At 34.7% G+C, this 72,089-nt stretch overlaps 3 protein-coding genes and 2 long non-coding RNA genes across 6 annotated transcripts; 1 reads left to right on the top strand and 4 right to left on the bottom strand.

Moving 5' to 3' along the window:
* Positions 1-2,606: 2,606 nt before the first annotated feature.
* On the bottom strand, positions 2,607-7,359 carry LOC149792324 (uncharacterized). The gene is made up of 3 exons (XM_089970899.1): positions 7,336-7,359; positions 4,099-4,381; positions 2,607-3,563 (listed from the first exon to the last, which is right to left on the bottom strand). The coding sequence occupies exons 2-3, from the start codon at positions 4,379-4,381 to the stop codon at positions 2,908-2,910; spliced, it is 939 nt and encodes a 312-aa protein (XP_089827025.1). The 5' UTR covers positions 7,336-7,359; the 3' UTR covers positions 2,607-2,907.
* A 7,909-nt stretch (positions 7,360-15,268) lies between these two features.
* Positions 15,269-21,202, bottom strand: LOC149792323 (uncharacterized). Its single transcript, XM_089970898.1, has 3 exons — positions 21,068-21,202; positions 17,462-17,744; positions 15,269-16,926 (listed from the first exon to the last, which is right to left on the bottom strand). The coding sequence occupies exons 2-3, from the start codon at positions 17,742-17,744 to the stop codon at positions 16,271-16,273; spliced, it is 939 nt and encodes a 312-aa protein (XP_089827024.1). The 5' UTR covers positions 21,068-21,202; the 3' UTR covers positions 15,269-16,270.
* Positions 21,203-28,926: 7,724 nt separating this feature from the next.
* LOC149792322 (uncharacterized) lies at positions 28,927-31,966 on the bottom strand. The gene is made up of 3 exons (XR_016423544.1): positions 31,835-31,966; positions 30,677-30,910; positions 28,927-30,060 (listed from the first exon to the last, which is right to left on the bottom strand). It is a non-coding gene; the product is annotated as an uncharacterized LOC149792322 (long non-coding RNA).
* An 890-nt stretch (positions 31,967-32,856) lies between these two features.
* Positions 32,857-45,167, bottom strand: LOC149792321 (uncharacterized). The gene is made up of 2 exons (XR_016423545.1): positions 44,998-45,167; positions 32,857-35,937 (listed from the first exon to the last, which is right to left on the bottom strand). It is a non-coding gene; the product is annotated as an uncharacterized LOC149792321 (long non-coding RNA).
* A 163-nt stretch (positions 45,168-45,330) lies between these two features.
* LOC149792320 (uncharacterized) lies at positions 45,331-70,350 on the top strand. 2 transcript variants are annotated; one of them, XR_016423543.1, is made up of 7 exons: positions 45,331-45,541; positions 50,921-51,319; positions 51,779-52,192; positions 52,993-53,373; positions 56,835-56,931; positions 58,132-58,464; positions 67,563-70,350. XR_016423543.1 is itself a non-coding variant. In XM_089970897.1 (6 exons), exons 1-6 carry the CDS (start codon positions 45,475-45,477, stop codon positions 58,250-58,252), a joined length of 1,479 nt encoding a protein of 492 aa, XP_089827023.1. In that variant the 5' UTR covers positions 45,331-45,474; the 3' UTR covers positions 58,253-63,405. The 2 variants fall into 2 exon arrangements, 1 of the variants encoding a protein (XP_089827023.1); XM_089970897.1 differs by lacking the exon at positions 67,563-70,350 and having other exon boundaries at positions 58,132-63,405.
* Positions 70,351-72,089: the final 1,739 nt, after the last annotated feature.

The following is a 72,089-nucleotide window of genomic DNA, read 5'->3' as shown; positions in this document are numbered from 1 at the left end:
GAGATGACTTTCCGTTGAGGAATAGCAATACAAATATTTTCAAGATGACTGCCGTGTGGAGCATATTGACTCTCAGATTCACATCATTTTCATAAAGGTCCACCTAGATAAAATAATTAGCAAGTATCGTACAACATCCAACAGGACCTCCAGAGCAGCCATATTCAGAATATTTGTATCGCTCGGCCTAAACATAAAGCCATATTAACATGTGTTTTCCACCAGAATACATCTTATAGTGTCCAGTTGGTCCTAAATGAAAATTGTGCCGATCGACATTGTCATTTAAGTACCGTCTGTGATTATATGTATTATATTTTTTGCCATCTTTGGTATTTGGTCATATGCACATGGGGTATCACCAGAAGATTATTTTTATGTCTTGCTGTCAGAAATAAAAATGCTGGAGAGATGTCATCTAATATGGCTGCTCTGTTATATTGTTGAAAATATTGTTATCGCTGCTCCTCCTGGATGGTCATATAAACTTACATTCTTAAAAATGACTACGGTAGCTGGCGATTTGAACCTTTCATTACTATATATATTTAAAAGAACTTAAATGATGTCTATTCGTCCTAAATTGCTTTCATCTAGACATATTGTGTTATCGCTACTCTTCTTGGATGGTTAGTTCTTTCCTGTATAGCCTGCTTCTATCTTCATTCATCCGTTTGGTATTCTTTGCTTCTTGGTACCTCTCGTTCTTTGTTAGTTTTCCGTGTCTTTGTTTGTTTGCCAATACTCTTTTCTTGTTTGTCTCTCGCAATCTCTTCAATATTTTTCTGTTTGCTAAAGCCATCAATTGTCTCCAATGCATGATATCATATATGTTTTCAACTCCGTTAGAAATTTATGGTCCATATTATCATGATTGTATCGATTTCAGTTGTTATCGCGTTCTTGACCACTTTATCCTGGATGCTTATCAAAACACATTGAGTTATTTGCCTTGAGTTATTTTGTAAGAGCATAATAAACTGCATTGATATTATCCACCAGATAAATACCTACCATGATTATAAATTGAAACAGCAATTTTATTTACGGTTATACTACAGCCTCTGTGTTTATATGACCAAAACATTTCATCGCTTTGTAATCAATTTTATATGCACATATACAGTCTTCACACATAATTTAAGTTCTAGTAAACTTTATTTGTTTATATAGTTCTACACACGCTTATTTATTTTTGTCTATTTTGAATGGGTATTTGTGGCCTTTACTCACAAAATTCTTGAATTGAAACACCACATAATTCATCAAGAAATAGCCTAGGAAATTTGTTTTATTAATATGAGGAATAAAAGATATTTTACAGTTTCAATAGTTACTTGTATCATATAAGTGAGTATTATTTTCCGAAGTTGTCTTTATATCGGTCTTTCATCGTTTTGCATTTGTATTTGCATTGCATCGGTTTCTTTTTTTTGCATTTCTCTTACGTACCTTTCTTTTAACATTTGCTTTGTGTGGGTTTGTTTTTGCATTTGCAACTCTCACGTTTTCTTCTCATTTTGCATTTGCATTTGCACAACCTATTGCTGAAGGTTTCTTATCTCAACTTCCGTGAGTCCGTTTTAACTGCAATTTCTTTAAATGTCCCTTCAGAACCAGACGGAGACTTTCTAATCTTACCCAAAACACTTTTGTCAGGAATACCCTTTCATGAAATAACTTATCAACATGTTCTTGATCGCTCGCTTCGTTAAAGAAGCCTTCACTTCAGAAATATCATAATGCTAAGCAAAATGTAGTAACTCTTCCTTTTTAAAGGACTCTAACCCCTACTGTGTAGGACCTACAACAAAGATCTTTACTTTAGGTGTCATGGTGAAAGCTTAATGATCTCACTATAAAGTTACCAAATATGTGAAATTAAAATACCAGAGACTAAGAAAATTTCAAAGACGGTGATATTTATATTTCAAAACCTATTATAATATCAATGAACTATTAAAAACTCGAAAATATTCAAATGAAATTAAATGTCTGCAGGATCTGAAAGAAATTACAGTCTCCAAAATATTCAAAAGCAAATATATCTGAAACTTCACACGAAATTCTAATCTCTGAAATATTCGAAAGAATAAAAATCCCGCAACGTGTCACCCAATTTCTCAAGTGACGAATATCCAACTAACAAAAAAGAGCAAAATCAATAGATTTTGTATAATATCACAAAACTTTTTTCACCTAAAATACCAAGTGACAAAAATAAAAAATAGCTTACAATATGCCTAAGGAATTGCTAAAATCCTAAACGTCCAATAGTTCCTAATAGTCCGAATGATGTTACAAAGGTACGGATGTGTCAATAGTACGGGCAAGATATGACTGATATAATCACACGTCTTTAAAATTAATTCAAGGTATTTCCACTACAGCTATTAATTCAAATGTCTTCGAATGAATTCACAGTGATTCAGTACAACTATATCCAAACAGTCTTTAAACGAATGTCAAAGCACTGCAGCTCTGCCTAATGGATATATTAAATAAATGTATCAATCTTCTCAGTAACACTTCCGTGACCAATATCACTGCTAAGAAAGACTATATGGTAAGATAGTACACAGTATAAAAAATTACAATACAAGAGATTTAATGAATTACCAGTTTAATAACAACTAACATTTAGGTTAACAATCATTGCACAGACTGATATCATCTCAAATAAACCTCGGCATAACAAACATTTAAAAAAAGATAAATAAAGAAATATTTAACTTAAAGACAAAAGAGTTTGATGATACATATGAATGCTGGTATCATGTAAGAGATTGCAACTTGACGTCACTAGTATAATTTTTAACCGCATGTAACACTCATAGGCTGAATGACCATGCACAAGTAAATAATTGTATTTTCTCTACATCTGAAAATGATGTGCATGCTGATTGATTAGCCGCCATGGTGCTTTGGGGGTCTGGGTGGAACGTAGCTATCTATCTTGGTGGGACGAAATTGTGTCGGCCTCTCTTGGTGGCAATGACCATTCGTGTTTGTTTGATTAGGAGCCTTTCCTGGCCCACCTCCCTGACACTCTTTTTCTCCATACATATAGATCGCAGTACTCCATAACTCTTCAATGTTGATAAAACTTGGATCACGTAACCTCATTTCTTGGGAGGCAACAAAGCAATCGTTTCTGGATATGGTACCTTGCACCTCGTGCACTTTCATGGTTAGAAGTCGCTTCTGACGACCTAGTTGGTAGTCAACTTGGGACGCAAGCCCGATGCCAACTTCCTCAAACAAAGGTTGTGTTATTTCGCGCAGATCAGAAAAGACAGTCTTATTACGGGAGTTCACCAGTTTCTTTAGCTCTTGAATTGGAAACTTAAAGTCGCCTCCCATCAAGACTGGGAGATTTCTTGTCAAAGCAATATTCTGAGAGTATGAAATTAATTCCTCCATCCACGCGTTCCGTCGGTTTTCCTCCTCATATATGGTTTCCTCGGACCAGGTGACGCAAGCAAAGCGGTTTAGTACCGTCTGCATCGGTTGCGGAGACAGAACCTCAACGACAGGAATGACTATGTTATCAGGATTCAAATCTAAAATGATAAGAAATGTAATAAATATAAATAGCTGATATGTTTGTTTGTCATGAATTTTAATGTAAGTTTTTTTCAGTATCATCGGTATAATATGTAGTACCGGCTCATCTATTGTTAAGCTATTTCCAGAATTTCCCTCTATTCAGCCGTTTGATATTGATGCGAACACAACAGCTCACCATTTTAAGATTTGAAATAGTGACAAGTTAGTCATCCATATTTTAATCTTCTCACTTTAATCCATTTTATTTTGTCAAAGACGCTGCTATTAAAACAACAACAACTGGATCTTATCTAGTAAGAAGAAAATTATAACCTTCTCCTGGAAGCTTTGACAGCAGTTTAACATAACAAATCACGGTTTTTGTGTACTGTATTGTTACAATTAAAAACTAACCTTACCCAATAACTTGTATCTAATAGAAGTTATTTTAATTTGGTTACTTTTATGTAAATTTAAAGCATTGGTTATTGAGCATTTTGAGGATTTTTCCTTGTGTAAAGTTGCTTTCTTCCATGGCATAATACTTACATTGAAAGGTAGGTTTTAAGTCCCTTTGTTTTTGGACACTGACTCTATCTTGGTCGTACAGCATGACGATATTCTCATTCATGTTCGACTGTACCTTCTCATACTTCCGGAAGAAGGCAGACTTAAAAGAATCACCGTCATACGGATCATCTAGAAGCAATACAGTTGGCTGATGATGGTTAACAAGCCTTTCTAAAAAGCTGAAGCGACTGTCTCTATCATACCGAGTGTAGTTTTTACCAGCACCCTGAATGTTAATGATTCTAATGTTGTCCAAGGCCATCTGAAAGATAAAGAAAGTTTGTTTATATCAAAATATTGAGGTTGTTTTGAATTTTAGTACCATCTTTATTTTACAGCCAAAGGAACTGGAAAAAGGATCTGAGAGTTTGAGGGATTTAAATGTAATTGGGTCAAAGACTGTTGTGAACGTTTGGAGTCCAAGACTGCTGTGAACGTTTGGAGTCAAAAACTGTTGTGAACGTTTGGAGTCAAAGACTGCTATGAACTGTTAGAATCAATGACTGTAGTATAAACATGTTAAAAACGTTTTAAGAGTGTAATTCAGTTTGCAAATGTACTAAACGCGATGCAACCTAAATCCACTCAAGAATGTACTATTTGAAGTCATTCTTTCTATGGGTGAGTGCTAGAAATCAATGTAGCGTCTACTCAGAAAACTAAATGTATATGAGCCAAACGTTTAGCCGATAAGTTATTGAATGCATAGGTCTGTTCACATATCATTGTTAAATACGGAACAAAAATGTAATATAGCTATGATTTGTATGGAGAGCTGCGGAAGGTCGCGGGTTCGAACCCAGGCCGAGTCATATCAATGTCATATAAAGCGGTACTAACAGCTACCTCGCTAGGCGCTAAGCATTAAGAGGTTAGTGCTAGGACTGGTCGGCTTGGTGTCACGTTCATGTGACTGGGTGTGATCTTATGCTACTTGTCTGCGGCACGATGATCCATTTCTAGTTATCACTATTGTTACGAATAATTTATAACAGTTCCAGAATAATGTTAGTGTCCAAATAATGTGCACTTTCTATCACCACTGAACAGTGCAAACAAATGTTTTCCTCTCGAAAAATATTTAAGTACAACATAAAATACCACTGCAGACTTACAAGAAGAACGTAAAAGGTGTGAATTACTCCAAAAATCGGAATGCTTATATTTCTCCTTATATACAGCGTATATTCCAGTTGTAGTTCGCAATAGACCGCATGTGACAGCATACACTATTGATTTTCGATAAATTAACTATATTCACCAGAACTCAAGCAACCAATGCGAATCCACAGAATCATTCTGGAAGCATCAATATCCCGTTAGTCATTGAGAAAATACGCCATAGACGCCATTTTAAGTATTATAATTATTATTATTTTTTCTAATCGTCAACACGACGTAAACATTTATTTATTGATCCTACTTGATTTATGTTTTAAATAGAAACAACTTATAGCAATAAATATCCTATGCAGTTGACGACCTTCAATAAAAATTACGAAAATTAATTAAACTCGTACACCAGAAATTACAGAAAATATAGATATACATAACACTATAAACTGCCACACTGCAGACATCGTAGCGATATGGCTGAACATTGTTTACAGTTACGTTAAAGAACCAAATTACAAGCATAGACACACACATAATGATGAATTTCACTAACTGCTTACTAAGTGTTGACTTTGGTCGGTGGTCAAATGGTCAATATTTTAGTGGTGTTTGACGGCACACCAACATCTGCAAGCTTATATCTTGATGAGTACTGTTCCTTGCCCAGGAACACAATGACACAGCTTAGTCTGCACAGAATTAAAACTATCGCTCATTTAGTTGTGCAGGATTCGAATCCTAGCCCTCACACTGAGAAGTAAGTTTCAAAGTGAATACAAGTGTAATTTATCATGATTACCCTATACAATATTTACATGAATTGCATTTTTTCCCGCTCATATTGGAGATAAACTGAATCAAAATAGCAAATTAACCTTAACATATAGGTGGCTGTAATTTTTTTAAAGTGGAACTCAAGCGTAAAACATATACTTACGTGTTATTTATAATGTATTTTTCTAAGAATTTAGAATTATCGCTTATTCTAATAGTATTTCGTTAATATTGTTGCAGCACTCTCAAGAATGCGCTAACGCGTGAACAAATCTCTTCTTATCACTGCTTTGACATCATCAACCTATTTTTATTTGCATGGAAATCCCATTATATTTCACAATAAAAAGTCCAAACACCTGAGCTATTGTTATCGAAGTATGGAAATCCCCTATGAACTGAGTCATAGCTAGGTGAATTTATTATATATTTATGAGAAGAAAACAAACACGTAGACCGTATTGCTATGGAAATTTGTTCTGTGTAGATATATCGCATTTAAATCACAAATAGCATATTTATACAAATAGCGTTGACATTCGTTCAATTCAAGCCACAAATCGCACGGTGTTGACTACGTTTTCTTTATTAGGGCGATAATACTATTGTAATCAGGTATGTATGTATGTATGTATGTATGTATGTATGTATGTAAGATACTGCCATTCAGTTTGTGTCAGCGCAGGTGGGTGGATGGATGGACGACAGAAAGGATGAACGGATTGACCAATAACGTAGCTATTAACTGGATTGGTATTTACAGGAGAATAATATGAAACAACTTCAGTAAATTTTCCTTGATGCAGTCACAAGGAAAAATACACCTAAAAATTCATGTTATTTTAATAGGTTACAATTCCGATAAACAAACTTCAGTAAAATAACAGTTGAAATCATATGTTATAAATTTCTACATTAACGATATTAAATAATACACATCACTAGAAGAGAGATCTCTCTTTATTGAAGCAATTAATGTGCACTCTTAGGAAACACATATAAAGAGAGGAAGGCAATATATTCAAATACTTCAATTGGAGAAATTGTCAAGCAGCGTTTGAAAGTATCATTTATTTTCCAAATGTTCTAAATATTTAGCATACCAAATCCACTAACGCATTTAATATTCTGAACGTCATCCTTCTAAGAATAAATACGAAAAACGAAAATAGCGTACCCGGAAAACTAAATCGGCTGTGAGCCAAACGTTTTTGCCGATAAGTAATCGACTATGTTGGTCTGTGCACATGCACACGTTAAATACAGAGCACGTACCTAGATATGACATAGAAAAATACTGAAAAATCAATGTTTGATTTCACTTACTATTAAACTACGTATCCGTATTTGTCAGAAGTGATTGACTGTTTCATTGATTGGGTTATGAAGGCAGGTCAACACACGAAAGGTTATATCGTGCCGAGTAAAGTGCCTTGCCCAGAAGCACACCACAGCGGGCGAACTCCGCCCTTTTCGTCACATGTCTGGCTCGTAAAGCACTGAGAAATAAACTCCAGACCGTATCAGTTGTAACATATCATGATTAACCTATACATTATTTACATGTATGACATTTTTCTCGATTGTATTGGAGATAAACTGAATCAAAGTAAGTTATTAATGTGGACAGATCGGTGGTTGCGAATTTGTAAAAAAGTAGATTAATATAAAACTTTCACTTGCCTTCTTTATAATGTCTTCTTCGTAGCTTTTAACACTTTGCTCCTTATTCTAGTAGTGTTTTGTGAATATTGTCACAAGTCTAGTCAGGAAGCGTTAATGTCTGAACAAAGACCTTGCTATCACTGCGCTTTTGTCATGGACTGGGTTTATTTATACGTGGGAATTCCATAGAATTGCACAACAAAAATTCCGAACACCTGGGTTATTTTTATCGGAGTCTGGAAATCCCCTCTGCACTGAGTCATGTTATATCAGTTAATAATACACAGTACTTAGATAATCTTGTTTTACAAATCTGCTGTATATTGAAATACACTGCTAAGCGGAGAGTAAGCATACAAATAACACTGACATTCCTTCGACATAAAACCATAAATCACACACTGATGACTACATTTTGAATCTTGGTCAATACTATTCAACAGTTTTTAACATCAAATTAATTTGTGCGAGATACTGATTTTACTGCACTAGATTTGAGTACAGAATATATAAGATTATTCAAATGAATAATCGGACATATATCATTATAGTCTAAGTATACGTTGAGCACAGTTTCAAATTCCGCAGACCCAGATAACGTGCTGGCAGATCAGGATCTATAATGTTTGTAGTTGGACTCGACTAACAAGTGAGTACACACCGTATATAATATAGTTTACTCAACAGAGAAGCACACGTCAAGGATAGTTTCTTTACTCTCAGATATAGGTTTGATTGGGAGAATTGTTTTAGTCAATTTGTTTTTAATATTTTAGTGCTTTTTTGTACTTATGAAAGGAATTAAGTATCGTGTGCTCTCGAAGCAGGTGATAATAAATTGTTATAACAGATATAAGATAACGATGCTAAACAAATGCAATGTGTCGATTACGGAAGGAGTAATAATATCGTTCAACGACTAGAAAAGGTGAGAATCATGCATTAATGCATTTTAAAAAAATGACATTTCCATTGACTTTGTTTAAAATGCTGATTATCAGATATAACAAAATCAAACAAACATAATAACTATTTGTTCTATATCAGCTATAATATCGTCTGTACAGTTTATCTCATCACTATGGTTACTAGTCTCGTGTGTACATAACTCATTGATGATTTAGACATTTTACAGATGGAATTAAACTATAAGTACATGACAACCGACTTAACAAGGTATTTTACTAGGTTTCTCTCATTCACGTTACGGTTATCTTTATCTGTATTGTCTGCTAAAAACATTAAAGTGTAACAATTTCCAATAAAGAAAAGAAGGTCCAGTAGAAAATGTGTTTACTATATATTTTGTGGCCTATGTTTTCTATTATGGATACAACACTACTATCATTGCTGGCATAACATCGTATCACGTAATTAAAACATATTCAGAATCTTCTAAATAATAACATTATCGGTTTTGAAACATTATACCTTTTATGTGGTCTCACATGTCTTCTTAAGGATAAATTGTATCATATTTAGACATGTTTTAACGGAATTCCATGTCTATTGTATCTAACTAAAAACACCTCTATGCCAAAGGATGCACGTGGCATGTCATGATCTAAGTATAGTTCATCTTCACTCATATCTTCTTGCCAGACAAAGTAAAGCCATCTACGGTCAAAGTCCATAGAGTATAATCAGCTTTGTATCGGTTTCAGTTTAAATAAAATTTCTAACTCGCGTCAAGTGAATCAAACTTTCGTCATGATACGTTTATTTTATGTATTTAGTTTCCTGTGACCTTTTATTTTTGACATCTCGTTACCGTTTTTATGCAGTTGTCTTCCAAGGATTCTCTTTGTCAAGATTTTGCATTAGCTGACTGTATATTGAAATATTATTTACTATTTTTTGCAACGTTACAATTTGGACACTTCTTTCATTCCATTTATTTGTGCATCTTTTGCCTTGAATGAACTTTGTACGACATCAATTGTTGATACTGTCACAGTAAGATATACCTCAAATTTTAAAATTAGGTTAAACTTCGTTCAAATTGAAAAGGTTATTTATTTCAAACAGTGGCGTCGCTAGGGGGGTGCGGGGGTGCGGATCGCACCGGGTGACACCATCTCGGAGGTGTGACACCAAAATAAAAAATTGCAAATTTTACAGAGCACACACTGCTCGGTCTAGTCTGATTTCATAAGCGTATAACCGATCATAGTTAAAGACATGACTAGCAGGCACAGCAGTGACGTCGCTAGGGGGATGCGGGGGGTGCGGACTGCACCGGGTGACACCATCAGAGGGGGTGACACCAAAATGACATTACTAAGGATTCTGTATGGCCTGTTACGGAAGGAGGACCATGGGGGTGACACCATGAGCTACCGCACTGGTTGACACCAACCCGAGTGACGCCACTGATTTCAAATATTGTGTTCAGTAATTGTTAAGGAGATGAAAACTATGTTATGTCAAGCATTAATTTTGTTGCAGAATAAACGGAATGATGGTGAAAATAAAAATGAAAAAATTTGTAGGGTTGATATACATCAGAGTAACTTCAGAAAAGAAGAAAGATCAATCAAGAGCTGAACATCGAAAAAAAAAAGGAAAAAAACTTTTGAAAGGTTCACAAAGCCTAATGATTAATATACAAAAAAACTAAATCGTTCTTTCTACTCCTGCCACGCTGACCGAAATAAGATCCATTGCGAATTAGTTAATTAGGCGGAGGGACAATTGTTTTTTTAAAAACAATTGATGATGTTTTAGTGACTAGTAAATATGGTTTTATTATACTAATAGTCAGATTGAATGAACATGGTTTTAAACTAGAACCCAGTAGATTGTAAACTAAATCCAGTTCCAGTAATGATCAAACATTTCACTGTAATTGTCTGTGGTAATAAATGAATACAAGAACTAAGATAACTACCATTTAGTTAACCATTTAATTTAGCTGTTACATTCAGTTACAGCTTGTTTTTAAAGAGACTGGCAAAGGTAAATTGGTTTCTGAGAAATCGAAAAGCTGAGCAATCATATGCCATCAAGCGAGTTACAAGTGATCACCTTTTAGCACAAAACTCCTACAAGATAAAATAAGTAAAACGTTGAAAGTAAATAACCAAAGATAAAATAATGAGTGCAAAGTTATAATCCAAGCCCAAAACGTTCCCAGCAGTGGTTAATCTAGAGATGTCTTTGCGAGTGGGGGTTGCGGTGGCGTATTGGCTGATAAAGGAGTATAGGAGTTGTAGGAATGCCTACAAGCTTTATAATTCCTTCAGCTCCAAGGAGTATGAAAACGTTCTGAATGTTGCTGTACAACAAACATATTTATCAGTGAACAGTACGCAATTATATCATCTCAAACTACCTCCCTTGCACATTTACACAGTTTCCCAATCAGGTCTATATTGAGGATGTGGCAAAGTTTGAATACTGTGCTCTTTCATGAAATGCGCGTTTATGCGTAGATTCGCCACTGCGCAGATTCACCACTCATTAGAGTCATTGGATACCTTTGGTACGTAACTGTGATTGACCAATTTTACTTCACACACACACACACACACACACACACACACACGTGCGGCGCCAGATCCTTTCATAGATATTTTGTTTTGATCTGTCGATTGGCAATACATTTGTTGGCAGGTTGAAACAAACAAAAACGTTATAAAAATATTCAGAACTTTAAAAACCAATACCCCCTATTACTTATATTGTTTTATTTTGTTGTAGAATATTAGGATTTTAGCTAAAGATTTCAGATATGAAACGGTTAGACATGGAATATTAAAGATGAGATTATAAGGTAAGTAACGCAATAACCAGTAATGTTATTACTGCTATGAATCCATTGTAATAATTAACGAAAATAATACATACACGGAAATTTCATATAGAGAATCGAATTTGGTTTCGTTTCTTACAATATTTAATGTTACCTAAATGATATTTCTACTACATTAATGATAAAGAAGCTAAAATCGCATTAATACCAGATGGGTGCTATAAGATTTAAAGAAGGGATGACATACACTGCAGAAAATATTGATATCGATTGGAAAGAAAATACATCGAAAGAAGTACTTGTTGCTCTCAGTAATAATTACACTTTTCCTGCAGCTAATTACAACACATATATGTTGAGGTTTACTAGTCTAATACATCATGTGGGTTTCCTTAACCTAAGAATCGGTACGTATTTATAAAAAAGTTAAATTCACATTAACACTTATTCTACTGGATAATATACAACTTTACTTGAGTCCTTGCCTCTCAAGAATGCTTTCCGTGGCGGCTTTATTTCGTAGCTGGTTAGTTATTACTGCAAGCAAACGATGTACGATGCATATATTAAATATGTTCATTAAAGAAGAAGAAGAAGGAAAATATCGATTTACACCGTATGCTTTATAAGGTACGTTTTTCATGTTGAGTTAATGCTATTGACATATCACTATGAGGTCCTATTGAAATCAATCAGACATTTCTTATGGACAGTAGTGTGTAGGTTGCTCGTGCACCAACTCAATCACTAGACAATGACTTAAACTTAAGTTACCAATATTGCACATTATATATACGTATTATTGAGTCTTTTCGTGAATATATCATGTCGACATGATCACTTATCCAGAGGAACAACGCTAATACGATTCTCAACATGACATCGAAACAATTTTAGTACGGAAAAACTCTTTATTTGAAAACTCCGTGTCTATGAGGACATCCATTCGTAAGAAGAAGCGGTAACTAGAATTTCAAAATGTCCACCATAGCAGATATATTGAAGGTCACATCAGTACCATTGTCATTATTACCAACTAGACGTCATAAGAAGCCTTGTTGTGAAAACTCCATGTTGATATGAGTTTCGGTTTTAGTGACTTTCATCTTAGGCGCATTATCGATATGAATATGTTCATTCTGGGTGCCTTGTCTGTCACACTGGATGTTATATAGGCACCATTTTCATTCTGTATCAATAAGATATCATAATATTTCTTCTGGCCAAAACAGCAGGTCGATATGACGTTCCGTTTAGTAGATTTAGGAGGTTTGGATTGGAGTTGGTGTTTGACGCCACAAAAACTGAAATGAAGTACTTTTCGCAAAGACACACTTCACGGTAGCTGACCCAGGTTATCCGATGGCAGAATTCGAACTTGAATCACGCTGATCACTGTGATACATCGGGTCATAACATAGCTGCAATGGAGGCTTGATTGGATGTCAGATCGCGACCATTTTCATTTAGGACATAATGATTAGTCTTTTGGTGATATTCCTATGTTGACATAACCATCTTTCGTGATGAATTAACGATCAAACGATTTTCAAGATAGTTGCCATGAAAACCATATTGGATGTCCGATCGGCACCGTTTCATATAAGACCAGCAGAACATCATGAGAAATGTTTTAGTAAGTCTCCTTGTCTATGTAACTATCCATTCAGGTGGTGTAGCGATAAAAAGTATTGCCATCATGACCACTATAGCAGCCGAACTGGATGTAAGATTGATACCATTTTAATTTAGGAGCAACTAGACATCATATGTGTCCAGGTTAAAACCCGATGTCCGTATTACTTTCTGCTTAAGATTTATAGTGAAGAGATGTCAAAACGATTGCCGCACAGCTATATTGGATATCAGACGGGTAACAGTTTCATTTTGGACCAACTCATCATCGTAAAAGATCTTCCCGTGAAAATCTCGTGCTGAGATGACTTTCCGTTGAGGAATAGCAATACAAATATTTTCAAGATGACTGCCGTGTGGAGCATATTGACTCTCAGATTCACATCATTTTCATAAAGGTCCACCTAGATAAAATAATTAGCAAGTATCGTACAACATCCAACAGGACCTCCAGAGCAGCCATATTCAGAATATTTGTATCGCTCGGCCTAAACATAAAGCCATATTAACATGTGTTTTCCACCAGAATACATCTTATAGTGTCCAGTTGGTCCTAAATGAAAATTGTGCCGATCGACATTGTCATTTAAGTACCGTCTGTGATTATATGTATTATATTTTTTGCCATCTTTGGTATTTGGTCATATGCACATGGGGTATCACCAGAAGATTATTTTTATGTCTTGCTGTCAGAAATAAAAATGCTGGAGAGATGTCATCTAATATCGCTGCTCTGTTATATTGTTGAAAATATTGTTATCGCTGCTCCTCCTGGATGGTCATATAAACTTACATTCTTAAAAATGACTACGGTAGCTGGCGATTTGAACCTTTCATTACTATATATATTTAAAAGAACTTAAATGATGTCTATTCGTCCTAAATTGCTTTCATCTAGACATATTGTGTTATCGCTACTCTTCTTGGATGGTTAGTTCTTTCCTGTATAGCCTGCTTCTATCTTCATTCATCCGTTTGGTATTCTTTGCTTCTTGGTACCTCTCGTTCTTTGTTAGTTTTCCGTGTCTTTGTTTGTTTGCCAATACTCTTTTCTTGTTTGTCTCTCGCAATCTCTTCAATATTTTTCTGTTTGCTAAAGCCATCAATTGTCTCCAATGCATGATATCATATATGTTTTCAACTCCGTTAGAAATTTATGGTCCATATTATCATGATTGTATCGATTTCAGTTGTTATCGCGTTCTTGACCACTTTATCCTGGATGCTTATCAAAACACATTGAGTTATTTGCCTTGAGTTATTTTGTAAGAGCATAATAAACTGCATTGATATTATCCACCAGATAAATACCTACCATGATTATAAATTGAAACAGCAATTTTATTTACGGTTATACTACAGCCTCTGTGTTTATATGACCAAAACATTTCATCGCTTTGTAATCAATTTTATATGCACATATACAGTCTTCACACATAATTTAAGTTCTAGTAAACTTTATTTGTTTATATAGTTCTGCACACGCTTATTTATTTTTGTCTATTTTGAATGGGTATTTGTGGCCTTTACTCACAAAATTCTTGAATTGAAACACCACATAATTCATCAAGAAATAGCCTAGGAAATTTGTTTTATTAATATGAGGAATAAAAGATATTTTACAGTTTCAATAGTTACTTGTATCATATAAGTGAGTATTATTTTCCGAAGTTGTCTTTATATCGGTCTTTCATCGTTTTGCATTTGTATTTGCATTGCATCGGTTTCTTTTTTTGCATTTCTCTTACGTACCTTTCTTTTAACATTTGCTTTGTGTGGGTTTGTTTTTGCATTTGCAACACTCACGTTTTCTTCTCATTTTGCATTTGCATTTGCACAACCTATTGCTGAAGGTTTCTTATCTCAACTTCCGTGAGTCCGTTTTAACTGCAATTTCTTTAAATGTCCCTTCAGAACCAGACGGAGACTTTCTAATCTTACCCAAAACACTTTTGTCAGGAATACCCTTTCATGAAATAACTTATCAACATGTTCTTGATCGCTCGCTTCGTTAAAGAAGCCTTCACTTCAGAAATATCATAATGCTAAGCAAAATGTAGTAACTCTTCCTTTTTAAAGGACTCTAACCCCTACTGTGTAGGACCTACAACAAAGATCTTTACTTTAGGTGTCATGGTGAAAGCTTAATGATCTCACTATAAAGTTACCAAATATGTGAAATTAAAATACCAGAGACTAAGAAAATTTCAAAGACGGTGATATTTATATTTCAAAACCTATTATAATATCAATGAACTATTAAAAACTCGAAAATATTCAAATGAAATTAAATGTCTGCAGGATCTGAAAGAAATTACAGTCTCCAAAATATTCAAAAGCAAATATATCTGAAACTTCACACGAAATTCTAATCTCTGAAATATTCGAAAGAATAAAAATCCCGCAACGTGTCACCCAATTTCTCAAGTGACGAATATCCAACTAACAAAAAAGAGCAAAATCAATAGATTTTGTATAATATCACAAAACTTTTTTCACCTAAAATACCAAGTGACAAAAATAAAAAATAGCTTACAATATGCCTAAGGAATTGCTAAAATCCTAAACGTCCAATAGTTCCTAATAGTCCGAATGATGTTACAAAGGTACGGATGTGTCAATAGTACGGGCAAGATATGACTGATATAATCACACGTCTTTAAAATTAATTCAAGGTATTTCCACTACAGCTATTAATTCAAATGTCTTCGAATGAATTCACAGTGATTCAGTACAACTATATCCAAACAGTCTTTAAACGAATGTCAAAGCACTGCAGCTCTGCCTAATGGTTATATTAAATAAATGTATCAATCTTCTCAGTAACACTTCCGTGACCAATATCACTGCTAAGAAAGACTATATGGTAAGATAGTACACAGTATAAAAAATTACAATACAAGAGATTTAATGAATTACCAGTTTAATAACAACTAACATTTAGGTTAACAATCATTGCACAGACTGATATCATCTCAAATAAACCTCGGTATAACAAACATTTAAAAAAAGATAAATAAAGAAATATTTAACTTAAAGACAAAAGAGTTTGATGATACATATGAATGCTGGTATCATGTAAGAGATTGCAACTTGACGTCACTAGTATAATTTTTAACCGCATGTAACACTCATAGGCTGAATGACCATGCACAAGTAAATAATTGTATTTTCTCTACATCTGAAAATGATGTGCATGCTGATTGATTAGCCGCCATGGTGCTTTGGGGGTCTGGGTGGAACGTAGCTATCTATCTTGGTGGGACGAAATTGTGTCGGCCTCTCTTGGTGGCAATGACCATTCGTGTTTGTTTGATTAGGAGCCTTTCCTGGCCCACCTCCCTGACACTCTTTTTCTCCATACATATAGATCGTAGTACTCCATAACTCTTCAATGTTGATAAAACTTGGATCACGTAACCTCATTTCTTGGGAGGCAACAAAGCAATCGTTTCTGGATATGGTACCTTGCACCTCGTGCACTTTCATGGTTAGAAGTCGCTTCTGACGACCTAGTTGGTAGTCAACTTGGGACGCAAGCCCGATGCCAACTTCCTCAAACAAAGGTTGTGTTATTTCGCGCAAATCAGAAAAGACAGTCTTATTACGGGAGTTCACCAGTTTCTTTAGCTCTTGAATTGGAAACTTAAAGTCGCCTCCCATCAAGACTGGGAGATTTCTTGTCAAAGCAATATTCTGAGAGTATGAAATTAATTCCTCCATCCACGCGTTCCGTCGGTTTTCCTCCTCATATATGGTTTCCTCGGACCAGGTGACGCAAGCAAAGCGGTTTAGTACCGTCTGCATCGGTTGCGGAGACAGAACCTCAACGACAGGAATGACTATGTTATCAGGATTCAAATCTAAAATGATAAGAAATGTAATAAATATAAATAGCTGATATGTTTGTTTGTCATGAATTTTAATGTAAGTTTTTTTCAGTATCATCGGTATAATATGTAGTACCGGCTCATCTATTGTTAAGCTATTTCCAGAATTTCCCTCTATTCAGCCGTTTGATATTGATGCGAACACAACAGCTCACCATTTTAAGATTTGAAATAGTGACAAGTTAGTCATCCATATTTTAATCTTCTCACTTTAATCCATTTTATTTTGTCAAAGACGCTGCTATTAAAACAACAACAACTGGATCTTATCTAGTAAGAAGAAAATTATAACCATCTCCTGGAAGCTTTGACAGCAGTTTAACATAACAAATCACGGTTTTTGTGTACTGTATTGTTACAATTAAAAACTAACCTTACCCAATAACTTGTATCTAATAGAAGTTATTTTAATTTGGTTACTTTTATGTAAATTTAAAGCATTGGTTATTGAGCATTTTGAGGATTTTTCCTTGTGTAAAGTTGCTTTCTTCCATGGCATAATACTTACATTGAAAGGTAGGTTTTAAGTCCCTTTGTTTTTGGACACTGACTCTATCTTGGTCGTACAGCATGACGATATTCTCATTCATGTTCGACTGTACCTTCTCATACTTCCGGAAGAAGGCAGACTTAAAAGAATCACCGTCATACGGATCATCTAGAAGCAATACAGTTGGCTGATGATGGTTAACAAGCCTTTCTAAAAAGCTGAAGCGACTGTCTCTATCATACCGAGTGTAGTTTTTACCAGCACCCTGAATGTTAATGATTCTAATGTTGTCCAAGGCCATCTGAAAGATAAAGAAAGTTTGTTTATATCAAAATATTAAGGTTCTTTTGAATTTTAGTACCATCTTTATTTTACAGCCAAAGGAACTGGAAAAAGGATCTGAGAGTTTGAGGGATTTAAATGTAATTGGGTCAAAGACTGTTGTGAACGTTTGGAGTCCAAGACTGCAGTGAACGTTTGGAGTCAAAGACTGTTGTGAACGTTTGGAGTCAAAGACTGCTATGAACTGTTAGAATCAATGACTGTAGTATAAACATGTTAAAAACGTTTTAAGAGTGTAATTCAGTTTGCAAATGTACTAAACGCGATGCAACCTAAATCCACTCAAGAATGTACTATTTGAAGTCATTCTTTCTATGGGTGAGTGCTAGAAATCAATGTAGCGTCTACTCAGAAAACTAAATGTATATGAGCCAAACGTTTAGCCGATAAGTTATTGAATGCATAGGTCTGTTCACATATCATTGTTAAATACGGAACAAAAATGTAATATAGCTATGATTTGTATGGAGAGCTGCGGAAGGTCGCGGGTTCGAACCCAGGCCGAGTCATATCAATGTCATATAAAGCGGTACTAACAGCTACCTCGCTAGGCGCTAAGCATTAAGAGGTTAGTGCTAGGACTGGTCGGCTTGGTGTCACGTTCATGTGACTGGGTGTGATCTTATGCTACTTGTCTGCGGCACGATGATCCATTTCTAGTTATCACTATTGTTACGAATAATTTATAACAGTTCCAGAATAATGTTAGTGTCCAAATAATGTGCACTTTCTATCACCACTGAACAGTGCAAACAAATGTTTTCCTCTCGAAAAATATTTAAGTACAACATAAAATACCACTGCAGACTTACAAGAAGAACGTAAAAGGTGTGAATTACTCCAAAAATCGGAATGCTTATATTTCTCCTTATATACAGCGTATATTCCAGTTGTAGTTCGCAATAGACCGCATGTGACAGCATACACTATTGATTTTCGATAAATTAACTATATTCACCAGAACTCAAGCAACCAATGCGAATCCACAGAATCATTCTGGAAGCATCAATATCCCGTTAGTCATTGAGAAAATACGCCATAGACGCCATTTTAAGTATTATAATTATTATTATTTTTTCTAATCGTCAACACGACGTAAACATTTATTTATTGATCCTACTTGATTTATGTTTTAAATAGAAACAACTTATAGCAATAAATATCCTATGCAGTTGACGACCTTCAATAAAAATTACGAAAATTAATTAAACTCGTACACCAGATATTACAGAAAATATAGATATACATAACACTATAAACTGCCACACTGCAGACATCGTAGCGATATGGCTGAACATTGTTTACAGTTACGTTAAAGAACCAAATTACAAGCATAGACACACACATAATGATGAATTTCACTAACTGCTTACTAAGTGTTGACTTTGGTCGGTGGTCAAATGGTCAATATTTTAGTGGTGTTTGACGGCACACCAACATCTGCAAGCTTATATCTTGATGAGTACTGTTCCTTGCCCAGGAACACAATGACACAGCTTAGTCTGCACAGAATTAAAACTATCGCTCATTTAGTTGTGCAGGATTCGAATCCTAGCCCTCACACTGAGAAGTAAGTTTCAAAGTGAATACAAGTGTAATTTATCATGATTACCCTATACAATATTTACATGAATTGCATTTTTTCCCGCTCATATTGGAGATAAACTGAATCAAAATAGCAAATTAACCTTAACATATAGGTGGCTGTAATTTTTTTAAAGTGGAACTCAAGCGTAAAACATATACTTACGTGTTATTTATAATGTATTTTTCTAAGAATTTAGAATTATCGCTTATTCTAATAGTATTTCGTTAATATTGTTGCAGCACTCTCAAGAATGCGCTAACGCGTGAACAAATCTCTTCTTATCACTGCTTTGACATCATCAACCTATTTTTATTTGCATGGAAATCCCATTATATTTCACAATAAAAAGTCCAAACACCTGAGCTATTGTTATCGAAGTATGGAAATCCCCTATGAACTGAGTCATAGCTAGGTGAATTTATTATATATTTATGAGAAGAAAACAAACACGTAGACCGTATTGCTATGGAAATTTGTTCTGTGTAGATATATCGCATTTAAATCACAAATAGCATATTTATACAAATAGCGTTGACATTCCTTCTATTCAAGCCACAAATCGCACGGTGTTGACTACGTTTTCTTTATTAGGGCGATAATACTATTGTAATCAGGTATGTATGTATGTATGTATGTATGTATGTATGTATGTATGTATGTATGTAAGATACTGCCATTCAGTTTGTGTCAGCGCAGGTGGGTGGATGGATGGACGACAGAAAGGATGAACGGATTGACCAATAACGTAGCTATTAACTGGATTGGTATTTACAGGAGAATAATATGAAACAACTTCAGTAAATTTTCCTTGATGCAGTCACAAGGAAAAATACACCTAAAAATTCATGTTATTTTAATAGGTTACAATTCCGATAAACAAACTTCAGTAAAATAACAGTTGAAATCATATGTTATAAATTTCTACATTAACGATATTAAATAATACACATCACTAGAAGAGAGATCTCTCTTTATTGAAGCAATTAATGTGCACTCTTAGGAAACACATATAAAGAGAGGAAGGCAATATATTCAAATACTTCAATTGGAGAAATTGTCAAGCAGCGTTTGAAAGTATCATTTATTTTCCAAATGTTCTAAATATTTAGCATACCAAATCCACTAACGCATTTAATATTCTGAACGTCATCCTTCTAAGAATAAATACGAAAAACGAAAATAGCGTACCCGGAAAACTAAATCGGCTGTGAGCCAAACGTTTTTGCCGATAAGTAATCGACTATGTTGGTCTGTGCACATGCCAACGTTAAATACAGAGCACGTACCTAGATATGACATAGAAAAATACTGAAAAATCAATGTTTGATTTCACTTACTATTAAACTACGTATCCGTATTTGTCAGAAGTGATTGACTGTTTCATTGATTGGGTTATGAAGGCAGGTCAACACACGAAAGGTTATATCGTGCCGAGTAAAGTGCCTTGCCCAGAAGCACACCACAGCGGGTGAACTCCGCCCTTTTCGTCACATGTCTGGCTCGTAAAGCACTGAGAAATAAACTCCAGACCGTATCAGTTGTAACATATCATGATTAACCTATACATTATTTACATGTATGACATTTTTCTCGATTGTATTGGAGATAAACTGAATCAAATTAAGTTATTAATGCGGACAGATCGGTGGTTGCGAATTTGTAAAAAAGTAGATTATTATAAAAGTTTCACTTACCTTCTTTATAATGTCTTCTTCGTAGCTTTTAACACTTTGCTCCTTATTTTAGTAGTGTTTTGTGAATATTGTCACAAGTCTAGTCAGGAAGTGTTAATGTCTGAACAAAGACCTTGCTATCACTGCGCTTTTGTCATGGACTGGGTCTATTTATACATGGGAATTCCATAGAATTGCACAACAAAAATTCCGAACACCTGGGTTATTTTTATCGGAGTCTGGAAATCCCGTCTGCACTGAGTCATGCTATATCAGTTAATAATACACAGTACGTAGATAGTCTTGTTTTACAAATCTGCTCTATATAGAAATACACTGCTAAGCGGAGAGTAATCACAGAAATAAAACTGACATTCCTTCGACATAAAACCATTAATCACACACTGATGACTACATTTTGAATCTTGGTCAATACTATTCAACAGTTTTTTACAGCAAATTAATTTGTGCGAGATACTGATTTTACTGCACTAGATTTGTGTACATAATATATAAGATTCTTTAAGTGAAATAATCGACCATATATCATTATAGTCTAAGAATACGTCGAGCACAGTTTCAAATTCCACAGACCCAGATAACGAGCTGGCAGATCATGATCTATTATGTTTGTAGTTGGACTCGACTAACAAGTGAGTAGATTCCGTCTATATAGTTTACTCAACAGAGAAGCACGCGCCAAGGATAGTTTCTTTACTCTCAGATATAGGTTTGATTGGGAGAATTGTTTTAGTCAATTTATTTTTAATATTTTAGTGCTTTCTTGTACTTATGAAAGGAATTAAGTATCGTGTGCTCTCGAAGCAGGTGATAATAAATTGTTATAACAGACATAAGATAACGATGCTAAACAAATGCAATGTGTCGATTACGGAAGGAGTAATAATATCGTTCAACGACTAGAAAAGGTAAGAATCATGCATTAATGCATTTAAAAAAACGACATTTCCATTGACTTTGCTTAAAATGCTGATTATCAGATATAACAAAATCAAACAAACATAATAATTATTTGTTCTATATCAGCTATAATATCTTCTATACAGCTTTTCTCAAGAGTTCTCATCGATATGGTTACTAGTCTCGTGTGTACATAACCCATTGATGATTTAGACATTTTACAGATGGAATTAAACTATATGTACATGACAACCGACTTAACAAGGTATTTTACTAGGTTTCTCTCATTCACGTTACGGTTATCTTTATCTGTATTGTCTGTTATAAACATTAAAGTGCAACAATTTCCAATAAAGAAAAGAAGGTCCAGCAGAAAATGTGTTTACTACATATTTTGTGGCCTATGTTTTCTATTCTGGATACAACACTACTATCATTGCTGGTATAACATTGTATCACGTAATTAAAACATATTCAAAATCTTCTAAATAATAACATCATCGGTTTTGAAACATTATACCTTTTATGTAGTCTCACATGTCTTCTTAAGGATAAATTGTATCATATTTAGCCATGTTTTAACGGAATTCCATGTCTATTTTATCTAACTAACAACACCTCCATGTCAAAGGATGCACTTGGCATGTCATGATCTAAGTATAGTTCATCTTCACTCATATCTTCTTGCCAGACAAAGTAAAGCCATCTACGGTCCAAGTCCATAGAGTATAATCAGCTTTGTATCGGTTTCAGTTTAGATAAAATTTCTAACTCGCGTCAAGTGAATCAATATGAAACTTTCGTCATGATACGTTTGTTTTATGTATTTAGTTTCCTGTGACCTTTTATTTTTGTCATCTCGTTACCGTTTTTATGCAATTGTCTTCCAAGGGTTCTCTTTGTCAAGATTTTGCATTAGCTGACTGTATATTGAAATATCATTTACTATTTTTGCAACGTTACAATTTGGACACTTCTTTCATTCCATTTATTTGTGCATCTTTTGCCTTGAATGAACTTTGTACGACATCATTTGTTGATACTGTCACAGTAAGATATACCTCAAATTTTAAAATTAGGTTAAACTTCGTTCAAATTGAAAAAGTTATTTATTTCAAACAGTGGCGTCGCTAGTGGGGTGCGGGGGTGCAGACCGCACCGGGTGACACCATCTCAGAGGGGTGACACCAAAATGAAAAATTGCAAATTTTACAGAGCACTCACTGCTCGGTCTAGTCGGATTTCATAAGCGGATAACCGATCATAGTTAAACACATGACTAGCAGGCACAGCAGTGACGTCGCTAGGGGGATGCGGGAGGTGCGGACTGCACCGGGTGACACCATCAGAGGGGGTGACACCAAAATGACATTACTAAGGATTCTGTATGGTCTGTTACGGAAGGTGGACCATGGGGGTGACACCATGAGCTACCGCACTGGGTGACACCAACCCGAGTGACGCAACTGATTTCAAATATTGTGTTCAGTAATTGTTAAGGAGATGAAAACTATGTTATGTCAAGCATTAATTTTGTTGCAGAATAAACGGAATGATGGTGAAAATAAAAATGAAGAAATTTGTAGGGTTGATATACATCAGAGTAACTTCAGAAAAGAAGAAAGATCAATCAAGATCTGAACATCGAGAAAAAGAAAAGAAAAAAACTTTTGAAAGGTTCACAAAGCCGAATGATTAATATAGAAAAAAACTAAATCGTTCTTTCTACTCCTGCCACGCTGACCGAAATAAGATCCATTGCGAATTAGTTAATTAGGCGGAGTGACAATTGTCTTTTTTAAAAACAATTGATGATGTTTTAGTGACTAGTAAATATGGTTTTGTTATACTAATAGTCAGATTGAATGAACATGGTTTTAAACTAGAACCCAGTAGATTGTAAACTAAATCCAGTTCCAGTAATGATTAAACATTTCACTGTAATTGTCCGTGGTAATAAATGAATACAAGAACTAAGATAATTACCATTTAGTTAACCATTTAATTTAGCTGTTGCATTCAGTTACAGCATGTTTTTAAAGAGACTGGCAAAGGTAAATTGGTTTCTGAGAAATCAAAATGCTGAGCAATCAAGTGCCATCAAGCGAGTTACAAGTGATCACCTTTTAGCACAAAACTCCTACAAGATAAAATAAGTATAACGTTGAAAGTAAAATAATGAGTGCAAAGTTATAATCCAAACCCAAAACGTTCCCAGCAGTGGTTAATCTAGAGATGTCTTTGCGAGCGGGGGTTGTGGTGGCGTATTGGCTGATAAAGGAGTATAGGAGTTGTAGGAATGCCTACAAGCTTTATAATTCCTTCAGATCCAAGGAGTATTAAAACGTTCTGAATGTTGCTGTACAACAAACATATTTATCAGTGAACAGTACGCAGTTATATCATCTCAAACTACCTCCCTTGCACATTTACAGTTTCCCAATCAGGTCTATATTGAGGATGTCGCAAAGTTTGAATACTGTGCTCTTTCATGAAATCTCGCACGCAAGTATGCGCGTTTATGCGTAGATTCGCCACTGCGCAGATTCACCACTCATTAGAGTCATTGGATACCTTTGGTACGTAACTGTGATTGACCAATTTTACTTCAGACACACACACACACACACACACACACACACACACGTGCGGCGCCAGATCCTTTCACAGATATTTTGTTTTGATCTGTCCATCGGCAATACATTTGTTGGCAGGTTGAAACAAACAGAAACGTTACAAAAATATTCAGAACTTTAAAAAACAATACCCTCTATTACTTATATTGTTTTATTTTGTTGTAGAATATTAGGATTTTAGCTAAAGATTTCAGATATGAAACGGTTGGACATGGAATGTTAAAGATGAGATTATAAGGTAAGTAACGCAATAACCGGTAATGTTATTACTGCTATGAATCCATTGTAATAATTAACGAAAATAATATATACACGGAAATTTCATATAGAGAATCGAATTTGGTTTCGTTTCTTACAATATTTAATGTTACCTAAATGATATTTCTACTACATTAATGATAAAGAAGCTAAAATCGCATTAATACCAGATGGGTGCTATAAGATTTAAAGAAGGGATGACATACACTGCAAAAAATATTGATATCGATTGGAAAGAAAATACATCAAAAGAAGTACTTGTTGCTCTCAGTAATAATTACACTTTTCCTGCAGCTAATTACAACACATATATGTTGAGGTTTACTAGTCGAATACATTATGTGGGTTTCCTTAACCTAAGAATCGGTACGTATTTATAAAAAAGTTACATTCACATTAACACTTATTCTACTGGATAATATACAACTTTACTTGAGTCCTTGCCTCTCAAGAATGCTTTCCGTGGCGGCTTTATTTCGTAGCTGGTTAGTTATTACTGCAAGCAAACGATGTACGATGCATATATTAAATATGCTCATTAAAGAAGAAGAAGAAGGAAAATATCGATTTGCACCGTATGCTTTGTAAGATACGTTTTTCATGTTGAGTTAATGCTATTGAAATATCTCTATGAGGTCCTATTGAAATCAATCAGACATTTCTTATGGACAGTAGTGTGTAGGTTGCTCGTGCACCAACTCAATCATTAGACAATGACTTAAACTTAAATTACCAATATTGCACATTATATATACGTATTATTGAGTCTTTTCGTGAATATATCATGTCGACATGATCACTTATCCAGAGGAACAACGCTAATACGATTCTCAACATGACATCGAAACAATTTTAGTACGGAAAAACTCTTTATTTGAAAACTCCGTGTCTATGAGGACATCCATTCGTAAGAAGAAGCGGTAACTAGAATTTCAAAATGCCCACTATAGCAGACATACTGAAGGTCACATCAGTACCATTGTCATTATTACCAACTAGACGTCATAAGAAGCCTTGTTGTGAAAACCCCATGTTGATATGAGTTTCGGTTTTAGTGACTTTCACCTTAGGCGCATTATCGATATAAATATGTTCATTCTGGATGCCTTGTCTGTCACACTGGATGTTATATAAGCACCATTTTCATTCTGTATCAATAAGATATCATAATATTTCTTCTGGCCAAAACAGCAGGTCGATATGACGTTCCGTTTAGTAGATTTAGGAGGTTTGGATTCGAGTTGGTGTTTGACGCCGCAAGAACTGAAATAAAGTACTTTTCTCAAAGATACACTCCACGGTAGCTGACCCGGGTTATCCGATGGCAGAATTCGAACTCGAATCATTTTGTTATCGAGTCTAGCACGCTGATCACTGTGATACATCGGGTCTTAATTTGAGGAGAAGTATCCATAATTTTTTTTTCAACATTGCTGCAGTGGAGGCTAGATTAGGACGTACTGATTAGTCCTTTGGTGATATCCCTATGTTGATATAACTATGTATCATGAGGAATTAACGATAAAACGATTTTCAAGATAGTTGCCATGAAAACCATATTGGCTGTCCGATCGGCACCGTTTCATATAAGACCAGCACGACATCATGAGAAATGTTTTATTAAGTCTCATTTTCTATGTAACTATTCATTCGGGTGGTGTAGCGATAAAAGATTGTTATCATGACCACTACAGCAGCCGAACTAGATGTAAGATTGATAACATTTTAATTTAGGAGCAACTAGACATCATAAGTGTTCATGTTAAAGCCCAATGTCCCTATTACTTTCTGCTTAAGATGTATAGCGAAAAGATTTTAAAACGACTGCCGCGCAACCATATTGGATATCAGATGGGTACCATTTTCATTTTGTACTAACTCGTCATCGTAAAAAGTCTTCCGGTGAAAATCTCGTGTCGACATGACTTTCCGCTGAGGAATAGCAATACAAATATTTTCAAGATGACTGCCGTGTGGAGCATATTGACTCTCAGATCCGCATCATTTTCATAAAGGTCCATCTAGATAAAATAATTTGCAAATATCCCACGACATCCAATAGGACCGCTAGAGCAGTCATGTTGATAATATTTGAATCGCTCCGCCTAAACAGAAAGTCATATTAACACGTGTTTACCACCAGAATTCATATTATAGTATCTAGTTGGTTCTAAATGAAAATTGTGCCGATCGACATTGTCATTTATGTGCCGTCTGTGATTCTATGTATTATATTTTTGGCAGTCTTTGGTATTTGGTCATATGGACATGGGGTATCACCAGAAGATTATTATTATGTCTTGCTGTCAGAACTAAAAATGCCGGAGAGCTGACATCTAATATGGCTGCTTTGTTAATCATTTTGAAAATATTGTTATCACTGCTCCTCCTCCTGGATGGTCATATAAACCTACAGACTTTCATTGCTACATATATTTAAAAGAACGTAAATGATGTCTATTTGTTCTAAATTGCTTTCATCTAGACAAGTGTGTTATCGCTACTCTTCTTGGTTGGTTAGTTATATTGACATATTCCTTCCTGTATGGCATGCGCTTATCTTCTTTGATCCGTTTGGTATTCTTTGGTTCTTGGTATATCTCGTTCTTTGTTAGTTTTTCGTGTCATTGTTTGTTTCCCAATACTCTTTCCTTGTTTGTTTCTGGCAACGTCTTCAGTATTGTCCTGTTTGCTAAAGTCATCAATTGACTCCAATGCATAATCTCATCTATGTTTTCAACTCCGTTAGAAATGTATGGTTCATATGATCATGATATATGATGGTCATCAAAACACATTGAGTTATTTGTCTTTCCTTGCCGTAAGAAACTGCATTGATATTATCCACCAGATAAACACCATCGTTATAAATTGAAACAGCAATTTTATTTACGGTTATACTATATGCTCTAGGTTTATATGACCTAAACATTTCATCGCTTTGTAATCAATTTTATATGCACAGTCTTCACACATAATTTTAAGTTCTTGTAAACTATATTCGTTTGTATACTTCTACACACGCCTTTTAATCTTTGTCTATTTTGAGTGACCATTTGTGGCCTTAACTCACAAAATTCGTGAATTGAAATATCACATAATTCATCATGAAATAGCATAGGAACTATGTTTTATTTATAGGAGGAATAAAATATATTTTACAGTTTTAGTAGTTGCTTGTATCCTATAAATGAGTAGTATTTTTGCTGTCTTCGTAAAAGTTACAGCAGTTCATATTATTACATAATGAATCTATCTCTGTAATTAATGGTTTAATTTTATCATGTTTCAGTACTGTAGTTTGATGTGGTAGAAACGATACATGAGCGTTTACTTAGTATTAACACTGTAAACGTTCCGTAAATAGGGTTGAATGACGTAGTTTTGTTGTTCTTTAACCTGGTCACAATTTGTTTTGTGTAAGATTGTTCTACTTGAAAATTACAGACCTTTCTGGTATTGCTGAATTTCATGAACTTACTTATAGGCTTGTTCTCTTGCGAAGATATTAAACTGATTTTCCAAGCACTCTATCATGCACCAGCAGGAAAAACCTTTCTTGAAGTTATTTTATGAAAATTATTTTTGTCTTAAAGATGTAAGATTTGAACTATTGCTGTTAGTCAAACAATATAACCCTATGTATTACCTTCAATTTGAAAACACTTTTAATTATGGTGGTCTAAATAAACCTCTATATATTAAATCAATAAGCTCTCTTTGGAATAAGCAATTGGCTTAGACAGAGCTGGAATTGTCATTGGTCTTTACAGTACGTCAGCTAAACGGGAAATGATAACAATTGACCATAAAACGCTTTTCAGTGCCTTAGAATCGATGAAAATAAACTGAGGAGGGATAAGAGGACAGCAATAAGAATATCAACTTGTTTTATTTTAGTAATCAGTTTGTATTCAGACATGATTTATGAGAGAGAGAGAGAGAGAGAGAGAGAGAATGAGAGGGGTGGGGGAAGAGAGCACGAATGTCTTCTGTTAGGATGAGTTTAATATATAAGGTGCAAGGAAAGAGCAACATTGACTTTATTGTTTTATTTTATTGAAAAACAAGAGAGAATAAACAATAAAGCAAATACTGTGCCTACTGAACGTCAAAAATGATAAACTTTCATACATATACACTAATATACAAGAATAGCCTGCCACTGAAAATATACAAAGACATCATGAAATATATATGATAAATGAATTAATTAAATAATAAAATAGTAAAACTATGTTTACATAGGTGAATGTTCAACACTAGTTTTTACATGACTGAAATGAGAATTATGGGCATAACAAATTGACTTTTAAGCTTACCATTTATTGTAGAACTTTTGTTTCAAGAAATATTCATTACCATCTAACAACAAACAAGAGAAACAGAAAAAAACCAAAAACCCAAAACAAAACAAAAGCGAAAACAAACATTTAACTTGAAACCCAAATATTTTTATGATATATACAATATTTGAACGACGAATCACTGGTAGCACTCGATTCTATTGCAACAGTGAAGTGCTGTCTCCTTTTCTCTAGATTTGCAAATGATGCGCATGCAATTTAATTAGCCGCCATGACACCTTGGGGTTCTGGGTGGAACGAAGATATCCGTCTTGGTGGGAAAATATTGTGCTTCCCTCGGTCGGTCGCAGTGACCATTCATAGTTGTTTGACTGGACACCAATCCTCCACCATTGCTCTCCTTTTCTCCATGCAAATAGATCGCCGTGCTCCACAATTCATCAACATTGATGAAACTTGGATTGCGGAGCCTCAGTTCTTCTGAAGCCACAAATCAATCGTTTCTGAAGATGCTACAGTTGTACGGTTGTACTTCGTGGACTTTCATGGTCAGGAGTCGCTTTGGACGACCTAGTTGGTAGTCGACTTGTGACGCAAGGTTGAGTATCTTCGCGAAGACCAGAAAAGGCACTCTTATTTCGGGAGTCTACCAGTTTCTTTAGTTCCGGAACTGGAAACCTGAAGTCGCCGCCCTTGAGGACTGGGAGACTTCTTGTTACAGCTATATGCTGTGAATAAGAAATCTGTTCTTCTAGCCACCTTTTCCATTTGTTTTCCTCATATATGTTCACCTCTGCCCAAGTGACGCATGCAAAGCGGGCTATTACTGCCTGCATGGGTTTTGGCGACAGAACCTCGATGTTGGGAATTACGATATTATCAGGATTCAAGTCTGAAATGAGAGAAAATAGAACTTAGTATAAATTTCCCGGTGTAAGATATAATTGAAGTTTATTGTAAGGAAATGGAAGCTTGAAGATATACTTGTCGGCTTATATGTTTCACTCTTTTTCCTAAATTCATCTATACTCATTCTACACCCAGCAATGCTAGTGCTGCATCAAAGCTATTAGATTAAGAAGGTAAACAGCTAAAAGTTCATGACTGAGATATTTTGTGCAAATATGAATTTATTATTGAACGCGACGTTGGTGTTCATTCAAGAACAGCAATAAAAGACAACTCATCATTATTTTCTGAATAATGTTACGTTACGAAACAATTCTTCCGCTCAGCATGCGTGTTCTATCAACCATTTACTTTAAATACATCGGATACAATTTTTAGTCGCAACCAAAATACGATACTACTATAGAATTGAATGTATGATGTATGTTGATCTCGTGAAATTAATATTCTTGCAGCCATTATTAGGTTTTGGGGCATGGAGGAGTAGCTATTATATTCACTTTAGAGGTTTCTTGCTTTAAAAACTCAATAAAGTACATACGTTTAAAGTCAAATCCTGGATCTCTATGATCCCTTCGCTTCTCGACATTCACTCTTACCTCGTCACAGAGCATTACAATATTCTCATTCATATCCGACTTCACCATCGCATACTTCCGGAAAAAAGCAGACTTGAAAGAGTCTCCTTCATAGGGATCATCTAGGAGCAACACAGTCGGCTGATGTCTGGAAACAAGCCTCTCTATGAAGCTGAAACGGTTGTCATGCTCATACTTGCTGCAGTTATCATCAGAGCCTTGAATGGGGATAATTTTATCTGTGTCTATAGACATCTGAAAGAAAAAGAAAGGTAAATATATATACCTAGCAGTTATCGTTTTTTGTTTCACATCCAAATATGCTTGGAATGGAGCAGGAGAGAATAAAGAAATATACACGAAAGGTTAGACTAAGCAAGTGTTGAAAAGTAATTGAACCATTAATTTTTATAAACTTTATTCCTTATTTACCAAACGTAAACTTACTAATAGAGTTATGCCTTATGGGATACCTGTTTATAGACCAAGTTCAGAAAATGAAAGTAGCGTACTGGGAAAACTAAGTTGACTGTCATCCATCCTATAGAGCCGACACGCCGTATGAAATATTCATTTCAGGAAATAAGTTCAAAAATGAAAATAGCCTACCCTGAACGTCTTAAGAGATATTTGCTTCAAGGAATGAATTCAAAAAATGAAAGTAGACTACTCGGAAAATTAAGTTATGTGTCAAACTTGCAATTTAGCTGATATTTTTTACAATGAATGTGCCTGAATATTACCATTAAATATTCAGCAGAAAATTAAAATAGATAGGATTTTAATGAAGTGGGAAGTCAATATTGTTAATAATTATTATCTGTGATGAGATTCCCCATCCATTTGCTCCAGATACATAAATTCAATTTCATTAGTGTCATAGTATAAAAAGAAATCAGTTCCTCAAAAACTAGGTTACAATTAAGACATACTGACTTCGTCTCACGGTATGGTATTGTTGAATTTAACACCATAACACTTGTTAACAAATGATTTTGCAGTACAACTGAGGCTTCGACGGAGTGTATTGAAAGACCACACATAATCTTACCGTAAGATCTGTACTCATTCCGATACCGTTACAGAGGATTGATCACATTTTTTAATTGTTATCTGAGATATTTGATTAGTATAGTGCATTGATCTTATAATATTCGTGGTGTGAATATGTAAACTTACAACAAAATACCTTCGTCTTACATTTCCTTTGAATCCTTTCCAATCGAGTTCTTATCTGAAGTTCCTCAAAGAAGCGTAGAAATGCATAAAAGACCCCTCAGAAAGGAGTTTTGTATCATTACCCGAGCTATTTTTAAATGCAGATGACAACATGCCCAAAAATCAGTACATTTGGAAATACCTGTACTTTGAGTCATAGTCAAATTTGGTTATCTGGTCAATCCAATGTATACTATAGTTGTATAAACAAACATTACGGAGAGTGAATTTTTAAATATGTTTACTCAGTACAAAAATATTGCTTTTGTGTTTCCATAAGAAAGCACACGAATGACATGGATATTCCTATTGGGTAAACCCTTTTCATGCATTGATGAACATTCGTGTGCTTACAATGATTTTTATATTTATATTTTCTGAAGATGTAAATCCTAACTGACAAGCCGAAGACACAATCTCGTTCCCTGTTTCAATTTGACTAGCCGTCCATCTGTTTTCGTGTATCGTATGAATGTATCATTTTAGTTTAATCATGTTTGTATTTCACTTTATAAAGCAAAAGGATCAGGCATACTTTTTTAATAACTTTATTTGTCTTTGTCTAACAAGCCACGGTATACTACAAAATAAATTACATGGATCGTTTGCAAAGCAGATAAATAAATAAATAAATAAATAAATAAATAAATATAATAATAATAATAATAATAATAATAATAATAATAATAATGACTTTATTTAAAGAGGGTAACACAATTAGCTAAGAAATAATGTACCTTCAGGACCTCATACAAAGGAATTTATTTATTTTACCTGCATATCTGAAGTGACTGGATATATTGGGTTTAGAAGGAAGAAATGGATTGGGCATTTCTAATGTATAGTTTTTAAAACACTAGTAATTATATGATGTGAAATGTAAGTATAAGTAACAAGAAACAACCAAGAAGAACAAGATTTTAGAGGATGAATATTTGTAACATATGAATATTTGTAACATTTTAATATTTGTAACATGTGAATATTTGTAACATTTTAATATTTGTAACATGTGAATATTTGTAACATATGAATATTTGTAACATTTTAATATTTGTAACATGTGAATATTTGTAACATTTTAATATTTGTAACATATGAATATTTGTAACATTTTAATATTTGTAACATGTGAATATGTGTTATATCGTGTCACGTTGCTTTCACTCTCCTCCGTCTTCCCACATGCTTTAGAAATGTTTTTACGATCAACGAATTTGGTTTCAGGTACATTTTTGCAACGATATATGTTTATAAAAGGATATCAGGCGAAAATATTGAGTCGGAAATCATTAAATGTTTTGGACAATGAAAGAAGTAATTTTCACGACTTTCGACATACATCCAACAAACAAAAGAGGTCTTTATTATATAAAATGCTACGTGTTTGTATCAGTCTAGTATATACAAATATTGTAATATCTGCTGAAAGACAGTTTGTTAAGGCTGAATGTTTTAAACTTAAGCTCAAAGAAATTATTAAAGAGTAAACAGGTATAGATTTCATTGACTGCACCTACTTGTTCAGCCTTTCAACAACAGATCCGAAAAAACAGGGTCTTGCCCACGTTATGCATTCATTCCCCGACGTAATATTCGAAATATTTTGGGGAGACGTTCCGCCAGGTATAACATTTTCTAGAATGAACAAACTATGGATTGGTTATGAAAGACAAAACAGAGATATTCTATCATTTGTGAATAGTAGAATGTAATCTCCAAAAAGAGAAAAACTTGCCGAACCTGGAGATACCTTCATGGTACATCCATACACCTGTTAACTAAAGCTAGTGAGAAGGCCAATTCCGTACAATGTATTTAGGATCCAAGTCATGTTTTATTGAAAGGTTTTAGGTTAAATATGAACATTCTATGAGCGTTGTGTGATATAGCTAAGCGCATATATTAAGCCAAAGACACATAAAGGGGTATCTTTGAAAGGTATTTTTTCTTGTTTCGAATATGTATTAGAACTATAATATGTTGTTGATTCCAATCGTTTTTGAGGTTCATATGAAATCACGAAATTTACGTACGACATTGTCAGAAAATGGCAATTCGTAACATTGCTTTCTTCTAAATGTAATATAATACAGAAAAAATGTGAATTATTTGGTAAATTTGTGTTAACGAAAATTTCACCATTTAACCTGTTTATCTACCGCACCCTTACAAATGTAACTATGTTAGGAAACTGACAGGCTATAAATAACTTGGTGCAGTGTTGCATCATACTTTCGATTTCCTTCCAAGGGTAACCCATATCTATATAAGGTTAAACCAGCGGAAAATCCGGAAGAATATAGGTCAAGATAACTAAAAACGAGATACGAATATTTCACTAGTTATGAAGCGGGTCTTTCTCATATGAACCAGACATTATTGATCCATAACGCAGATGTCGTTTGCATATATTTGCATATATATATATATATATATATATATATATATATATATATATATATATATATATATATATATTTGTTTTGGAGTTGTGGTTTGAAAGTATGAATAAAAAAACGAATGAAAAGTTGAAAGCATACAGTTAATATGTCATTCCTTGACATGCATGACACAGTTGTGTACGGATAAGGTTTTTAGCAACATTACTGTACATATTGACACAGGTGTGAAAAGATCAAAATGCAAATTTGTGTGTATTAAACTCTCTCCAGATACGTTTGTGCGCGTTTCGTGGAGACAAATTTTAATTGGTAGACTCAAAGAAAAGTGGTTGTGGCAAAGTTTGTTGTATTGTTTTTAAAAACTTGTGTTGTTGTTATAAGCTGAAACCAGTGCAATGCATTTTACTTTAATACGCCCCTCGGTCAATATGTCTGTCTCACTCTCACCACTAACAAGTTATCAAATTGTATAATATTTCGAAGCAAAACAATGAATGTGAGAAAGAGAGAAACAACAACACGACAGAGGAAAATGCGAAAATACACCGGTTGCAGCCACTGCTGTATATGCAGTTGCTTATTTTATATATTTAGGATATGGAATATAAGTCGTCTAGTTTCTTTGATATGTTAAAGAACTTTTAGGAATATCATAGAGTGTATTCCTTGACTTATTAAAAATCTCTTTTCATCAATAAGTCTAGAATTGCACAAGGAGTGTGTTGAAAGATAAAGCGAACGAGCTGGGATCTTTGGATATTAAGTAATGGGCAATAAAAAATAGTGGTAAACACATCGCATATCGAGAGTTAATTAAGTTCATATTTAGAAAATAAAGAGAATGTTAAATTCGAATATATTTGAAAATAAAAATACACGCAAGAGAGTTGAAAAATAATAGGCAATATTCTGATTAAGAAACTTTTAAATGAACCATTAAGATGCATTTATTACTCTTGAGACAAGGAGCCAAGGAATGCTATGATTGATTTTTTACAAAATTATTTTCTTGAACGTTGTTTGGTTTGGTTAAGTAATATAATACCTGTTAAGAAATAGTACAAAGCAATGTATGTTATATGCCGAAATTTGGATGAAATTGCTTCACAGCGTTGTTATTGTTATCAAAACTATGTGAGATTTAGATAGAATGCAGCATGACGTATGATACAGTACACACGTTTTGCAAGACATCAAATATTGAACATACTTCGAGAAAACTGGATTAAAATGGGCACAAGAATAGATGTCTAGCGAATTTCATCTACTAGGGATGTGATTGTTATTACGATATAAAGTTTGTTGTGTATCTCATGTGCTTGGCCATTTGAACGTTATAGGCTTTACATATATAATTTCTTGCTTTGTAGCTGTACTTGTACAGTTCGCTGCTTCCGTCATGTTCCAAATATGCAAATTTCTTCTGTCTCCTGTAACTTATCAAACAGACTTTATTTTTCTCCATGCATGTTCAACCGTTTCTCTGTAGATCATGGGTATTATCAGTTGTAATTTTTGTGTCAGCTTTGTCGAGATTTTCTTGTGCAATATTTTTAAACTCTGGTTGTTGTTTGTCCTCTTCTTGTATATATACTTTGCTTTTGTTACTTTGCATTCATTTTATTTCGTTTGAACGTTATGAACGATTCAACATTTTCCCTGAAAAGAGAAAGCACTGGAGACACTATAATGTGCATGATTCCTTTTTAAATAGGTTCAACTGTTTCACTAAAAGTCACATTCGGGCATCAAAATTGACTCATGTAGTACCTTTGAAGCATTGAAAGTTAAATTATGTAATCACTTTCAAGAACTCAGAGTTTCATGAGGCAGTGAGTTTCTTACACTACAAGTAACTTTTAAGTAATCAGTTTTAAGCACTAACAGTTATTACCGGGATTACATTTACTTAGAAAATTCTATATCTGAATATAGTTAACTGCTCTAAACACACTTAAAAAGGGTAAATAAAAAGAAAATGTTTAAACCGATAAAAGTATGCAAAATGTGTATTAAAATGAAGTGTGCAAGTTAACATTCGATAAAAAAGTGGTAGATTGATGCATGCAATACACAGGGAAAAATAAAACTCCAACTGGAATAGAGAGGAAAAACGTTAGCGGAACATGAATGAAGAAAAAATAAATTCTGTTCACATGCATGCAAAAACCATCGTTCACAATAAAATATTGGCCGAAATATTTGTCCCATGAATTATATGGTCTCTACATTGAAACGAATGGTGTATAATAAACCTTTCTTGATGTTCAACATTGGAATAGACTGTGTACGAAAAAAGAGCGATTCAGCAATAAAAAATGTTGTGACTAATAAATCGCTTAGTTTCGAAAGATTCAACATTCAAAAATTTATGCCTTCTTAATTTCACGACTTTTAGCTATTAAATCAAACACTGAACTATTCCCAAGTCTATGAGACTACTTATACAAATCCATGGAAACACGAAAACGACACATATAATTAAGAGTGGATGAACTTGGTGTATAATAAACCTTTCTTGATGTTCAACATAGGAATAGACTGTGTGCAAAATGGAGCGATTCAGCATTAAAAAACGTTGTGAGTAATAAATCGCTTTGTTTCGAAAGATTCAACATTCAAAGATTTATGCCTTCTTAATTTCACGACTTTTAGCTATTAAATCAATCGTTGAACTATTCCTAAGTCTATGAGACTACTTTTACAAATCCATGGAAACACGAAAACGACCCATTTAATTAAGAGTGGATGAACTTCTTCACTAAAAGAATCAACGAATTATAACAAACGAAGTGATGTCGCATACCGGAGACAGAGTTAGTTTTCGATATGATCAATGTTTATTAACTTAATTTATGTCAATTGATGTATTTAATACACACACTGGACTAAATACGGTATGGAATACAAGACGTTGTAACGAAAATTAATTAATTCAGTTTTTGAAAACAGTAGACAGATACAACTGAATTGTGTAGCCGATTTCAATCAAGTAAGTTTCTTTACTAATATGGGTCGTTAATTTAACAAAAAAACAAACAAAATATGTCACTGTTGAAAAGAGTAAAGCAGAAGTGTACATCGGGATCTGGTCTTCATGCAAAATCAGTGAAAGAGAAAAATAGTATTCAGGCTTTTAACAGTCATTCAGGTGTTTATAGGGGCAAGAGCTGTATTAATGTATTCATTAGAATGCTTAATGAGTTAACCAAAAGCCTAACTAGCTTTTGGAACAATAAAGGTAATGTACATGACAGAATGTTTATACGAGGCATAATGAAAGGAGTTTTATTTCTATCTTTAATGCAATCATTAAAACTACAATAGCCACGTGTTTATAGATGAAACGGATAATAAGTTTAGCATGCTTCCGTTATCTTGTGACATCTACATACCATTCCACCAATAGAAATGGAATAAGTAACGATTAAATTATTGACAGCTTCAAATTTATGAATTCAACTATTTAGGCATTAGCAAATAAAGTAAGGAATGAAACTTTAGAATATATCAATGGTATGATTGAATCGTATTTGACGGAAGACATGTATCCCAACCAATACATAAATCATTTTTACAAATTCGAGGATACCAGCTCGCCTCCAAATGAAACATTAGTATTGATCCTTTAATAGAAAGCGTATTCCAGACATAAAGACCGTTAGCACGCGAATGATTCAATGGAACACTTTTAATTTGAACTTTAGGCGATCTTCATCTGTGATATATTCAACGAGTTTAGCTATGAGAACCTATATATTAGATCCATCCTACTATTATCCTGTTTCAGAATAAGTGTATGATGCCCGTTTGAAGAGATATTTGTCTCATATTTGAAAGCTTAATAAAGAAAAATATATTAGTAAAGCTTGTTTAGGGCACGTGAAGACGAATAATAACTATTTCAATAAGTATGACCTGACTAGAGAAGATTCATTCCTGTAGCTTGATTATAATTTGTACGCCTAGGTTATGCCACAGTACAACCAAACGGAGGTTTCAGATGACCACGTGATTATAAAATATGCCACAGTACTTACCAAACGGAGGTTTTAGACGACTACGTGGTTATAAAATATGCCACAGTACTTACCAAAAGGACGTTTTAGATGATTACGTGATTTTAAATATGCCACAGTACTTATCAAACGGAGGTTTCAGATGACCACGTGATTATAAAATATGCCACAGTACTTACCAAACGGAGGTTTTAGATGACTACGTATTATAAAATATGCCACAGTACTTACCAAACGGAGGTTTTAGATGACTACGTGATTATAAAATATGCCACAGTACTTACCAAACGGAGGTTTCAGATGACCACGTGATTATAAAATATGCCACAGTACTTACCAAACGGAGGTTTTAGATGACTACGTGATTATAAAATAAATCGATGCATAGCGCCGAAACAATAGAAGAGGGCCTGAATAGTTGAGAAGTAATCTGTGTTAGATGTTTTCTTTGGAAGTACTTAACGAGGACACGAACATTTCAGTATTTATCTGTTATAAGATGGTAGCGCCAAGGAGTAAATGTCAGAAATTCGGAACGAATTAATTGATGAGGGAAAATAAAGTGTGAAAGAAAAAATATGCACTTTGTAAGATACAATAAATTACTTCATTAATACATTCATCTTAAATACGACATGAGTTTAGGTAGGGTTAGCACTAAAACAAACTAAATAAGGAATCTTCTTTGTCCATAAGCCTTGGATAGAAGAGCCAAACGTTAAATAATAATCTGAGACAAAAATCGACTAATGACTTTGATAAAAACCCATTTCAACAAATGAATAGTCTGGAATTTGGTAAGACGATGAAAAATGTCAGAGGAAGAACATAATTCTCCCGTAACGACTTTAAAGAAGCTCTGATATCAAGATAGTTACATCATTTAAAATACTGTTGGAGCTAAAGTAAAGCTGAAATGACATTGCGAACAACTCACGTTTTGAAAATATGTAAGCCTACGCACATAAATTACATGAAATTGACGAACATTGATGCGAATTTGCTTGTCTTGAATGTGAAAATGATGTGAAAGGAGCGACAACTCATGTCGACACATCCTAAAGACACAAAGTATAATGTACCTTCTGTGAACAAGAAATTGATGGTACCGCTTAAAACGGTTATGAATGGTAGAATTATTGAGACGTTTATTGTATCAAGGAGTAAGACGTAGAAATTAAAATAAGGATGACTGGGGAGAGATGTGTACTGGTGTAAAGGAGGTAGCCGTGATCAATCGGCATATCTCGCAAGAATTACATTTATGATGTTGAAATAATGAAATTGATTAGGAGTAGATTTGACAGAAAAAAATATCTAGTAGAATATGTTGAAACGTTGTCTTAATTATATTTTAAACAATGAAAATAATTAAATTTATAATATCGCTCATATAAAAGTGTCGTGTTGAAAGATATGTTTAACAATAACAACATTGTGAAATACAAACATTTCCAAGGCCTAAGGAATACCACTAAAATTAGAGGTAACTGAAAAATGAATGAAAAGAAAAGTAAATAGTGTTTTATAAAGACAAGCGTTTTGAGGAAAACCTTTACAAATCCCTGAAAATGTTCAATATCAATTCCTCTCTTAGATATTTTGACGACACAACATTTTAAAGACAGATAAGTGAGCTAGTATATTACAGGATATAGAAATCAAACATGTTATGGAAAAATCGGTCCACAGTTAGAAGGAAAAACAAATTCCAAATGAAAAATGCTAATGAATGTGTGAAAATGGGTGGATCCGTAAGTAATAGTAAATGCTATAAAATAAATAGTTTTGCCTAGAGAGAAAACCGCAAATGTATATTATATTTCAAATCAACAAAGTTAGCACGATGCAACTGATGAATAGTATAGCAAAACACAGCTTATATACGCAATGATGAATGAGTTCAAATAACAGATACAAAAAGAAAACAGAGGGTTAAGATCTATGGATCATGATGCAGCAAGAGCGGGTCAATTCAAATAAAAATGATAACTTGATGGAATCGAAACCTAAACAAAGTTATTTTAAGTAAATAAATGATAATTATTAAATGCTCATTATTTTCTCCGTTTTCTTTAGATTGTCAGAATCGTGCCTTATTTTTCCATACTCTGTACGCATGTGTCTAAAAATAGCATCATGTGTTAGCAACTACGTTTGATTGTAACCAAGCAATGTGTGTGTAAGTAACAGACGTCGTAGCTTTTGATCTACTCGCTTTGTTCGTGGATGAACTAAAAAATGCTGTTTGGTCAATTTGAAAGTAGAGATGATAAAATTAACGATGTGTATGAGTTCACGAAGTCGCAAAAGAAACTTTCAGTAAAGCAAACGAATGAACGGAGTATTGGCAATGTTCAAACAAACCTGAGGCACGCACTAATACAAATACCATTCTGATCACTGAAACAGTTATTTAGGAGAAATGTTCATAACTATTCGTAAACAGAATCGTTCAGGCTATGACCAGTGCTCTCAAGGTCTAGACAAATAGCATAGAAAAGCATATTACGGCCAAGGGCTATCTCGTCTACCTCATATACGTCCGATTTTCAAGTCAGTCCAAAAACTAAATTCGAAACTTATGTACTAGACCATGAGCTTCAGAACCAATCTTGAAACAGCTGTTCCGTTTTTTAGTGCTGTTTTCATGATATTTGTGCTTTTTGCCTGTTTTCATCTTCGTTATTGTGTTCATTATGTATTGGCTGTTAAATTCGTATGTGTTTCTTCATCTCCTTGATTTGGAAATGAGAAAAATTATACTTGTTCTCAGCTGTCTTGCTCCATTGTTTTTGAACAAACCGGCATCACGTGATACTCGCCAGTCCACCCGTTTATGCTACGATGGACCCTCATTAATTGCTTTAAATGACCACTCCTTGGCTCTCCATACTACATTGTGCTCTAGACTAAACGAACTGGGACTACATTCATTATTACCGAAATGTAAACAGAAGCGAAAAAAGAAACGTTGTTTCAAAGCTGGCCGGCGTAGAACAGGAAGAAGAATTCCAGTTATCTTTCTTATTTTGGCTCAACAATTAAAAAAAAAAATTCGATCGTTAATTTAGATAACCTAATTCAAATCCCTATCAATTCGTCAACCTTTGTGTTAGCTATCCAAGAAATACCTCTCCGCATTGCATTATTTAATACCCAATCAGTAGGACCACCGGAAAAGCGCACAGAAATAGGTAATTTTATCAACGGTCAGAATATTGACGTGTTTTTCCTGACAGAAACATGGCTAAAAACATCAGGTGGAATTGCTGTCATCACAAAGAACTCCATGATAAAACGTCTTAACCACACCAACACATTAAATTTCGACCACACATCGTTTGAACTAGTCCAAACCAAACTCACACTGGAGCAAAGGTCAGTCCATTTTTTCTGCCCATATCGCCCTCCTCCTAGTAGAAAAAACCAGCTGGCTGACTCTCTCTTTTTGAAGCAGTCTCCGAATCTCCTTGAGTATGGAAATTCGATAGGTGGCAACCTGATTATTCTTGAAGATTTTAACTTTCACTTTGACTGTCCCGGAAACTCAAATACATCAAAACTCATAGATTTCATTAATGTTTTCAACATCAAACAGTCAGTTAACCAACCCGCCCATAAACATGGTCACATTTTAGACTGGAATCTTCATAGACCTGATGATAACATTCTACGGTCCTCCATGGTTTCATATGACCTTGCATCAGATCACCCCTGCATTATATGCCATCAGTCCCTAACCCTTCACCTTTATCTGCTACTAAGAGAAACCAAATAGAACCAAACTAATGCACGACATCCAAGCTAGCCTAACAACTTGCTTACCTCCTACCGAAGAACAACTCGATAACTGTATGCGTTCATTGCTTGACAAACACGCCCCAGCTACCAAGTGCAGAGTATAAATTCAAACGTGTTCTCCATGGTATAGCAGTGTTAGGTACCAGCTTCGCACTGCTAAAAGAGACACCCGTAAAGCTAAGATGCTCTGGCTTTCCACCAGACTCACTATTCATAAGCAAATATATGAAGCCGCTAAGAAGAATGTCACAAATATAGTATATACAGCGAAATCAGCCCACTATACTACTAAGATCATGGAAAGTTCCAGCTTCCAAGAGCTCTTCGAGATTACTAACAAGCTAATGTCAAGGAACAAATCTACACCACTTCCAACTACCTTCTCTCCAGTCGACCTTCCGGACATGTTTGCAAAGTTCTTCCTTGACAAAGTACAAGCCATTAGAGATAAACTTGACACCACAATCTCAATTGTCTTGTCATAACCATGCAGTTGGGATACAGAGTTTGAGCGGCAACCATTAGCAGCATTTGAACTTGTCTCTATGGATTTCGTACGTACAATCCTGATGAAGAGTGCCCCAAAGTCATGTGAACTTGTTCCAATTCAAACATCACTGCTGCTTGAGTGCTTAGATCCACTATTGCCTTCACTAACTGATGTTATTAATACCTCTCTCTCATCAGGGGAATTCCCATCATTTTTCAAAACTGCCATTTTAAAGCCTCACTGAAGAAACCAATACTAGATCATAACGATTTTAAAGAACTACCGCCCAGTTTCTAATCTCCCATTCATATAAAAAATCTTATAATAGGTTGTTATATCCCAGCTTGTATCTCATCTAAATGCAAACAGTCTTTATAATAATGTACAATCTGCATATTGCCCTTGCCACAGTACTGAAACTACTTTTCTAAACGAAGTTAATGACATTCTCTCTGCGTTTTATAGCGGAAAGATTACAGTCCTCACCCTCCTTTATTTGTCTGCAGCATGTGACACAATTTACCATGATATATTACTTCACCGTCTCCAGCATGTATTTGGCATTCATGATACAGCCTTACTCTGGTTCAAGTCCTACTTGGTCAACAGGACACCAATTGTATCTGCAAATGGAATACACTCCAGCGCAGTTGATCTATGTTGTGGTGTTCCACAGCGGTCTGTTCTTCGACCTGTTCTCTTCATTATGTACACTCAGTCGCTCTTAAGTGTCATAGATCATCATCCAGTGTCTCACCAATTGTACGCTGATGACACGCAAATATACAAATCTAGCCACCAACTGAAGTTGATGATACCATCCAAGGTGTAGAGAGGTGCATTTCTGATGTGAAATCATGAAAGACATGTAACAAGCTGCAGATGAATGATGATAAACTGAAGCCATTCTGATCACAACACAAAGACTTTCTCATTCACATCCTTTACCTCAATCAATAAATATCAGCAACACCAACATTAAATTCACACAATCAGTACCAAACCTAGGTGTTACTCTGGACAGTACTCTCACATTGTACCAACATGTCATGAACATATGCAAGGCTACATATCTTAAGCTGAGACGCATCAGCTCAATTCGCAAATATCTTTCAGTTGATGCCACTAAAACACTTGTGTGTTCATTAGTACTTTCAAGACTGGACTATTGTAACTCAATTCTGACTGGTTCATCTCAATATCCGCTCCAGAAACTTCAAAAAGTTCAAAACACAGCTGTTCGGATCATACTTAGAGTACCACGATCAGAGCACACCTCCCCGTTGCTCTGTACCCTACACTGGCTATCAATTCGATTAAGAATCAAACACAAAATTTGTTCTCAGTGCTACGTTTCACTGTCGGACTCTAGTCCAACATACCTATCCGACCTCACATACCTATCCGACCTCATCCATGTGTACACACCAGCTCGATACTTACGCTCCTCTTCTGACAATGGTATTCTCATTTTTCCCACTATGAAAACAAAGTCATATGGACAGCGTTTTGTTGCATACCAGGGCCCAGCAACGTGGAATGAATTGCCCACTGAACTTAGACACAAAGACACAGTGATCACATTCAAGAGGGCTACAAAAATCACCTATTTCGACTGCAAGAACAAACTTAAAGACCTAATAATGTTTTCTACCTTAAATATTCTCAACATGTTTTTTATGTTTTCTAATTTCATGGTGTTTGTTTTTGTTATCATGTCATTATATGCTTTTTATCTTATAGGTGTTGTCTAATGTTGTAAAGCGCTTAGAGCTTCTAAAGATTAGGTGCTATACAAAGTCCTCATTATTATTATTACTACTACTACCACAACTACTACTAATACTACTACTACAACTACTAATACTGCTACTGTTACCACAACAACTGATACTACTGCCACAATTGTTATTAAAACTATCACAACTACTACTACCACAACGACTACTACTGTTACTACCATAACCACTAGTACTAATACAGCCACAGCTACTACTGCTACTACTACTACCACAACAACTACTACTACTTACTGCTTCCACAGGTATTACCACTTTCAACACAACCACTATTAATCCTCTATTACTACTTTATTATTAGTGATTATTATTATTATTATTTATAAAAAAATTAAATCAACTTAAGCACATATGATTTAAAGCGAAATGTTTTCACCAAGTCGAACTTAATTTTTTTAAACTCAACCCTTCACTAAAGTCTTTTTCATTGCTGTATCTGCTATTTCTTTATTTTATCCGCAGACTTATTATAATACATTGTGCGTAGAGTAGAACTGCTCATTAAAATGTCCTTGTATTTATTCTACCTCCTCCCCCCACCATTTTTTTTTAAAGTTTAGCTTGATAAATAGTTTTTGTCTATTCATAGTATTGGATTATTGCTAACCTGACAACTCTGAAGGAGTTCGCACCCTGGTTTTTCCGTTAGAGCGTGAGTTTACCGATAGGATTCCTCTTGCAGCATATAGCTGCTTTGATTCCTCTCGCGTGTTATACCTTCAGTCTTCCATCCCACATTCCGAACACTGGATTCCAATTCATATTTTTCCTGCACTGTGAGGTGTACTTTTTAATTTTACCTGTAATGCGTTATGGGTGTGGAGCAGTACAATTTTCAAGTTGAATAAATATGTGCTTCCTCGTTCCGCAGCAGGGCATAGTACGTTATACAGTACCCAGGTTGTTGTTGTTCCAATGGGTAAGCATATCATTTCGATATTTGAAACCATTCACAAGCGTATTGTGTGATGTTACGTTCCGTATGGTCATCAGCCAGATTCAAGCGGTTTATCAAATCTCGGGAAATAATCGATACCTGAAAAGACAATCGTGTAAGAATAGAGAAGGCTGATATACAGCAGTCATGGAAAATGAGAGTAAAAACAAACTTGAGATGAGGATAACGGTTGGAGTTTTATTATTAGTTGCAGGTAAGTAAACGTGATATAATGTTGTCCCTAGTGGAGAATGTGAACCCTTTTTGTATAATACATAGAGCCAAGAAGTTGTTGTTGTTGCGGATTTAACGATCGACACATGATAGGCTATACCTGGCGGCCAAGTTATATGGTGGAGGAAAAGCCTGGGAAAACCACTGCTAGAACGCACGATCCACTGGAAGCTACTAACAAGGTTTCTCAAATACCCACATGGCCAACCCCGTGACTCGAACCAACGCGGACAGAGGTGAAATGGCAGTGGTCGTTAAAGGCGAGGACCTTGAAACACTCGGCAACACGTGGCCCCGAAGGAAAACGTTAGGAATTCTTTACTTGTAGATAACAAGGCGGACAACGTTACAAGATAACAGTGCTAACGTGGCTGCATTAATAAGTGGAGGGGCACACAGTGGGCACGTGGACCGTGTCCTCCAAGTCATCATCCCACGTCCACCCCGCTGGTTGCTGTGGATAAAATTACATGTGTTAAAATATCCAGGTATAGGTCTAAACCACCTAATATATCACCTTATATGACTGTAATAATGATACACATATAAGGGACAGTTTAATGACTGATTTCAGGGTGTATTTGTAGATATATAAGTCCCTCCTCATCCCCTCATTCATCAGTGCTCCGCCACTCCCCAACCCCGGAAAACAAAACACACCCACAGCATACGATACGACTTGAACAGTATGTTTCCTGCTTGTGTCTGGGCAGCACGCGGCAAGAAAAGTCACAATGTAGCGCATTCAATATGAATTAAACAGTATCTTTCCTGTTTGTGTCTGGATAGCAGTCACAGTGTAGCGCATTCAATACGACTTAAACAGTATGTTTATTTTCCAGTTCGTTTCTGATTGGGTGACACTATTTGACAAGAAAAGTAGGGTAGGACACTGTCAGCATAGACGTACTCTTGTACTAAATAGTGGAGTCGATTGATCTAGATCTAGATGACCAAAGAACATAACATTCATATTGCAGCGATGTATTCGGAAATAATGTGAGCGTGACATGCAGCGTCAGAAGAACTCGTATGATTCGCAGCGTCACGAGGTCAGGGGTTTGAGCACATTTCATTGACGTAAACACCAAATCCAAGGTTGTTTTTCAAATTAAATATATGATAAAAACAAAATCATCAATCTAACCATTCAGATAAAGAATAATATCGTCTTTTAATTCAGCTGCACATTTTTGTCAATGATGATTTGAATTTGTTAGCTTCTTCGCAGCGTCACGAGGTCAGAGGTTTAAGCACATTGCATTGACATAAACACCTAAAGGTGTTTTTTAAATTAAATATTTTTAGAACACAAAATCAGCAATTTAACCTAGATGACCCAGAATAATATCTACTTTTAATTCAGCTGCTACATTTCGTCAATGATTATATGAGTTTGTTGGATTCTTCAATCTGAGTGACGTAAAACGACGATGCTTTTGTCTGTTGGGTGTATCACTTGATCACTAATAAATCAAATGTGATTCTGGCCAAATTTAAAATCGCAGTTAATTGTTTTAATTTCAACATCTGAAGGGTCTGACAATTAGGTAATTAGTTTCTTATGGTCGTCATGGAAATAGTTTTAGATCTTGACTTTCAACAGCGATGTGCATATAGTCATTGTAAATTCAATCGGATTTTGTGGCATCACAGGCAGTTTATAATGGTAGCAAGCATTACCGTGATGATACGATATTTTGCAGTAATTTATTCAGTAGCAATACGAAAACAGCTTCCTTCCTGGCGTAGAGATTACATCAGATCTGTCTCCTAAATACTTCATGTAGATATGGCACGCTGTTCTGACTTAATAAAGAGAGAGATATCACGTTACACCTTTAATCCATTCACCTACCCGGATGCCTTTCCAAACCTTTTTATTTTTTATTTACTCCTACAAAATCGATTAGCTAGACGCATGCTCGATATAGAGCTTTTCAGACATGGTTGCAGAACCTTTCTGAAGAATCATCATTACACTTTTTAAAAAGACTCCAGATGACCGCTTTCTTCATAGATCCACCCCGATCTTCAAAGATTGTACCTGAACTGACTTCCAAAAAGCATTCATGAATTTGTCAAAAGGTGGGATATTAGTGTTGTAAAAATTACATAAGTTGATAGCTCCTCATAATGCTATATTAGTGAAACTAAGTCTGGTAACAATTCATCACACAGACTAGGATAGTTTCATTGTTAGAATACTAGAGGCGCTTCCTTGTATCGTCGCTAGCAAATGACTTAAAGCCCCATGAATAAAACCTTAATTGTATGGGGGGAAACCTTAGAGCTATTAATATATCAGTCCAAAAATAATCGTCCATATTCAACATGTCCTTGGGGCCCCGAGTGGCCGAGTGGTCTAAAGCGCTCTCCGTTACGGATCACTGCCATCTCACCTGTGTCAGCGCAGGTTCGAGTCTCATATTCAGCCAATGTGGGTATGTGAGAAAGCTTGCCAGTAGCTTCTCGTGGGTCGGTGGTTCTTTCCGAGATTTTCCCGGGTTCTTCCTCCACCATTAATACTGGCCGCCATGTATGGCCTATCGTGTGCTGAAAAATTGCGTTAAACCCCACAACAACAACAAGTCTTAGTGAGACTACATTAACAAACACGCACACACGCACGCGCACAGACAACTAATATATGCCATTCTTTCTGCCCTTTGTTTTATGTATGCTTTATTAGCTTTCCTTTTTAAAGGCTTTAAATAAATTAACATAACAATTATAATAAAGAGTAAAATCTGCCAGTCGTCTGCTAATATGGCTGTCAATGACGTCACTTTAAAAGGATAAATAAATAAATAACAGCAATTATTTTAAGTGCAGTATATATAAACATTCAACAGTTGTGACAATGTATTGAAGAAATATCGTATCATACAACACTCAACATATTATGACATTGGTAATGAATAATTTATTGTTGTAAAAGGAAAATATTACATGGATCAAGGTAACCCAAGAGAGTTAATAAATAGGCGTTCACGCATGAAGAGAGTTGATGAAATCCCAGCCATTGAAGCTATTCTCTATGTAGCATTTCAAGACATTTACCATACCGCTCCTAATATATATATATATATATATATATATATATATATATATATATATATATATATATATATATATATATATATATATATAATCTGCAAATCACATATTATTGTTCTGCAAATCACATATTATTGTGCTCTTCTCACTTCTTTCAACAACCATCCCCTTTTCGCCAGCTACACCTGCTTACGCCCTTGTTTCCCCTCTCTCACCCTGTCTCTTTCTCTCTCTCAGTCACTCCCTCGGTCGAAGTTTGCAGTTTTTGTAAACATCTACACGCCCTTGTCTCCCCTCTCTCACCCTGTCTCTGTCTCTCTCTCAATCACTCTCTCGGTCAAAGTTTGCAGTTTTTGTAAACATCTACACTCCCTCTGTAAATATATACATGACCCCTGAATGACGTATGAAATTACCAGGGTACCAACTTATTCCATGAAAGGGACTACTAACGCTTTTTGAAACAAACAGACATTCTACTCTGCTTCAATTTCCGTACCACACATTCTCAAATATAATAATATTAAAATATAGATAGTTCAGAATCATGTACTCCGCAAAACTGAAGAGAGCTGACTGTGCCGGAACTAGGTAGGTGAAAATGTTATCCTGTCTCGAGAGATAAAGTTTTGCTGATATATGTTATATTTGTCTGAAAAGAAGCCCAAAACAATCCTAACAATTACAAAATGTTATCTAGATAAGAATCAACATAATTTCGCGTGTTGGCAAGAAACTCAAGACTGACGGAAACTACTACTCTTACATAATGCACCAGTCACATTTACATTTGTATTTTCTAAATACAATTTCCCTTAGATATTAAAGTCTCCCCACCCACACCCCACATACATTTGTGCAACTGGTACCGTTACAGCTGAACTTAGGTCTCAACACTTGAAAAACCTTGTGTCAATATTACTTTGCTATAAATATACTTAAATATACTGAAGTAGAACAGTTTGGGTCCTGGGAAAGGAACTGATTTATAACAGCAACAACTACACTCAAAGCACCTCTACGCAGACCCGCTTTTGAATAATAGTACTCTATAAAAAACCAATAATGTGTAAAGAAATCAGTTGTACAAGAGAAGAAAATATAAAATCCCCAGAAAAAAAATATATTTGACAAATGTCATACAAATTTATATGCAGCATAGCATGAGCAGAAATAACTAGAATTTGTGTATTAAAGACTCTAAATACTTTTAAATTAGTTAACTGTCAGCGTCGCCATTTTGTACCTAAGCTTCCTTCTTATACCCAAGATACTAACAACTACTCTAACAAGATTACCAACACTTGACCTTTCAGATAACACTCTTCTCCTCACTGTGGATGTCTTCCATCATACTTTTAAATGCATGTTGGAGTCATCAAACAGATCCAATGTCTTCTTGGTTATCCAGTCTATTCTCTGGGAGGAGAACATGGAAATTGACATGTTACCAGCATGCAGTTATCAGATGCTGGTTTCTACAACTGAGAACTCCAAGGGAATTTTGCTCTAAATGAAAAGAATCACTTCTTCAATTTCATCATCATCATCATGATCTTATTATTATTATTATTATTATTATTATTAATTAATTAATTAATTTTATTATTATTATTATTATTATTATTATTATTATTATTAGTAGTAGTAGTAGTAGTAGTAGGAGTTGCAGCACCAGCAGCATTAGTAGTAGTAGTAACAGCAGCATTAGTAGTAGTAGTAACAGTAGCATCTCGTTCTTTATTCCACATTCTCATGACTCATTTTCTTTGCTGCCTTCCTAACACAAAAGTTTAGTTGGATATCATTCTATCCTGTCGTTTCTGACTAGGTTTAGGTCATCTTTTCGTACTGATAGCACGCATACGGCCTTTGATTAATTTTATTTAAATATATGCTGCTCTATTCCTTTTTGTCAGTTGTTTCTTTCCCTTACGATGAGCTTTATTAGTTCGAAACAATGGAGTAACGGTTTTTTGCAACTGAGCCATTATCATATTTTGACAAAATTTACAGAATCGATAGCAAAAGAAAATACTATAAATACCAACACTTTTTATCTTCTCTATATTTACCATATTCTTTATCTCTATCTCTCATAAACATGCCAGTATTCAAAACAGTGGTATTCAATTACGATATATACACAAACTATATTTGAGCTATGGTGGATAATAGACCGATTTCTAATTACAGAAATGCAGTTGTTTGAGTAGTAGGAAATGGTGATTTTAGCTGCAACAAATTATCATTGCCATTCACCTTAAAGATTGAATGCCGTATTCCATCTTTTCACCAGGTCTTCAAGGAGATGGAAACATCATCCCGAATTCCGAACAGATAGTGACCGCTTGTTATGGATCTGATCCGATTTGTGACTTTTATAGTTTACAATGCAACTCCTCCGACATAATTTTACTCGGAACACTTCAGTATGGAAGTAAGAACGACAGTGTATGCCGCGATAACGTCCAGTCACCAAACAAAGCAGGTCACTGCAACTACACCGAAAAATGCTGTACATTTCAAACGGGTGATTGTGCTAAGGACTTCACCATAGAGGACACATACAAAGCTTATTATAACTGCTCAGGAAAAGAAACGTGCATCAACATACAATCACCATGGGCACTGTTACAAACCTGTTCCGAAACTACTTATTCTTCGTATGTTAGATTACAGTATAAGTGCATTAAAGGTAAGCAAAATTAATTACAGTATAACTTATTGAAGATATGCAGTTTTTATACACGTTTTGAGCTTATTTAGAACTTAAAATCTCTACTTTTCAAGATTTAACCAAGTGCTTGCTTGTTTCTGATAATGCAAGACAAAAAAGATTTGTTCAGATTTCAAATGTTAGGTCAATTTACAATATTCTATTATTTTGCTGCTCTATATTTCCCTAATTGCTTTATGAAATAAACATATATGACTGTGTGTATAGATCAGTTCACTTAAATGAATGTGCTGATGTTTCCCTTAGCTATATTGTATAAACACTGAGGTCTTTTGCTCCAAGGTTTTTGAATGTCTTACAATTTACTTGTGACATAGGGAAACTACAACTGATGTAATGGATTTAAAATGTGGTATTTATACACGAATGTATGAATATTTTCGTTTCTATTAAAACGTATGCGGTTTTTCTTTTTAGATTCATCAGTCATGCAGTTGAATGAAAATAGTTCCATGACATTAAATTCAACTTTTGTACAATTTGATGCCACTAGAAATATATCGATCTCGTCTACGTCAAGAAATTATTCATGTGAAATTGTTGGGGTCGGAAATGATTCAAACAATATCACAGTGGAGATAAAGGATGTGCGACTCTCGCGGCTCGTATATGTGAACAATGTGACCAACTGTTCGTCCGCGCGTTTGTTCATTGGAGATTCTTTCCAAGAGATTTGTAATAGTAGCGCTTCACACGATTATATAAATTTTGTTAACGAAAAGCGATTATATTTTAATGTGACCAGCAATAGTACTTTGATGATACGTCTGGAAGATTTGTTTTTGGATGGGGAAGAGGACATTCCAGCCATGGTATGGCTTTATATCGAAGGTGAGAATCAATCCTATGTAACTCAACATACTTTGTGCATTACATCATCATTCATTTTTCCATCCATCTATCAGTTATTCCTTCTTAAGTAGCCTAGCATGTCACTTGGTAGTATTAAGTGGCATTCGTGGATCAATGGGGAATTAACATTAGTATGTCACTAGGAGTGATTATGACCCATTATTGATATTTTGTAATGTTTTTATGCTTTGATCCAATGTTTCAATTAAAAAGTGTCAAAAGTGTAGATGGAGCTGAGGTATTTTCAGCCATGATATGGCATTACATTGAACGTGAGAAACAATCCAAATTAATCCGTCACCGTCCTCTATCAGGTTTACCCATGCTTTCTTCCTTTATTTATGCATATTTGTATCAGTTATTCTTACCAGCCTGTTCTTGCTTACCTAACCATATGTATTCGTACCTTTCTGACTGCCCATTTATCTGTATATCTATCTAATTAACTTTTTACAAAAGAGTATGATTCCAATTTTATTTTATACATTTTATTCGTAGATAGGAAGGATTAATCAGAGAGTAACTGAGCAATTTTATTAACATTTTTATATGAGATATGAAGTAAAACGTTGAAGCAACAAATCAGTGTGTCAGCATAAATAATATACTATTTGATACTAGCGGCACAGCCAAATCAACTAGGATTCTTTCATTTTGATTGGAATTGGGTGGATTTTGTTTTGGTGTCTTTTACATTTTCAAAGTACATGATATGTGAAAGCACGATGTTTCCTTCACTTTTATGCCAGCGATTTTTGAAGTCATGGTAATTTTTGTAGCATCGTCACCAATCAACATATCGTGTAACCCACCACCACCATCACCACTAACGACGTTAGCGCCTACAGCAACATCAACGACTGCGACAACACCGAAAGTAACTACTGAAGCTGCAGTAGCAAATGAATCCTCGATATCAACCCAAACTAGTACTGGAACTACATGGAACAGTAGCAATACGACGTTACTTTCCACAACCACTGATGAAATGACGGATCATACAAATGTCGATGACAATATAACGACACTTTCTACCGCTAGAAGCAGCCCAGGGACATACACCTCAATCACCGCAACTCAGGACATAAACAGCACGTCGGGTACAACAGTTGGAACCACCGAAGGACAAACTAACATTACAAATCAGACACAGGCGGCGGGTAAGCTAATTAAATAATTTACCTTTATTCGTGTTGCATTTTCTTCGGTACATACTGCACTGCAACCAAACAAGATATGGTTACTTCAGCTTAAGGAAATGTTCAGGAGTTAGCGAGGATTACAGAAAGTATTGAAAAAATCCAGAAACTATTGTAAATATGATTTATCTTTTGATTTACTTTAATTAATTTTAACTTTATCTTCTTTATTATTATTGTTAATATTATTATTATTATTATTATTATTATTATTATTATTATTTACAGCATACTTGAAAATTACCAATTTTGTTGTAATAGAATGTATTGACGGTTCTTGAAGTACAGTAAAATAAATCGTGTTTTCTTTTAAAATATGGAGGTGGGGTTTGTTTCCATGACAGTTAATTGTGTATTTAAAGAAAGCAAAAAACTGTCATTTCCCATCGAAGAAATAAATATGACATACAACTTTAGTTTTTAAAAAAAATGCACAGGGACAAGGGAGAGACAATTGTTTTGGTAACTCTTAATGCATATTTAGATAATGAGGTTGTTTTAAATTTTAAGTAAAGATTGAGCCAGCCTTTTAAAATGTGCAACATTTCTTCAGTGTAAAGAAGGTTATCGATGAAAAAAAATATATATATATATATATATATATATATATATATATATATATATATATATATATATATATATGGAACGTATATTTAATACAGATTCTCAGTAAATTTTCTTTCTATGTGACACAAGCTAGTATGTGTAGACAGATAGATCCAGGGTGAAGTAGAAATGGTGTTCTTGGTGTTGATAATTGAGACATTTTTCGTTTCTTGGAGCATTTTATTCAGAACTGATTCGAGTGGTCTAAAGAGCTCACCGTTCCGGATCACTGCCATCCCACTTCTGTCTGCGTGGGTTCGAGTCCAAGGCTCGGCTAGCGTGGGTACGTGGGAAAGCCTGCCAGTAGCTTCTCGTGGGTCGGTGGTTCTTCCCTGGGTTTTCCCGGGTTTTTACTCCACCATTTATACTGTCCGCTATGCATAGCCTATCTTGTGCTGAAAAATGGCGTTAAACCGTAGAACAACAACAACATCAGAACTGCTTGTTCTTTATCAGCACTCCGGTACAGGTTATACATCCCATATAATTGCAAGTTTTACATTGTCACAACAGTTTTCTTCATTTGAAACGAACTTTCTTTCATTAAAATATATATATATATATATATATATATATATATATATATATATATATATATATATATATATATATATACACACACACACACACACACACACACACACACACACACACATCAGCTTACCTGACTCCAAAGAAGAGCTCGAATTCTGTTTGGGCAGCCTGAGATTTGGACAGGTCCACAAAACCGAGAGAGAGAGAGAGAGAGAGAGAGAGAGGCACTATATACAAAAAATATATTGAACGTTGGGTTGGTGTCTGGGTAAAATACAGTAACTCAGTGCGTGCTAATTTACTGACATGCGGTAGTGTTGAGATCCTAATGCTTTATGTTTTGCAAGTTTTATGCCCTGCGATCTCGCCACAATGCACATATCAACACCTTTATTTTGCGTTTATATGTAGCACATTCTTCTCCTGCATACCTGGCTACAGTCTCTTTCATCTCCTGTGTCATTTCTATCTTGTAGTCAATGGCAAGGTCAGTATAGTATTATCTCACAAAGAAGAAAAAGGAAAATAATAACTAGCTGAGTCAAAATTTGACAAATAAGGAATACATATTTATATTTTAACGTATCAGCTACATGGTAATCTTAATATTTGTACGTATTATGGATGTGCCGACTTTCAGATTCTAAGTTAGCCCCGGGCACTTTGACAGAGATCAATGATTGTTTTGATTCATGTCGTCTTTTTTCTTCTTTGGCGAGTAGGTGTGAATTGCTAAAGCGTGCGATTTCTTGGACAGATGCTTGTTTGATAGTAATATATGGCACTCGTCTATAACCATGAACTACCTGGGGGATTTCGTTCAAAGCGTGATTGTGATAGGAACATTCACTCCATACAAAAGGCGTCATTGAAATGTTTACGTAATAGTGTGTGTGTGTGTGTGTGTGTGTGTGTGTGTGATTTGAATTTTTAACGTAGCTTTAACAATTTTAGTCATATTGAACCGATGTCTGCAGTGTGGCTGTCTATAGCACTGGGTCATCATGCCTCTGACATGTAGCATAATGTGCCCGCCCGGTTATACTGACACAAAGCCGACCAGTCCTACTACTTAATCACTTTAAGGTTTACGTAAAAATTAGAAGAGATTCGATTCATACTGCTTGGTGAACAATTAAATGGACAAAATAAGTGTCCTCAAATCATTCTCAAAAGTTTACACACACACACACACTATATATATATATATATATATATATATATATATATATATATATATATATATATATATATATATATATATATATATATATATATATATATATATATATGTATATATATATATATATATATATATATATATATATATATATATATATAGAAAGAGAGAGAGAGAGAGACAGACAGACAGACAGACAGACAGACAGACTTATCCTGTATCACAGGTTGAAAAGTGAGTTAAGACAATTCACGCTGTCTCTACAAAGTCAGTAGATCAATGACTGCGTAACATGTGGTTCACTTGGAAATGAGGCGACCTGGTTAATAACAAATAATATTGCGAAAAATTTCAAGACAATCAGATAATTGCATGACGGTTGGTGCGATATTAAAGAAATAAATATCACAATTCATGCTGATAAAATTTTGATGCAGCAATAGATTGCAAGCGTTAAATTTAAATATGAACACACAGGCCAATGTTGAGTGTCAGAAAGAAAAGTAATAAATCTTCAGTTAGAACTTAGCAAACTCTCCATAAACTATAACAATCTTGGAAATGAAAAACGTGAACAATGTGAAAACTGAAATCCTAATAAAGCAGAACTGGACATTACTCGGTTAAAAGCCGAAATAAAAGAGATCAAATAACAAAGAGAAACTTCCACTTTTTACGAAAAAGTTTGGAAATGAAATGGTTGAATTTTTAAATATATTTTCTTAGTTAACTCATTACCACCTATACATACAACATACCTGTTATCAAAATACATTCAATAGGAAAATGTACATAGGAAAACAAACAGTTCGTAGCAATATTTTTAGAAACGAAAAAGGTACAAACTTTTGAAGATGAGTCTTGTTGGTTTTAGGTCAGTCCTAGATCTAGAAAACTAACTCCCCAGCTATTATAATTACTAAATAATCAGAACATTTCTCGACTGTTTTCAAATTAACTTTACGTTAACTTTTGTTTTAGTAGAGACATCTTGATAGTTAAACCGTTTTAAAGCGTTTTCAATTGGATACATTAACTTGGACTGAGTTTACTTCATTTTGCAGCTTAATCGTAGACTGGGATGCTATCTTTAAATTTTCAGGCAACGTTTCACAAGCCTGGGTATATACAGGGATAGGCATTGGAGTGGGCGTTTTAATAGTATTGGTCTTGGGCGGACTAATTATCTTCATAAACAGGTAAGTAATAAAACATGAAACTTTATTAGTTTGTTATTTGTTCTATAAGTAGTTGTATAATATGCTTTTGTCTAAGTTTTCATGAATTCTTAAACGTTACTATTGGAATGTGAGTATTAATCCTATTCGCAAAATATTATTTTAAATAATAGAAGTATAGAACATTCATAAAAATGCTTTGAAATTTGATTTTATATTTTGTATTACGTTTCTTCGAAACGGAAGTAACTTGTAAGATTTGATTTCCATCTTAATAGGTGAAGACTATTTTAAGAGAACTTTCAAATAGGTAAACAAATTTCAAAGTGTTCAATTATCTTTGTCCAGGCATCCTTACCTGTGTTTAATAATAATACTTTTTAATCCATACAAGTTTAGATAATTAAAAAGCAGCGGCAGGTAACGTTATAATAAGATTGATCTGGGTACATTCGTGCGCTCTTTTCCAGGTTAACACCAACATCGTTGACAATATGAGTTACATTAGAAAATGAACAAACAGTTGAAAATACCCGTAATTTGTAGGAAATCTTGCATTAATAAATCTATGCTGTTTCAATATTGCTTTTACTTTAATTAATGCAATAATGAGTTCTCTAAATTTTAAAATAATGTTTTGTAAATTTTAGTACCAGAATTTTATTCAGTTTGCTTTGCCTTTGGGTTGGGGAATTTATAACAAAGATTTGAATTTTTTAATGTTTGTTGTAGTTTCTCATATTTGGTAGGATTGACAAAGTCGTTTGACATCTAGGGTTGATATGTGCCTATAGTTTGCATTCGTCATAGTTATTGGAGAAATGACGTTAACTTCTAAACCGATGTGGTTGAAGTCGGCGCCACCGTTGACATAATAATAGAGACACAGCTATGGGAGAGACAAAGCTTGTATCATACAGTCTGGCCTTGAGGAAGGAGACTGTTATAGTCTTTTTAAAATGCTGAGTGTTATTTACTTGGTGAAGAAATCCAACATTAAATTATGTGAAGAAAGCCTTTCTCCGAAGGTTATTAAATCATACCTAAACTTCCCCAGGACTGATGTGCTGCTACACAGTATCGAATATTAAAATGATGGTGAACGGATAGGGATTGGGTGGCGACTACACGACGGAGGGTCGTGCAGTTTTTCCTTATAATTATGAAATAATCAAATTTACGGAATTGTTCTCACATATGCTTCTCTTTTTTCATCTCAAGGTCACTTGCTCATTCATACGAACTTCGTAGCACAAATAATGGATACTTGCTGAAGGATAAAGGATCTGATGACAATATGTCTGCTTCAAGAATGGCTTACATGGAATCGAGTGACTTTTGAGTCTTCATCATTTCTGAAACATATTCTTCAAATAGACCATTGTGCCTGCTAATCAAAAGGAAGATTTTGTATGCAAGGCATGCGCGTTTTTTTTTTTTTAAAAATTTTTTGCTGAGGATTTCACATTACCAAAAACATCCAAACTTACATTTTAACAGCGACCTTAGAACAGACAAATTGTCACCCTCAATTTCCATAGCCCTGCAGAACTGGTAAGGTCATACCTTGTTGTTTCTTACCTTGTTGTTTCTCTAATACCTAATAGGGAATTGTCAAAAATTCATTAAGTCATGGTATGAAAAACAAATGTACATAAATGTATGTTTCCACAAGCATAGACTTACAGAGACTGCATGAATCAAATAAAATCAGAGGTGACTTAATTGCTAAGTAGAGGCGATGCCTTGGTAAGCGTTTGAAAATGAAAAAGGTGCTTATGTTTTGGTCACTGACATTTAGATGAAGTTAGAACATGACTATTACACTAGAAACCAATGAACTAGGTATCTTTAGTCATTGTTGATTTGTAGGGTACCATTTATTTTCTTACACAACTACTTGATACCAGTAGTATGGAAACTGTGTTTGGTGGACCACATAACCAGTTAATAAGCTTTAGAGTGGTTTAAGCCGGACAACCATTTTTTCAATTTCAGATCTCGTAAACATATACTAGAAAATATGTGGACCACTATATATCCCATCATTATGTGCCTGGACTACATTTTATATATGTGCTGTCTTCGACGTTCACATGGACAATCGAGTATTTGTTTTTATTGATTTAGTAGAAAAGATACCCCACCCCAAGTAATTGGACTGTAGCATACATTAAAACTGTATTAGACACTGACAAGCAAGACCACTCATACGTTTGATGCTTTGTTTGACATTCATGTGCATAACCATTATATTTTATTTTACATGTCAAAATTCCCAAAGACACACGACCTTCCATTAGAATACATCGCATTTAGAGAAGAGAACATTAAAAAGTACATTAAAATTGCGAAATACATTGCCGTCTAATTGAAGTTGCGGGAACATAGTATAATGTTTTAAGATTTTGTTTTCTAGACAATATGTCCGTCTAGGAGTTCTACGAATACCATCCATAAATCACTAACAATGTTTGTAAACGTGAAACATACACCATCTCCGTCAACTGTATCGTCCGATTTTTCTTTAGAATTTGTTATGTAGCGTTGACGTTTTATCATGCTTCACGTGTCCTAACCATGCCCTCCTAAATGAACTATTATCTTAATCACTGTGTCTAATACTAAAGGAACGTAATTTGTAACAGATGTTTTGTGCGTACATAAGAAACAGTTTAAATAAGGCCCTTTGGGCTGATTACATAAGTCCCTACAGGCTGATTGCATAAGGTCCTACAGGCTGGTTACATAAGGCCCTACAGGCTGATTACATACGGTCCTACTGGCTGATTACATAAGGCCCTACTGGCTGATTAACTCTTGATATCACCTAATCTGTAAGATCCTTACTTTCCTTTGTTTGTCATGGAATTCATTCATCATTTAACAATGTTCTCTGATATTTAGCAGTACCTGCTCCATTGTTACTTGGACATTTGTAAGCATCTAACACAACAGTAGGTGTACAGTGATCCTTACCTTTATCCTGTCTCCCTCTGTCTGCTTATCCATTTCTTCAAGAACTGTTTCTTTTTCCATTTGTAACATTTTACAACTTTTTCGACTTAGCGCACAACATACAAAATTGGTTGTGCCATTTATTTCAGTAGTTTAATTTCAGTTGCCGGTGGATGTCAAAAGAAAGTAATCTATAAAATTAGATCCTCACATTTGCATATGTACACATTGATGACAGATTTTCAGAATCTTAGATTTTTAATATGTCATCTTGTCTGTAGTATAAGGGATAACTTGTTCATAACACAAGCTGTATTCTCGTCTTCTAGCTTGTACACGCTTGGATTACGTAAAGTTCCTTGCAATATTTTCTCCGTAAAGTTAGGATCGTAGCCCTTTTCTAAAATTGGTTTGTATTTCGAATCTATGTTTTACCTATTTTTCATGTAGGAGTACATTTATTATATGTTGTCAAGTAACAGGGTAAAATGTTCATAACTTTTACCTATTTTCCATCCTTGCTTACTTCAACCGGAATATGACAGGGTAGTCTAGGATGGATGTTCAATGTTCGTTGATCGATACAGGAAAATTGGAACAACTAGAGCTTTAAGCTGCAGAATAGTAACAGGACTTACAAAATACATTAGTCGACAATCTTGTTGTTTTGAAACAGGGTGGGAAAATCTGCAGTCTAGACGAAAGAGACAAAAGCTATTAAATTAACACTCTACAATATTAAAAGGAGCCACACTCTGAATTATTTTATGGAACTCCCCTCCCCCCCCCCCGCCCCCCGTGCCCGAACAAGCAAATTATAACTTTCAACATTCAGATAATGTTATAATCGTTTGCAATTTCAGGTTAAATTCTACCAAATCATTTTTTTTTATCTCTCAACGGTGGCCATGTGGAACAATCTTGACCAGAATACTCAATGTAGTATGTTGTACAGTGCTTTGAAAACGTGATCATGTTCAAACAGTATCTAGTAAATTGTTAAGTTTTAGTAATCGAGCCCTTGATATTATCCACACTAGATTAAGACATAATGCAAGTCCATTAAAAACTGATCTTTACCGTTTTCAGCTTGCTGACATCCCTTTTTGTTCCTGCTTTGGGATCGAAACTTACATGCATTTCTTCCTGTTCTGTCCCAAGTATAGTCAGCAACAAACTGAGTTGATGAGAAAACTACTATGGGTGCCATATTCATCTGTTAGTGTAGATTTACTGACTTAGAGAAAGGGTGATGCAAATGGAAAATAAAGAATTTTGCAACATGCATGCAAATATATAACGTATACACGACAAGTTTAATAACCTAATCAAATTGTGAATGCTGTTATTGTGTCTCTCTTCTCTCTTCCCTCTATCTCTCTCTCCTTATTAGACACTGTCATTGTGTCTCTCTTCTCTCTCTGCAATCATTTTTCATTATTAGTCACTGTTGTCATGCTGCAGTACGTTGAAATTTGTGTACTGTGCAGCGAGAGGGCTAATTTAAGTTGCTAGAACTTGAGCTTAATCCCATTGTATCATAAATTAAACTAACTGGATTCTTGTCTATTGATGAGTTTTATTGTATCCGTCAGTTACCTCGTGAAAACTTGAACCAATCTTCTGGTTTCATTTCGAGTGAAATACTTCCACATTTATGTCTTTAGGTTTCTATTAAACCGTTCTATTAGGGATGGCTGCCGTTTCGTATGAATATGTTGAAATGTATTAGACGCTTTCTCTTTTTTGAAACTAACTTTCCTGTTGTAAAACTCGTTCTCTTCATAAAAATGCATTTTTCAGGTGTTCTCTCTTGAGAGATTTGGCTAACGTTATTGCGTACATCATCTCCTTTATTAGTTTTCAATTTCTTTGCCGAGGACCTCGCTTGGCGCTCTGCAATAAGAGGTTAGTGTTAGGACAGGTCGGCCTGGTGTCAGGATAATGTGACTGGGTGGGACATCATGCTCTATGTCTGCGGCATGATGCCACAGTACTAGACATCACTATAAATTTCCACACTGCATACATCGTAGCGATATGACTGAAAAATAGTTAAAGTTACTTTAAAAATTCTAAAACACACAGACACACACATTGCAGAGAAGTATTTTGAAAAAGAAGACATCACTGTCAAAATGTATTTATAGCAACATTGATATTTTTCTTATGATTGTATGTTAATAATGTACGTACACTATTGGGCATCCACGTGACTAACATGAACCCTGAGAATTTCACTCTTTCTTGCTCGTGTACTATTTAAGTAGCTTGTTCAGTTAACAATTGTTGCAACCCAGTGTATTCTATTATCGTTTATTTCCCGTAATATGTCTCTGCTAATGAGTTATATTTTTATTACCACCTCGAGTTTCTTGATCTTTATAATAGTCTTTGTCGGTCATCTCAGACGGAAAGGTATTGTATTGGTACATCATTTAAAATGATATAAAAGAAAAAGAAACTACATTACGCATGGTTATTTTTGTTTTTATTTGCATCAATTTTCAAAGGTTCTTGAGTCATTTGAAACATTTTAATGATTTCAGATTGATATAAAAGTTTTGCCTTTCTAATGTTACTTCTGAAAAAGATGCGATATTGTTATCCATAAATTATATCTCCGTTTGTTAAATGGTTGTAGATTGAAATTGTACACTTTATTTTACGAGATCCTCAAGCTATACTATGAATTTAACAGAACAAAGAATTCGTGTATACCCAGATCCACTGCATGACGTGTGCTTTCTCTCTTCAACCATCTTGCTTTCAGGGTTTATGTGTCTCCCGATGTTATCATCATTATACTTTCCTCAAGGCATACGTTTATAACCATCTTGCATTCATGGTTTATGTTCGTCCCGATCTTATCAATATTAAATGTAATATGTAAATTGTCATTTTTTAAAGCATTGTAGAGTATCATTATTTAAGTTGGAAATTAAACAAAAAAGCCCTTTTGTTCTCTTTTATGTTATTTTGTAACCTGGTTAGCTTTCACCACACTTTTGTCAGATCGAAACTTGTAGAAAAACACAAATAATTATGTCACCGATCTGAAAACGTCTGAATTCCAAATGATGTGTCGTTTGTACGATTATTAATATTCCGTATAGAGGAATTAAATTCGCGCTGTGCATGTCTACGTCTGAGTCAGAACTTATATATACAATCGTCCAGGGACTTGTGAATATTTTTGCTTGCAAAATAGTAAAGTCCTTCTATGTTTCAGTGGCAAAGATAACACTGTAACACTAATATGTATTAAGTTTCAGGGACTTGAGTCTATTTTTGATTCATAGATTTTGAGTGGTTCTGCACTTCAATGCATACTAAGGTCCAATGACTTAGCGAAATGTCATTAAAAAATATATATATCTGGTATACGGATACTAGGTTTAAAATGGCAAAAATGGCCGCCTGGCTCAAAGCAAACTAAACCGGTTTAAACTGATTGAGTGGTCACCAAACATTGGTATACTACTCTATAGCACTGCACTATATGACCTTTTTAATAAAATGATACTTTTACCCTTACGATGTCCTCTGTACTGTTGATGTTGTTCCTAATATATCATTTTGTTTTTGTCCCGTTAAAAATTGTACTTAGAAGCCTGAAAAAAATGATAGTTTCGAAATGTTAGATGACTACAAGGGTATGTGACGGTCTCCGACTAACAAATGCTATATATAGACTAGGAGTCAGGATACTTTATTTAGTCTACGTTAACGTCGTTCTTGAGAAAATGAAAAACAAAGTTGCATTGTAAACAAACTGTGTCAATCTCCAACATACTGAATACAAACCTACACAACTGTTTGAAAATAAATCAACACACACGCACGCACACAAACATATATATATATATATATATATATATATATATATATATATATATATATATATATATATATATATATATATATATATATATATATATATATTATATATATATTTATATTTATATATATAAGCAAGGGAGATGATGCATAACGACTCTCTGACTGTACATTACTAATGAATTGATAGTTTAAAGAGACATGACAAAATATTACAGAAATTAAAAAGAAAAAAATAAGAATAGGAACTTACGGGAAAGAAAATGAAAGCGTGGAACGAACAGAAAGCAAATTACATAGGGTTGCAAACTTCACAGTCTGTATACTCAGGTGAAATAGGTGCATGTGACTATGAAAGTTTAATTAAAGATGGGTGTATGGAAATTCATTTTAATGTTTGAATCAATGCGACGTTAATGTTACAGTTTAATATATGTATATTTCTTCACCATGGATTTCGCTTTGGGTACGTCGACTATATAGTGCAATGGTGGTTGCTCATATAACGATTCAATGGCCAATGGTCAGTTTGTGCCATGTTGTCAGGGAACTTGTCGTCTCATTTGCTGTATGCAAATTAGGTATAATGGATGTTATTTCGCATCTACTCAACGCGGTCAGACAAAGTTAGAATGACCTATTTAACAAACGTTTGAATATACCTTTGTTATGCCTTTATTAGATTGGATTATAAGGATTGACGAGTTTACTGTTTTACGTTCATTGAAGTATAAACAGGGAAAAAACGCCGTGTAAACATAAGTATGATCCTCTCTTTGCAAGTTTGCACAGACTTGTTTTAGGTTTATTCTTCGATGAATGTAAAAAAGTAAACGATAAGTTAAAAAATAAGTTATCAGCACAAAGAATGGCTTACAGTAATAATGCAATTTATTCGTATATCTGTTGTTACTATATATACCATTCAGAGATGGTTATGGAAGGTGTGATTGAATGAGTGGGTGATGTTGAACAACAAGTTAACACACGCAATATTATATCATAACGGGGCCTGGTAGGAACTTGAAGTAAGTTGTGTATGGTGATTACGAAAGACGCTAGAATTTGTAACATCTATTTGTTGAAACGAAAAAGTAAAAAAATAAACAAGCAACTTATCTTGGATCATATAAACAGAAAATAATGAGACATTTTACTTACCATTCATCGATCAGCTTTTATTTACTTTGGTGCAACCGATCTTGTCGAATATAATTAACAAAAAAGACGTGTAATACATGATGCCGATTCTTCCATAATGATATCAAGAAAGTCCCTGAATTTTATTTATTGCAATTGATTTTAGTTACAACTACTGAAGGAAACGCTTATTCCAGTTGGGTACAACACTGCAAAGCTGCAGTTTAGATGTACTGCGCATTGCTTGAGTGGCACAAATAACCGCATCATTTTTACTCTATTTGAAGTGGAACACACACACACACACACACACACACACACACATATATATATATATATATATATATATATATATATATATATATATATATATATATATATATATATATATATATATATATATATCCTTTAATGTCAATTGAGATCGACCTCTCTAATGTATCCATTTCATGCGTTGAGTCTAGTTATAAACCTGAAATAATGTCCTTCTATTTTCCTTCCTTGTTACCCAGTCTAGGTTTGAATTGCCCCTGTAACAAGCCAAAAACCGGTTTTAGTCTCGGGTATTTTTCAACGGAATTTTACGCTCGTTGACTTTAAATAGACATAACTTCTCCCAGACGATAGTCTATTTATCAGTCACACATTGATCCAATAAAGATACACCATTGCCTAACAGAATGGTAGATCTCAAGTAATGGTTAAACGGACACACGCAGTGTAATAGATCTAGCAAGGTATATTAAGGGTGTATGTGAATTTAAATTACTTGCTCATGTAATATATATAATCGTTAAATGGCATGAAAAAATGATGGTAAGATATAATGATAAATATTTCTTCCTTATCGGTGTCGTATTCATGACAGTGGTGTATCTCTCTTGAGTAGGACGCAGCTCTGCAACTTTGGTGATAAAATGTCTCTTGACGAAAACTTTATCCTTTGATACATTTAATACATTCAGTTTTAGACTGCATTTGTTGTGATAATTTTGTAATAGTTTAAGTGTGAAATGGAAAGATTTAGCAAAATCCGTGGGAGAATGAAGTCAGGATTATTTTAATACTTCTAGTGATGTAACATAGGGCTGACGAAGTTACAAAGTAGCAGGGCAGGTGTCACAATTTACCGATGACGTCAAAAGGAAACGCATCGAAACTGCCATACATACCCTGGTTTTTATTCCCTGGATTTATCTGGATTTCAGCCTGAGATAATAAGTACTTAAGAATCCTTTCAGCATGCTCTGTTATTAATCCGCCCAGATGATGTGTTAGGGTTTCGATGACTAAAGGAGACGTGAGAAGCATGCATTTGCGCTCTGCTAATTTGGCTAAGTACTTCGCAATATCTCAGTTTAACAACATGTTCCAGTCTCTGTCGCATTCATATACATGCGTATCCAAATAAAATCACACAAAACTTGCTCAGAATAATACACCTATAAAACAAGTTCGAGTATTTTAACAATATTTCTTCCTCCTCAAAGTGGTACTAATTTTTTGCGATACATTTTGTAAGATGTCGTTTTAATATATTTCTCAGTCTCTCTAACATACACATAGACTCAGTTAATGGACCCATTTTTATGTACCATAAATATTATATACAACTGGTAGACCTCCAGTGCTGAGAGAGAGAGAGAGAGAAAGCTAACGCGGAAATTCATTTAAACGCGCTAGTCAAATATAAATATTCATATATTACCTAATGTTTGCTTTCCTTAGCGTGTTAGTATTGATGATTGCTTTTATATTTTCCTTTCCTGTAATTATTCTGTCTCGAGTGACTAAACTAAAAATATGTACAGGAATGTTCTACCCAACTATTTCCATAATCAGTGGGTTAGATGGACCTAACTGTGAGTTTCACCAGCGCCCCCAGCCGCCAGACTCCTTGCCATTTGTTTATGCTTTAGGGTATGCCAAGCAAGAAAAAAGGGTAATGTAGGGATTAACTTGTTCTGCCCACTAAATATTTAAGGGAGCCATAAGCGACCTATTTAGAGTACACAATGAGACAGTTGTTGGATGTGCTGATATTACCTCTATTGCAATCCTTTATTGATATAGCTATTGTTTTTTGTACACATGGGCATTACATTTGGTCATTTTGTCTGTCCACAGCAACACATAACATCCAAATATCTCAACCCATTTAAGCACAGGTCTGTTGTAACTATAAATTGTAAATGTGACTAAGACGCTAGTTTGTATGTTTGCCAAAAATAGTTTTCTTCGTGACATTCACATCCGTTATGCCTTTATTTGTAATGTTTTGCATTAATCAACTAGAAATACATCTCTTCGAATTAATATTATCTAATGTACTAGCCATCCTCCCGACTCCTAATTTTCTAAAGTTTTTTTTCTTGAAAAAAGAAAGATAAACGTCAATGAAAAAAGAAAGATAAACGTCAATGAGTAATAAAATGATATGATCATATTTTATAAGAATCAGTGACAGGTCATGGCATGTCTGCATCGATATTAACAAATCTGCAACGTACTTGCATATAATTAGCATTTCGCATATTGCAGACTTATTATTGGCAGTAGTATTTGGTTTTCAATAGTTTGTTTGCTTTGCAGCTTGTTGACAGGCAGTATAAATACACTAATCCATCTTTTACCGACTTACGCTGTCAAAACTGTATTATTGTTATTATTGTTATTATTATTATTATTATTATTATTATTATCTCATCTTTCAGTGAATTGGACTGAAAGAAGAAATCGCGAAAGAAAATGTTTTCATAGAAGAGGAAACGAGAAGACATTGAATGTTCATCTTCAGACTGAAATAAAGACACATATGAATCCTTCACTTTGCATGATTAAATTTGAACCATTTACGTTTTTACCCCCAAACAAAAGATCTAGATACGGGACCGAGTAAGTTAAAGATATGTTGAAACAAAGGCTATATTCTTTGGACAGATAAAAGACCGTGGAATTTAAAAGATATATTGAAACAAAGCTGGCTCGGCCCTTAGATTGTGAACAAAGGATTGGCCATACTTGTAAACAAGTGCCCCATGAATACGTAGGAACTCGTATAAAACCGTATCCAGAGGTTTACGATGAATCTGCCCCAGTTGAAAAAGTCACCTGTCTTGTCAGAACTTGCAATATGAGTACCTTGTACAATAATGGACCCATTGATGTGAAAAATGACTAAAATTAATTCCAAAGAGTCTTGTATCCTGTTGCATAATGCAAATTATTTCAAAAGATGTGAATTTGAAAACAAAAATGTAAAAAAGCACCAACTGGCGTCGCATTCACGTTTCTTAGGTGATTTAATTGGTCTGAGACACTAGGACGTAGTTTGTTGTTATGGACAGAGACAATACGTAAACAGCCGATATGTACAAAGGTCATTGGCTTTCCTACTGCCCATATGTTCTAAAGTCATTGGGTTTTACTGCCCCATATGCTTTTATACTGCGCATGCATACAAAATTCATTGGCATTCCATACTGCCCATGTGTACATCTCTTCAAATTAATATTAGCTATTGTGCTTTTTGCTTTTTATACTGCCTATATATACAAAAATCATTGGCTTTTATACTACCTATGTGTACAAAAATCATTGGTTTGTATGCTGCCCATATATACAAAAGTCATTGGCTTTTATACTACCTATGTGTACAAAAATCATTGGTTTTTATGCTACCCATATATACAAATGTGATTGGCTTTATACTACCCATGTGTACAAAAGTCATTGACTTTTATTCTGCCTATGTGTGCCAAAGTCATTCGCTTTTATACTGCCCATGTAAACAAAAGTCATTGACTTTTATTATGCCTATGTGTACCAAATTTATTTACTTTTATACTGCCTATGTGCACAAAAGTCATTGGCTTTATACAGCCTATGTGTACAAAAGTCATTGACTTCATATTACCTATATGTTCAAAAGCCATTGACTTTTATATTGCCTGTATATTCAAAATTTACTGGCTTTTATACTGCCTATGTAAACAAAAGCCATTGGTTTCAACACGCAAGGATTCCAATTGAGGCAATGTAACAATAATAGCATTAAGTACAAAGGCAAATATTGGAACGCTACATCAAAATATTTATATCTTTCTGTAGCAAATAATCTTTTTCTTGTATTGGTTAAACTCGAATAATTTACTAATTTACTTGTGCAAATAAGCTTATTTGAAGCCAGCTTGCAACTGAAACATCTAGGTAGCTGCCTGACTACATGCAGAACCCAGTTTGTCATAAAGAAAAATATACGCATAGGAAGGGGCTGTTTTAACATCATGTGTTGGGGGGGGGGGGAGAAGGAGAAGTGTTATAACATATTTTAAGTTCTTTAACAGAGATATCTCAAATTAGCAATCAGTATTAATACAGATTTTCTTGTCGGAATACGCTTTCCGAAATCCACTGTGCTTATGTACTTAATCTTAAATATTACCTTACTTAAAATGGTGCAAAAGTCATTTTGATTGACACATTACTATAAGCTACTCTGTTCTTTATTTCAGTATTTATTTATCGTTTAGCCATATTTAAAATCTTATTCAATCCTTATAAGATTCCAAAATTCTAATCGATAAATTATCCTTGTCATGATTCATCTGTACTAAATTGGTATCATCCTGTTTAAAGTCATAGCATTTTTTTTAAAACCCAGGATCGAGGGGAAAAGAAAACCCTATCCCGGACTAATCTAGTAATTTGTGGGTAGTAAAGTAACAAATCTTCATTCGGTAAATACATTCTGGCCCATTGGGTGTGATGTCCCTTTCCTATATCATTACATGTAACAGATCTTAGAGTCCCAAACAGATAACTAAGTCAGTTTCCAAAATATTAAATTTACATACTTATTTATGTATTGAACATGTAATTAGGTTGTTATCCCATAACGTTAATAGTGTGTAAATTGTGTTGACCGTAAGTCTAAATTCTTATGCAAGCATATCCATTTCAAGGTAAATTTGCAGTTTCATAACATTGTCCTGAAGTTTTAAGTAGTCAAATCACTAGGTAGATGTAATAAAACTAAGTGATGAATCTGAAAAATGTTTACAATAGATACCTCGTGTGCTTGAATGTAGGAAATAATCCCTTTTTCCCCGCTCCGTGTGCAACTTGGCAAGCAGGAGTTGATTAGCAGAAGCTAATATGATGGGTTTAAGTTTGATTATAAATTAGTCCATGTATCTTAAGATTAGTATAATCAATCTGATTTATATAAAAGTAACACAGCTAGTATAATATATGTGGCAATTAGTGTCATGGTACATCGTCTATCCAGTCAAACTCGACTTTCTCCTTGCTAAGGCTATCAAAATTGGCACAATATCTTTTATTTTGAGGTGTATTTAATTTCACTAATCTTTTATTCAACTTAATTAACAAATATGTATTTTCTGTATGTAGATAAGGAATCGGCAGATAAACTCGTGCCAACATCGTGTGTACTTTTAAATACGGAAATGTGCTGACGTAATATAAAATCGGTCTTTATATGCGCCTTCAGTCTGCAAGTTAATTTCAGGTAAAGATAAATGGATCCATTATATTGAATGAATATCCACTGCTCCATCAATAATGTAAATTATCACTGTGATATAAACTGGCTGCAAGCATCGACTGGAAATTATGGTACCAATTAGATCATTAATAATCCAGTGTATGTACAGGCCTAATGGTCTTGAGACGCTACTCGTTCTCTCATATCAACATACTTAAAGCCATTTTCCATATAGGTTGGAAGCGTCTAGCTCCACTGAATATTATGTGCTGTCTTATATTGCTTCATTCTCCGTCTTTTTGAACAAAGTAATCCCGTTTTTACAGACGGATTTTCAAAAAAACCCACATTGCTTCTTGTTTTCCAATCTCATGGAATCCTCAGCTTCTACTGTAACAGCTTTTGAATATGTATACGTTTTTACTGTGTTATATTTATATAACTCAAAAATGATATCTTACCTTTTAAAAGCTGGAAGTTGGACAGTGATTATCTATGGAAGTCAAAATGCTGACATGTACGTTATGAGTCAGAAAGTTGTGTTTTTACAAAGACAACACCCTTTTTCTGTTTTTTGGAATTCTCTGATTTTGATATTTTGCAGTACTGATCCTTGGAATGTAACCATGACAAATGATCTTAGACTACTTCTGAAACTATATTCAGGGTCTCAGTTTAACTGACCCAACAACGAAGTATTCGACAAGGAATTCAACTGGCATCATTTAATGCAATACATATTCTGTTCCCCCGACGAAAACCAAATAGTGTATAGTTCCAAAATTCCAGAAGAACGAAATGCAGATTTGCTCAACAATTCTTTATCAAGAATGTCATATATTACAGGTTGGAATAAACCAAATTAACTGGATTAGACTTTGGACGTTATGAAATACTAGCTGCGATGTATTGATATAGATAAGCATTGTAAAAACCGGTTTATCAATTTTGTTTTCAAATTGTTTTCTCTAGCGTACCCCAAAACAAGATCGCTTATTTCCCAACATATGAAATCATGAAAGAACCCTTAAGCTGAATACATGTAGTGCAATGAAAAGGGAATCTTTATGCACAGTTTATATAATGATCCTCGCTTTTCTAATGGTGATGTCATTAATGCCTCACATCGAAAGGCAGAAGCCCATTATCAATAATCTATTCCGTCCATCTGTCTGTTCTGTCAAACATTTTGTAACCTGCATAGATCAACAACCTTGTCAAATTATACTACCATTTAGAAGACCAACTGTCTCATACGTGAGTATATGCCTCTAAAGGTTCGTCATACCAACTCTACGTTTGACATAGTCGTTGTTGTTGTTGTTGTGGGGTTTAACGCCATTTTTCAGCACACGATAGGCTATGCATGGCGGCCAGTATTAATGGTTGAGGAAGAACCCGGGAACCGAGAAAACCCCGGGAAGAACCACCGACCGACGAGAAGCTACTGCCAAGCTTTCTCACATACCCACATTGGCCGAATCCTAGACTCGAACCCACGGAGACAGAGGTAAGATGGCAGTGATCCGTAACGGAGAGCGCTTTAGACCACTCGGCCACTCGGGGCCCCTTGACATAGTCTAAAACCTTGTTTGATATAGTCAAAAACCTTGTTTGATCAATTCTGGATTTCCCAAATACACGAAAAGTTTTTCTTTTGAAAAGAGATTTCCGGGACCATTCAGGAAATCTCGTTGCATTTTGCTGTGAACTCTATCATAGATAGCAGTGT

Source organism: Sinohyriopsis cumingii, chromosome 9 (assembly GCF_028554795.1).
Source record: "Sinohyriopsis cumingii isolate HCF-2022 chromosome 9, ASM2855479v2, whole genome shotgun sequence".
Classification (NCBI taxonomy): Eukaryota; Metazoa; Mollusca; class Bivalvia; order Unionida; family Unionidae; genus Sinohyriopsis; species Sinohyriopsis cumingii.
The sequence above is the reverse complement of the archived record's forward strand: the minus strand, read 5'-3'. Positions and strand labels throughout refer to the sequence as shown.

What these genes read in the sequence shown, in the direction of transcription:
- LOC149792324 (XM_089970899.1), bottom strand. Translation starts at nt 4,381, where the DNA reads ATGGCCTTGGACAACATTAGAATCATTAACATTCAGGGTGCTGGTAAA. An exon ending in CTTAAAACCTACCTTTCAAT is followed by an intron (nt 3,564 to 4,098) that starts GTAAGTATTATG and finishes TTATCATTTTAG; the next exon opens with ATTTGAATCCTGATAACATA.
- LOC149792323 (XM_089970898.1), bottom strand. Translation starts at nt 17,744, where the DNA reads ATGGCCTTGGACAACATTAGAATCATTAACATTCAGGGTGCTGGTAAA. An exon ending in CTTAAAACCTACCTTTCAAT is followed by an intron (nt 16,927 to 17,461) that starts GTAAGTATTATG and finishes TTATCATTTTAG; the next exon opens with ATTTGAATCCTGATAACATA.
- LOC149792320 (XM_089970897.1), top strand. Translation starts at nt 45,475, where the DNA reads ATGGAAAATGAGAGTAAAAACAAACTTGAGATGAGGATAACGGTTGGA. An exon ending in AGTTTTATTATTAGTTGCAG is followed by an intron (nt 45,542 to 50,920) that starts GTAAGTAAACGT and finishes TCTTTTCACCAG; the next exon opens with GTCTTCAAGGAGATGGAAAC. An exon ending in CTAATTATCTTCATAAACAG is followed by an intron (nt 56,932 to 58,131) that starts GTAAGTAATAAA and finishes TTTCATCTCAAG; the next exon opens with GTCACTTGCTCATTCATACG.